Source organism: Ictidomys tridecemlineatus, chromosome 6 (assembly GCF_052094955.1).
Source record: "Ictidomys tridecemlineatus isolate mIctTri1 chromosome 6, mIctTri1.hap1, whole genome shotgun sequence".
NCBI classification, from domain to species: domain Eukaryota; kingdom Metazoa; phylum Chordata; class Mammalia; order Rodentia; family Sciuridae; genus Ictidomys; species Ictidomys tridecemlineatus.
Genome location: NC_135482.1, coordinates 11,144,039 through 11,214,435, shown reverse-complemented (window position 1 = coordinate 11,214,435; position 70,397 = coordinate 11,144,039). Strand labels below are relative to the sequence as shown.

Below are 70,397 nucleotides of genomic sequence, written 5' to 3'. Positions count from 1 at the left end.
GTACAGGTGTAAAGGCCTTCGTAAGCCCGGGGCTGGCTCTGCTCTCGGACTGGTGCCTCTCCTCCTGAGCCCCCGTCTCCTCCCCTGGGTGTGAAGAGAAGAGAAATCAGGCAGCCAGGGGTGGGGCCCACAGGGGCTCCAAACAACCTGAGCTGGAGCAGCCACTTCAGTCCCTGCCGTGGGACATTCAAGTGCTCCCAGCGGAGGGGCAGAGGTTGTGCAAGGCTGGGGGGGGGGGTGCAGTAAAGGGGATGGGAGGGTCCCTCAAACACAGGGAGGCACACAGGAGATGCTTTAGAAGTCATTTCTTGCTGGGCGTGATGGCACACGCCGGTCATCTCAGCAGCTCAGGAGGCTGAGGCAAGAGGATGGCAAAGTTCAAAGCCAGCCTCAGCAGCTTAGCAAGGTCCTAAGTGACTCAGCGAGACCCTTTCTAAATAAAAGGTAAAAAGGGCTGGGGATGTGGCTCAGAAGTTAAGCACTCCTGGGTACAATCCCAGGTTCCAAAAAATAATAATAATAATAATTTCTTAAAATATGGGCGTGTGCCTCTGTGTGTATGTGTGTGAGAGAGAGAGATGGACAGACAGAGACAGAGTCAGAGAGATCCTCTTCATTGTGGGTGTATATGAGCAGCACCTTCCCTCTGACCTCTGGTCACTGCTGCAGACCAGATAGGAAGGCATCATCCCTTTGTTTAAGTGTATAGGAATGTGGGGTTCGGTCAGCCCATGAGTGACTTAGGGATCCTGTGACCTCAGCCTGCGTCTCTTTCTCACTGGGGAGAATTCAGGACAGTGGGTGAAGCAGAAAGCATTATTAATAATGTCTGAGAGGTTAAAATAATCTACTTCAGAGATCAGCCAACTATAGCCCGGGGCCAAACCCAGCTCTCCACCTGGCTTTGGTACCGCCTGTGAGCTGAGAATGGTTGAAACAAAACCGAAGCCATATTTTATGATGTGAAAATAAGATGAAATTTAAATCTCAGCATCATAAGTCAAGTTTTCCTGGAACCTAACACACTTGCTAGTTTATTAATTGACGGGGGCTGCTTTGAGGCTACAGTGGTAAAACTCTTAGTGCCTACAGAGGCCAAGAGGCCCACACAGCCTAGAAGCCACCCTCTGGTCCCTTGCAAAAGAAGTTCACCAGCTTTGATCTGTACAATAAGCCAAGAGAGAAAATACAGAAGACGGCAGGCCGGGTGTCAGGGAGGATGGGTGGCAAGGTGCAAGTTAAGGGTCCTCCTGTCCCCACACAGATCCGGAGGGCAGCAGTACTGGAGAGAGAGCGTCTGCAAGGTGATTTTTTTTTGTTGAAAGAATATTCCCATTTATTTTTTTATTTTTAGTTATAGTTGGACACAATACCTTCATTTTATTTATTTATTTTTATGTGGCACTGAGGATGGAACCCAGGGCCTCACACATGCTAGGCAAGTCTCCAGCACTGAGCCACCACCACAACCCCTAAAGAATATTCTCCATCAAAAGTTTCAGAAGTTTTTATTTTGTGGATAAAAGCATATGTAGTAAAAGCACAAAAACCTAAGAAGCAATACCCCCACATTCAGATACAAATTCCCTCTGGCAGGAGGGGGAGGGGAAATAAAGCTAGATCTGTATCTTGAGGCTTTAAGTTTTTTTAATTTATGTATCTGGAGAAAAAGAAGCTGATAAGAAGTGAAAGATAAGAAGAACCATAAGAACTGAATTCCTTTTTCTTTTTCTTATGGTTCTCCCTGGCACGTGGGACTAGGAGTAAGAGCCGCCAAGCCAGAGGCGCTTGACCATGTCCCGACACTGCACTCTGTGTTTCTTACAGTACAAACTCCTATTTTTCACTGATTCTCAGCCACAGATTTCTTTTATTTTTTCCACTTATTTTCAGACACACAAATTTCTTTTCCACAGTTAACAACTCTGAAATAGGGATGCACATTACAACTGATGGCAGGACCTAGTTAAATTGTCACCATTTTTTTTCCTTTCTTGGTGCTACATAAAAATAATGGCTCATTGTCTAATCAACGGTATCTGGGAACCTCTTTCAAAGGGACACAGAATAGTGGCTTCTCACCAGACATGGTGGCTCACACCTGTAACCCCGGCAACTGGGGAAGCTGAGGCAGGAGGATCCCACGTTTGAGGCCAACTTCAGCAACTGAGTGAATCCTATCTCAAAATAAAACAAGAAAGGGCTGGGAGAGAAGGGAGGGGAGGGGGTGTGGGGCCAGCAGAAGGAATCAGACACATTACCCTATGTACAGACATGACTACGCGACCCTGTGATTCTTCTTCAAATGTACAACCAGAAGAACGAGAAATTATACTCCATTCTATAGGATGTATCAAAGTGCATTCTATTGTCACGCATGTATAACTAATTAAAATAAATTTTAGGGCTGGGATTATGGCTCAGTGGTGGAGCGCTGGCCTAGCATGTGTGAGGCCCTGGGTTCCATCCTCAGCACCTCATAAAAATAAATCAATAAAATAAAGGTATTGTGTCCAACTGCAACTAAAAAACTAAATAGTAAAAATAAAAATAAATAGATTTTTAAAAATTGAAAAGAAGGGCTAGGGATGTGGCTCGGTGGTAAATTGCCCCTGGTTTAATCCCTGGTACTAAAAAAAAAAAAAAAAAAAAGCAGTTCTCTCCTTTGGTGCCCCATTGAGACACCAAGAGCGGAATGGAGTTCTGTTAATGGGTGGGCTGAGACGCCGAGTGGGGACTGGACGGCAGTCCCACAGGACCTTTCTGTGTTTAATTTCCGTGTGGGAGGAGGAAACCGAGTTGAGTCACACACTGTTGCTCGCGGTTCTGTCTCCTTAGGAAACACAGAGCGTCAGGACCGTACTGGGTGGCTTTGATTTAGAAGATGTGATGAGTCAGAGAGAACTTCCGCCGGTCAGCAGAACCTGGCCTAGAAAAAAATCGTCCTAATTCCTAAATGTTGTTAAAGTGCGTCTCCCAGAGTAAACTACAGAATCGACTAGTAATGAAGTCCTCTTTCCTCTGAGTTGGTCTTAGAAGTAAGGGGTTCTTTAAAAAGCAAACCCTTACATCCTGTTATAACCATCCCTTGGGAAAGAGAGGAGAGAGCGAGCATCTCCTGAACGGAGCCGGGCACAGGAGGAGGGGTCCTGGAAGACAGTCACAGAGCCGTGCCTGCAGAAGGTCGGCGAAACCTGCCTGTTCAGGTGAGACCTTAAGACTCGCTCTTTCTCCATCCTCCCACCATGCATGCGCCTCAAAGTGAGTCTTAAGAGTGACGAGGCTGCTGTAATGAGCTATGACCCTGTGGCATCTGTCATCAGCGACACCCATGCCCAGAAGGATAAGGCTCAAATCCTGAATCCTGCCCTGAAGTCAAAACTGCAAAAAGGGAGGGGTCACTGCTGCAGACCTGGTAAGAAGGCACCATCCCTCTGCTTAAGTGTGTAGGAACGTGGGTCCGGTCAGCCCCAGGGTGACGCAGGGATCCATTCATTCAACAGACGTCTTCTGAGCGTCCACTATGTATCAGGTCCTGCTCCAGGTTCCTGAGAAAGAGTCCTGTCTTTGTGGACCCTGTGCTCCGGCAACTCCAACACTTCACAAACCACCTTCTTTGATTCTCCATTACCGCTGCTGAACAGTAGGGCCGGAATTTGAACCTGCCCCATTGCCCTGACACAGCGGAGCTGTGGCTCAGACACGGTGTCACATGTCTGAGGCATGGCCTTTGCCCTTAGGGAGGACGGAGCTTGTCCTGGAAGACGGTGAGCACCTCCCGGTGGGGTGTGGGAGGAGGGACGTAGTGCGGGAGCCCAGGGCCAGCTCTCCTTGTAGCAGCACCGTCCTGTCCCTTCTGGGCCTGCCCCCGTGGCGGGCTCTGTCAAAGGGCACCGGTACCCGCTGACGTGGGCCGAGTGTGGTCCCCACAGAATCAACGTGCTGAAGGACTCGGGCCCAGCAGTGCTCCATGCGACCGTGTTGTTTTACACTGGGCTTTTAAAAGGGCACTTAAGATAAACCGAGTCAAATGGGCGACAGGACCAGAGGAGATTCGGGCACAGAGGCAGGCAGAGGGGAAACCACGGGGGACCCAGGAAGACACCGGTACCACCAGCACCGGGTGCTGGACCTCCAACCTCCAGAACCACGAGAGAATACTGATGTCTGAGCCACGCGGTGTCACGGCAACCCTCACCCACACCACGTCACCGTCCTCAAATGACGCAGCTCGTGACTTTCTCGAGCTGGGCACAGGGGAGGCTGTGGGACAGCAGCACAGGAGTCAGGAGCCTGAACTTGGGGACGTGGCCCCGAGGCCCAGACACCATCTCCGCCACTTCTGTGCAGGACCTGGGAGAGCCAGCCGTGCCACCTCTCCAAGAGCCCTTACTGTTCCAATGTGACAGGGGCTGGTAGTGACACCCTGCTGCCCGGATGGTTACGAGTAGAATTGATACATGAAAAAACAGAATGATTCCGGCACCAAGCAAGTGCTCTGTTGGTGTGACTTGTTGTGGACATTGTTCTCCTGGTGGGAAACAAATGCGCTAAAAATAGAAAATCAGGGCGGGGTTTAACTTGGAGGCGGACTTGGAGCTGAACTCCATCCAGCCCTGGGATGTTCTTTCTCCCCCTGGCCTCAACCCTGGTGAAGGGTCTTCCTGCTTCCTCCCCTTCCATCCACCAGGGCGGGTCCTCCCGATCCTCACATCTACCATGATAAGTGTCATCTCCTCAAAGACGACCGGAGAGTTTCAGCCATGCGACCCTAGCAAGAGGAGTTGGAAGAACTCCATGTCCTTACTCCCTGCTCCGATCCCTCTTCTCCCCCACAGGGAGGGGCAGCTCCATAGAGGGCAGCATGAAAAACACCAATTCTAATCCAGCCCACCCGTCTTCTGCCAGAGGGGACCACCTAAAGCTCAGAGAGGGAGAGTGCTGGCCTAAGGTCACCCAGCAAACCTGTGGCAGGACTAAGAGTAGGATTCTCTGGATGCTGGAAATCATAGAACCTCCAGAAGACATTTGTGACCTCTTACGCCAGGGAAGGGAGGTCGTAGAGGGGAGAGTGAGCAGGGTTTCCTACCACCTGCAGCAGCACCCGGGTGTCGTCCCTGCAGGAAGCTGAACAAACAACAGAAGCCAGTGCTGCTGTCCTGGCCCTTCCCCTTCAAGGCCTGGACCCAGGGCCGTCCACCCAGGCTGCCTTCCAGGAGGAAGCGGCTTACCTGCCTCGCCCTTTCCCTCCCTCTCCCCTTGACCTGGCGTTTAGGGCTTGATGGAGGAACGATGGGCAGAGCCACACCCTGAGGAGCTTCTAAACCTGGTTGATCAGAGGCCCAGCGCTGGGCTGAGATCCTGCGGGTGCCCCCGTGAACACTCCACAGGTAGATCCCACGGGGAGCCCTGCTTTACAGGTGAGAGAACCCAGAGCAGGTGAAGAGCTCTCCCAAGGCCACCGGCTTCCAAGTGGACACTGCTCAAGGCCAAGCCTGTGCACTTGGCCACGTCAGGACGCGCAGCCCATGAAGTAGAGGCCACTAAAGGAAGCTGTGTCCCCTCCTGCCAAGCCCCAGGGGCCCTCGCTGTCCCTCCCTCTGACACCAGGCATGCCAGGTACAGCCGGCGTCTGAGCCTTCCTCGTGACCTCAGTTGTCCTAGATGCTCTTGACCAGAACCTTCTGTCTGCAAAGCAGCAAAATATTCAGATGGGGTGATGGCCCAAGGGGACATGGGAGGTGGAAAAATGAGACCTTTCTCCTCTGAGCAGCTGTGTGACCTGGAATAAGTGCTCAACCTCTCTGGGTCTCCGTCTCCCCATCGATAAGCACCTGACATAGCGCACAGTAGGCTCTCCAGGAAGCCTGGCTCACCCGGAGCCAGGGCGTTGGCTAAGGGGATCTCTAGTCGGCGTCAGTCTGAACCACCCAGGAACGGCTCATGGCAGGTCCCACTAGACTGGGGTCTCCAGCCTGCTCGTGTATCCCCCGTCTTGGGGCGTTCTGACTCCAGCAGGGGCCCCTCAGGGAAGCCAAGGCCCCTCGAAGGTCACCCACAGCCCTCCCACCTGGCTTTCTACCACCCTTCTCCCTCCCGCAGCCCGGCATCCCAGGCTGTGCGACAGGCGGCCAGCAGGTCGGTCAGTGGAGCCGTTGGTCAGTGGAGCCCAGAGCTCCGCCCCGCCCAGGCCCGCCCACTGCCCATTTCTCCCTGCCCTTGGGGAAGCAGGACGATGGGCAGACTGCTGCCCAGCAGAGAGAGCCACCTCCCTCCCGCCAGACAGCCCCGCGTCCATACTCCGACCCTGAAGCCACCCACCGCACGGGGCACGACGGGCCTGCATGGATGGCTGGGATGGGCGAAGCGGTCATTCTTCCCGGTCTGTCCCCCGTGGTCTTACAAACAGGTGGGGGCACTTGCCCAGCTCAGGCGAGTCCCGAGGTTTATACCGAGTTCTGGGGGAAAATAGAGATGGGGGCCTCCCACTATGGAGACCCTCTCACCACCTGGGGGGGACCACGCGGGCCTCCTGGGGGCTTTTCCACCAGAGCCGAGCAGGAGCCCTGGGTCAGGCCCATCTGGAACCTCAGAACCAGTCGTCGGCCTTCAAATCCCAGGTCACAGTGGCCAACTGTCCCCGAGGGGCAAGTCTTGCTTAGGTAAGACCACAGGCTCCTGGGCGGCAGCTGCTCACCGTGGGAGACCCCAGGCAGGTTCTTTAACCACCAAATGACGGTGACCCCACCCAGGGACAAAACAGACCCTTTTCAGAGAGGTCTTTTCAGGGGAGGGGACTCAGTGACACAGGGGACAAAGCCCTGGGCGCAGCCTGAGTGGACCTCCCTGGCCTGGGCAGGGGTGAGCCGGGCAGGGCCGTGCCCTGGGGGGGGGGGGCCTGGAAGGAGTCCCGCAGGGGAAGGGGGGAGGCGGGGAGCCCAGAAGACGGCCCTGGGGAGGAGCGCGGGTTGGAAACACTGGACGTGGAGCCAGGCGAGGTCACCTGGGAAGTCCCTTCGCCTCCTTCAGAAACGGGGGGCCTGCCCTGGCCTCACTGAGGTGTGGCGGGAAGAAGTGGCTTCACTCTGGACCCCTGGATCACCACTTCGCCCGTGGCAAGGACACCCCGCGGGCCCGGGCTCCCCAGGGTCACCGTCTCCTCTCAGCTCTCTCTCCTGGACGGTAGGAAAAGTGTCCTCTGCAGATGGGGCACCAGGGACCCAGGGACCCACCAAAGATGCCGGCCCCAGCTTCACAGCCCACCCCCCAGTGGAGCTCCTCCCCCACCCAGCAACTGGGTCGCCGCCGCAGAACCAGGAGCAAATAAGATGAAACAAAATGGCCCATAATTAGAACGGCAATAAAGCCGGGAGGAGCAGGCAGTGAACTCTATTAATAGTGCTAATAAATGTCCCGTGGCTCTGCCGCTCCCTGCCTGCTGGTGGGAGGTGTCGCTTACACTCATTTGCATATTAATTTGGAAGGAAAATGCCGGCTTCTTTCCGCTGGGATAAATCAATTCCAGTGGAAGTTCTCTGATGGGAAGCTGCTAATTCTTCTTCCCTTTTCCTCCCAGCAGGAAGACACCCCTTTGCTGCCAGGAAAATATTTTTTAAGAGCCACCATGGTGTGGAGAAAACTAGGCCGGAAAACTCCAGGCACAGTACAGAGCTGGCAGAGGGCCGGAGCCCAGCTGTGAGGGGAGCAGCGGGGCCCAGCTTGGTGGTGTCAGGGGCCAGGACGAGGCAGAGAGACCCCCCCCCCTTCTCTGGGACAGGACCCCTGGGGTAGGCAGGTGCACCTTGAATCTCCGTGCTGGATTGAGCCTGGCTGGAAGGGAACTGGGGTTGAGGAAGGTCTGAAACCCAGAGGGCAGAGTGCTGTGATTGATTAGTGATGTCTGCCATGGGAGACAGTAGGGTTGGAGCAGGGGTGTCTGCGCGTTGCCTTGAGGAGCATCACGGCTCATGTTCGGGGACAGGGTGCGAGGAGCCATCTGAGCCATGCAGGGGTGAGGAATGGGAACCCATCTTCAGAGCAGCCAGACAGATGAGAGACAGTTCAAGAAGGTGGTGAGAAGGCATAATTAAATACTAATTTCTTTCTAGCATTTACTGTGTTTTGGACACTGTCAGATCTGGAGAACACAGAGATAACTAAAACAAGAAATGAAACCTAATGAAGGAGACGGGCAGGTAAACAGGGCTTGTGATATAATGAGCTGTCACTTTTCTATGTCTGATCCCGGACTGCCCCTCTCTGCAGCCCTATAAGCTGCTCTTTCTCCACATCTCCCTCCGGATAATCATGTCCCCAGCTTCCCTGCTTGGGCCACTCAGCCCCCTCTGCTCTGCGCGTCCTCACGGGATACTGCTTTCACTACCCAGGTTTGAACTCCCTCCTCTGCACCAGTGGCTCCCCGATGTTGGTCTGCAGCCGGTTTTTCCCCCAGTGCCACTCTCAGATGCACCCTGGGCATCTCCACCGATCCCTTGCTGTACACGGGGAAATCGAGGCTCAGAGGATTCACCAAGGCCACACAGCTAGCAGGCGGGACAGTGAAGACTAGTCCCAATGTCAGTGTGACCCAGAGGCTGTGCCCTTGACCCCCGGCAGGCCATTCTGCTGACCACTGACATTTTCCACAGAGGCCTCACAATGGACCCCAGAGGACCCTCGCTCACAGGCCAGATGCTTACCGACAACTGGACACTGATTCCCCCCATCCACCCCGACCACACCCAGGCTGCTCCTGATGGGGAGCAGGCTGTCATGGTGACCGATGGGACGGGGTGAACTGGGGGAGGGCTGTGAGTGGCAGACAGTTTAGGGCTCCGGGACTCTGAGTGAAGGCAGGTCAATGGGGCTGCTCTGTCTTATGAGATGTCACTTGCTCTCCTATGTCATGAGATCAGAGAAGTCGCTAGACTTTCCCAGTGAACCAAGTATTAAAAGTAGAGTCCTAGAAAGTTTGCAGAGGGAAATGGAGACTCAGAGAGGGCAACATCTTTCCCACACACACACAGCGGTTAGCAGAGCAGAGACCAAACCCAGAACTCGCAGGCTTCCAGCCCCAACTGTTTCCTTTCAATACCAAGATTCTCCTGCCGGCACAGGCCAAGAGGAGTTTGGGGCTGCATTTAGTAAGCATCCAAGTCGGGAAAAATAGATGTGAGCAGGCAGAATGCACGTCTAAAGAACATCCTCGGTGCCTTGTGCTCAGTGTGGCTGATGGAAAAGGACCGTGGCCACTGGGCACCAGGACAGGGACCATCACCTGTTGTCACCCTGAGCAGAGCTGCCCACATGGCTTCCCCAGAGGAAGGAGCGACCCGCCTGACGCTGCCCTCAAGGACATCATCTCTAACGTCCCCCAGGCCCATAAGGGGGGTGCCATCCTTCCAAGTGCCCTCCTGGGGGTGCATTCCCCATTCAGGGAGTCGGGTGGCCTAGGGGCCAAGGGCGGGGGCCAAGACCAGACAGCCCATGTCCCAACCCCAGCTCCATCTCCTGCTGGGGGGAGGCCACGCACTACACCTCCGAGCCTCATTCCCCTCGTCCCCAACGGGGAGCCAAGAGATGCCACCTGCCCAGGGAACGGGGGGCCTCACTCTATTCCAATTCACTGCCTGAGTCTCCCCATCATCAAGGAAACCATGGCAGGAACCGTTCCGTGCACCACCGCATCCTCGGCACCTAGAACGGTTGCTGGCACCGACCCCAGAGGTCAACCCCAGAGGTCAACTCTCCCTGGCACGAGACTGTGTCAAGGTAGAAAAACCCAGAAGGCACAGAGGAGGCCCTACCAGGAAGAGATGAGAGCCAGGTCAACATATGGACAGCAGAGAGGTCTGGCTTTGGAGAGGACAAATGGGCCCAGCCCTCGCGGTGCCATTGTCTGGTGGGGACAGGGGAGCACCGAGCCGGCCTCCACCCAGAGCCTCCCTGCCTCCTGGCCTGGGAAACAGGACGCAGGCAAGAGATCATGTGTGTTCCCAGAGAGTGATCACAGTGCCCCGTGGACGTCTCCCGGGCTCCGGTGTCTACAGAGCCCTCCTCCACCCGGCAGCAGATGCCTGGTTGCTCAGTCGGAGCGAGTCTCCGCGCCCCGATCGCAGAGGCAGACATGCTGCTTCAGTGACACTCATAGCTGGAGGAGGGAGGGGGTGACGCTCCTGTTTTTGTTTTTACAATGCAAAATTTGTCAACTTGGCGCAGTTGACAGGCTGTCTCTGTGTCACTGCACCGGTTCCTTTAATTGCTTTCCCTGCGTGTGAGCATCTCTGTGTGTGTGTGTGTGTGTGTGTGTGTGTGTGTGTGTGTGTGCACGTGCGTGTGTCCCGGGAAAGGCTTGCTGGCTTTGGCAGAAGAGGTGCTGATTCCAAGAGCTGGGCCCTTCCTCTGGAACACAGAGTGACGTGACCCCAGCCTCCGGGAGACACTGGGTGGGGACGGGAGACCCACAGCAGGGCTCTGGTCCCCAGACTTTCCCTTAAAAAAAGCAAAGTCAAGAACCAGATGCTCACTCGGGGCTCTTCCTGGTTCAGCGTCAGTTTCAGTCGGTAAGAGGTTCCCCTCCCAGGGGAGTGCGGCCCCTCTCCAGGACGTGGGAAGGAGGTGACCACCCCCTCCCACCTGCGCAGCCCCAGATGGGTTTGAGCGTGGAAGGGCTTTATCTGGGGAGCTGACCTCGCCTGACACGATGAAATGGGGGTGAAGGCACCCCCTTCTCTCCTCGAGCCCAGCAAGATGCTTCAAGGAGGCCAGCAGGGGCCTTTCCCTGGGCCTGGGGGTTCGTACGCAGTGGCCACTGGGCTGGGGCAGGAAGCAGGAGGACAGGTGCTTGTGTCGGGACCCAGCTACCCAGCTACGCAGGCCCCCGAGGGTCGAGGCAAGCAGACCTCAAGAGCAGGACAGACTGACCCGGGGTTGCCTGGTGCACAGGACGGGCAGTTGGTCATCTGGCCACCCTGACGGGACCCGAGACCAGCTAGAGCTGGAAGAGATGAGACGGAAGGACCCCGAGTCCCTGATGTGCTCACCAAGGCCCTGGATGAGCTGACCTTGACCTCTGCACCTCGGGACTTGTCAACAGGGAAGGGGCCCTGCTGTCCCCACTCCTGCTGTCCATGGGAGCTCCCTGCTTCCCCGGCCCATGCTCACGTGAAGAGTGGGTTCTCATGTTGCAACCAGCTGGTGGAAAAGCTCAAGTTAAAAGGGGTTGGCGGGGCCGGGGGCCGAGTCCAGGGCTGGCCGTGGTCGTGACTCTGAGAGGTTCAGAGGTTCGGGTGGAAAGTGCTGTGAAAGGGTCCATCTCAAGCACCCCAGCATGGTCACCGCTGGGACACGGCACTGAGAGCAAGCCAGGAAACGAGACTCCAAGGGCTTCAGAGCGCATGAGGAGACGCTCACATCAATAAGGATCTCCATGAAGTGTGTCCAGCGGAGCCGGGACCCCCAACAACAAAATGCAGCATGGCCCCCGGCTGGCGTCCTGCAGCAGAGAGAGGGCAAGTGGAAAACTGGCCACTCCAAACAGAGACCGGAGCCGTTTAATAGTCACCTGCCAAAGTCAGTCCCGACTTCTGACACACGCGCCCTAGCAGCATGAGACATTAACACCCGGCAGGGGCACGCCTTCACCCAGCCACCTGGTACAGGAGCCAGGAAGTCCCCCGCCTCCTCTTTATGTCACATCAGGCTTCGGCTGCTCAACGTCACAGTTCATGCTTAGAAAAACCTGAAAGCAACCAGCCACGGCCTCTCCCACCCTGAAGCCAGCCCCTCGACTCCATTCTGGAATGTAATAATATTTGCTTCTGCGGGGATGACACTGTCATTATAGAGCACTCTGCTGGGCCCAGGCTGGCCGTAAGAAATCATTTCATTTGGTGGACTCCCTCCCGCCACCCACCCCCTCCAAGCCGAGGTCTGGATTCCCCGATGGAGGGACCATGACTCAGCCGTGATGATTCAGAATGGCCTGACGGGAGGTGTCCCCGTTCACCAGCTCAGTAAGGCGGGGGGCTCTTCTGCAGGGCATAAATCCTCCCTAAGGCTGTCCTTCACGCCTGTGGGGCAAGAATTCTAATGGAAGAATCCAAAGGAAATAGGGGAGATGGGGGGGTGAAATTGGTGAATTCTCCCCCCTCCCCCAGCTCCTCCTCTAGACCTGCCAATCAAACATGGCACCTAGGCCCCTTGATGGCCTCTATCAGAGTCAACCTAATCAGAGGGACTCATGCATTCACTCAACAAAAGCACTCACCATGTGCGCGCTCTGGAGAGACACTACACACAACATGAGCCACGGAGCACACTTCATGGAGCCAGGGTCACGGCGAGCCTTTGTCCCCACTGAACTGCGGGCTTCTGGAGGCATGGACTCCATCTTACTCATCCTGGATCAAATCAATGAATCAGTCAACACCAGAACCACCCTGTTTGTCTCTTATTAAAAAAAAAAAAAAGGGTCCTGTAAGATCTCCCAACATCCCCCCTTTCCCCCTTGTCTACAATAGGTCAGGCAAACTCTGGCCCCTGGGCCACATCCAACGTGCCCTGTGTTCCTACAAACCTTGACTGAAACTCGGCCCTGCTCCTGCATTCACGTCTGTCGATGGCCACTCTCAGAGACCAGGGCAACAGTGAGTGGCTGAGACAGAGAGGAAAGGATCCCCAGGGCCAGAGACATGTCCTCTCCGTGCCCTCACCCAAAACACCTCTGCACACAGGATGAAGCCCAGACTCCTGGGAGCGGCATCCGTCCTGTGTGGCCACACCTCTCTGGGCCCCATCCTGGTTTGGCCACCCCAGACCACCTGCAGTTCCCTCGGGGCCTGGCCAGCTAGGCCTCTGGATGCTTCACCTGCTCTCTGCTGTGTCCACCCCACCCCCACCCCGTCGAATGGTTTCAAGACTGCAACAGAACCAGCTCCCGTCCTCCTCATCTCCTTCCTCTTCCTCCCCTTCTGCAGCCACTGACCAATCCAGGTGTCCCCTAAGCTCCCGGCCCCTCTGGCTTTTCCTCAGTGGCAGCTGTGAGCACCCTGCCCTGGTCTCCCTCTCCTCGTTCTTCTCCTAACTGGTCAGCTTTCCAGGGGGCAGGACAGATGGAGGTTCCTCTGCCGCCTCTTGCTCACCAGCGTCTTCCAGTAGCCAGCCCAGGACTTGGCACAGGAGGTTCTCAGGGAAGGGACTGAGTAGAACTGTGGGCCTTTGTGTCACTCTCCTTCGTCCCCCGTGCTCCCTGCTCCCAATGCCCAGCCTCCCGCAGGTTCAGAGAGAACAGGGGCACAGAAGCCAGAGAAAGTTCCAGTTCTATAAACTAGGGATGATCTGAGGTGTTCACCTGGGGGGGCTTCAGAGAGACCGGGGACTGTGTTATCGTTACACAGCAGGGGACAGGAACGGGGAAGGGCCCAAACCCAGCAATGGCCCCTGCACCAGGTTCCAATCCGATGCCCCCGTAAGACCAGCTCCTTCCTTCCAGTGATGGCCGAGCGTCCACAAGGCTCTGGCAGAAGGCAGGGCAAGGAGAGCTGCCCACATACTGCATCGTAAACCACGGGGCTTCTATGGCAAGACTGCTCCAGGGAGACAGGGAAGGAATTACCTCAGAGGTCCGCAGAAATGCAAGCTTCCAGTTGGACCAACCCAGAGTCAAGGTTGATTGGTGAAGGAGGAGCCATAACCTGTCTTAAACCCCCAGGAGCTAAAAGCCCAGACGCATTTGTCTGATAAACAGGTCAGAAGACCCTGCCTGGACTCCTTTCTTCCAACGGGTCAAGTTTTATTCCCTGGCCAAGGAGTTGGGAGGCTTCAGCTGGGACCTATTGGTTCATGTCTTTGGATCCCGATGAACTTTGACTGATCACAATCGTTTGGCCTTGGAATGGTCACTTCTGTTCCTGGTACTTGGACTGCTCTTGGAACCAATGAATGAGTAACCTCTTGGGGTGTTGGATAAATGGGAATAAGAGAGAGGTGCTGGTTTGTGGGATCTTGAAAGACTTTCTAACACCTCGTGCCTCTTGGCATGATGGAACCCAGCCTTGTTTCTCAGGGAACCATGGGAGACGAAAGTTGATGTTTCAGAATTGAATTAAAACTTCAAAAATTCTTCCTGGTTGCAACCATCATCTCTAATAAGATAAGTAATGGGGTTGCTATGATTTGCATATGTTCCCCCCAAATTCAGGTGCTGAAACTAATGACCTGTGTGACAGTATTCAGAAGAGGGACCTTTCAGAAGTAAAGAAGCCCTGAGGGTCCTCCTGTGTGACTGAGATTAAGGCCTTAGGAGACTTTTCATGGCACTCAGCTGCCTTGCCCTTCTGCCTTCTGCCATGTGAGGACACAGGGTCCTCCCCGCCAGAGGACGCAGCCCTCATCAGACAGCCAAACTTGCTGGCACTTTGATCTTGGACTTCCTGACCTCCAGAACTGTTCTTTAATAAAAGACCCAGTCTGCACTATTTTGTTATCACAGCACAAAACAGACTATGAGGGGGGTTCACCAGGTAGGAATGGACTTGACTACTCCAAGTTGTCCTGCCAGGGTTTCTAGGTTTATATTCTTGAATATGAATTCTAAGCCTGTTATGTCACCAACACAGCTCTGCAGGGTTCCACGTGCATCTCACATTCACTCAACTTCCTGACATAGAAGAGGCTGCTCAGCCCCTCCAGGTCCAATTTGATGGATCAGTTGAACTTTTAACTTACATGGTATCTGCATGTTCTCCAAGTCAAGAGTTTTCCAGCATATGTTCCTGGGATCAGATGCAACAGGATCCCCTGAGGTTTTCATTTAAAACTACATATCAGTAAGTCAAGCTTGATCTACCCTCAAACCCAGCCTAACAGGCACCTGAGATGGCGCCGACCTAAATTCTGCCCTTTAGATGTGCCCAGGTGAGTCAGAGAATCACGGGGATTCTCCACGACAAAATAACACCCTAAGATAAATGGAAATTCATGTCTGGTGGAGAATAGCGTCACCCTGGAGACAGGACAGACATTCTGACCAAAGACAACTTGACTCCAGATACTCACCCCACAGGCAAGGTGCCCTGAGCCTCCTGTCACCAGCAATTCTTTCACCCTCAAGAAAGCCACCATGAGCACCCACCTACAGTGACTCCTGACTGGCACCTGCCTTGTCCCCCACCCCTGTGTGACCTCACCTCCACAGAGCAGTAGAGGGAGGCTTGCGTAGGATGAGATCATGTCACTTCCCTTCTCTCTGTTTCCGATGGCTTCCCAGCATGCTTGAGATAAAATCCCATGTCCTCACCATGATCCACAAGGCCCTACATGACGTGGTCTCCCCCTTCTCTCCAAAAGATTCTCCCTCCACTCTCCATTCACCCCCTGGACCCCAGGCCCATGGACCCATGCACACCTCAGGCTCATGTTGCGCTTGCCCCTCCCCCATCACTTTCTCCTCCTCTCTTTTTTCTATTTCCCCATAGTATCTGATCTTTCTATTACACATTTATTTCTCTATCCATTTATTATTTCTCTCCTCCACTAGATTAAAATCTTCATGAGTGTAGTGTGTCAGTCAGGATAAATCAGGGTATGCTGCAGTAACAAATAACCCCAAAATCTCAGGAGCTTAGAGTCACAAGGGTTTGTTTCTCATACTCTGTCCAACACAGGTCAGCTGAAGCTCTGCCCTCACATTACCATCATCCTCACTCTGAAACCTGGTCTGATGGACAGTCGCCATCTGGAATACTGTAAGTGACTTAATGGATGGAAAAGAGAGTATGGCGAAGCAATAAGTAGCTGGTGCATGTCAATCCGTTCAGATTTCACTAAGAAAGCCCCAGTTCAATGGAACAGGAGTGTAATCCTCCTGCTCCAGGGAGGAAGTGAAGAATGGTGACCAGTAACCAGTCTGCCAGAGACTGGAAACTGTTTGCTTCTCTGTCCAGAGTGTCCATAATGGTGCCTCGTCTGATTAGGTGCCCGGTGAATATTTGCTGGATGGGTAGAGGGATGGTCCCAAGGCTGCATGGCAGCTTGACTGAATTCTAAGGTCCCATGTGCTGCAATTCATGCTGTCCCAGATACGTGGGCCCAATGACCAACGTAGCCGCAGGAGCTGGGAAAGATGGAGGCACACCTGACCACAGCCCCACGTGCCCAGAGCAGAAGGGAGCACAGACACCCAGCTTCAGTCTCTCCACTGAAGGAGTCCCCGCCCTCCTGTGGGGAGGGGGTGTGGGCTTTGGCAGGGCCAACCCCAGGGTGCAGAGCAGCAGCAGGTGCTGAGAGAGAGTCAGAGCCCAGACACCAGGTCAGGATGCCTCACTCAGAAGTCCTGGGAAGCCTGGACACCAGAGCTTAGGAAATGACCCGGCTGCATAAAGCACTGAGATCCAGAGAGGGACAGTGAGTTGCCCTGAGTCACACAGCTAGTACATGGCAGAGGCAGCACCCTGGAAACAGCGGTGATGACGGTAACCGTGGAAACAGTTTCCCACCCCTTCACCACCTGCCAGGCACTGTCGTGAGCCCTTTCCAGGAATTTCCCCACGTAGACCTCACTGCCATGAGGCTCTTCATCTCCACTTTGTACGTGAGGAAACTGAGGCCCAGGGAGGTTTACTGAGGGACCCAAGACCACACAGCAGCCGACGGCAGAGCTGGTGTTTGAGGCTGGGTGTCTCGTTCCAAACGCCGTGCTCTTGATTCCCGTGCTACTGACACCACAGTCCACGAGCCACCAGTCCTGCCCAGGACAGCTCAGGGAGAGAAGCCAGGTAAGCCGGGATGAGAGCTGGGGCATCTAGAGCAGGGAACAGCCCCAGGAAGTTGGAACCCTCGTTGGAGCAGGGCCAGTGACAGGGCCAAGGGGACCGAGGACTAGGAGGGGAACCTCCAAATGGATAATGAAAACAGCAGCAACGGCGTCACGAAGCACTTCCCGCGGGCTGGGCAGTCCAGCCTTCATCATGCACTAATTAATTTAATCCTCCCAGCAGCCCTGTGGAGCTGGGGGCGGGGCCAGAATCGTGCCATTTAGTGCCAAGAAACTAAGACCCAGAGAGGCCAGCTGCTTCAGTCGGCTTTCACCACGTGACCAACCACCCGACGAGGACAACGTGGAGGAGGAGAAGCTTACTCGGTGCTCACAGCCTCAGAGGTCTCAGTCCACCGACGGCCGACTCCATTGCTCTGAGCCCCAGGTGAGGCAGCACATCATGGCAGAAGGGTGTGACGGAGGGAAGCAGCTCAGGACATGGCAGCAGGAAGCAGAGAGAACTCTGTTCATCAGGGACAAAATATAAACCCCCAAAACCTCCTCCAGCCTACCCTGCCTGCCTACAGTTCCCACCAAGTTAACCTCAGCAGGGAATAACTTCGCTGGTTGGGTTGAGGTTCTCATAACCCAACCACACTGCCTCTGAACTGCCTGGCATTGCCTCACACATGAGCTTTGGGGACACCTCACCTCTACATCATGACCCTAACCAACTTGCCCAATCACAAAGCAAGCCCATGGGAGCCAGGACCTGAGCCTGGCTTGGCCCCACTTTTCACAGTAGCACCAATGATGTCCTAGACACACAGCTGGGTGGGACACAGAGCCACTTGGCTACCAGGGCCCTGCTCCGGCACCTGTGGGGACAGCAGTGTTCTGCTGCATGAGGCCCAGCATCGAGGAAATGTCCTGGTACTTGGAGGGTTCTTGGAACGCTAACTTGGGTTCAGATTTCACTGGGAATTCTCCCTGATGCCCTCTTCCCCATCCCCTGCTCGAGGACTGGAGTGCCAGCATCCTCCTGCCAGGCCCAGCATCCTCCTGACTCCACACATACACACACACACACACACACACACACACACAGGGCTCAGCAGGGCACTGGGCTGGTCAGTGCCTTCCAAATGGATTTGCTGATTTTGCACAAAGCTATGGCCAATTTTCTGTTAAATCAGGCCAAGTAGGCTGCAGCTTATTGTCCCAGATCCCCCAAAGAATGCCCCTGGTTGCATGCCATCCCACTCTGCCCAGGCCCCATGTAACACAATGTTGACACGGGTGCACAGGAGGACATGTACTGCCCAGAAAAGGAATCAGGAGGGGGAAGAAGGGAGGCAGAGGGGAGGTACAGGGGAAGGAAATGGACCAAATTGTGCACAAACAAATATATCACAATGAGTCCCACTGTTATGTGTAATGATTTGCCAATAAAATTTTCTTAATTTAAAGAAATCTATTCAAAGGGCATCCTCTGATCTGAGAAATATGTGTTGAGTACTTATTATGTGACATGCACTATTATAAGTGCTAGGAATGCACCAGTTGAGAAAAAATATCTCCCCAAAAATTCTTTGCTGGGGACAGACAAGACACCTGCATAGGGAATAAGTAACATGCATACAATGTTAGAAGGTGGTCTATGCTATGGATTTTAAAATAAAAGAGTTTTAGAGCAAAAACAGAGGGGTTGGGAGACCCATGGCCAAGAAGCCGTACTGCAATTTCAAATAAGGTGGATGGATTAAGTCTCACTGAGCATGTGCAGTTTATCAAGGAGTGAGAGCCTGGCACTCTGAAGCAAGTCCCCTGAGGCAGGAGTGTCCCTGGCCTATTCCAGGGCCATTGGAGGCCTGGCAGGGACAGAGAGATGACAGTGCCAGCCCATGTCCCGAGGACTCCTCTGTCAACCTTGGGGTTGGTGGGGCTGCCACACACTGCAGGATACTCACAGCCTCCCTGGCCTCCACCTGCTCAATGCCAGCAGCACCCTCACCCAGCCCTGATGGCAAAACTGGCCTCTAGATGTTACCAAATATCCCCTGGGGGGCAAAACCACCCCCATTGAGAACAGAGGTGCAGTGAAGCCCCTTGCCCAAGGTCACTGACTCATACCCATCTCAGGTCATATGAACTCGCAAGCCAGGCAGCTGCCCCTACCGGAGTCCTTAGACTCCCTGTGTATGGCCAGCACAGGCCGTAGACAGGGATCACATCGGCTGAGGATCCAGGCAGACATGAGCTTGAACTTGGCCTAGCTGCTTCCCATCTGCATGACCCTCGGGCCACCGGGGATGTTCCTTTAAACTCCTCCGTGGGGCTGCTGTGAGGCTGAAGCCGGGAAACACTGGTGAGCACATCTAGGGAAGCATCCAGCACAGCGTCCAGCACAGCGGAGGACCCTGGAGAATGGTTTTCTTTTTAGCGCTGGAAGTTCCCTAGGTTCCACAAATTCCGCAGCTTACAAAGGAATTTATTCTCTCTAAGTTGCAAAGGCCAAGGCGTCTTCTGTCCCTCCTGTTCCCACGAAGGACGGAGGGAAGGATCCCTCCTTTCTCGTCCAGTTCAGGCCACTCTTGGGTTCCTTGGCTTGCGGCAGCACCGCTGGAGTCCCTGCAGGTCTTCAGTCAGCCTTCTCCCTGCTGTGGTACCTCTCTCTGTCCTCTCAGCTCATGAGCGTGGGGGTCATTGCATTTGGGGCTCATCGAGGGAAGCCAGGGCCGCCTCCATTTCGCACAATCTGGGCCTCTGCTTTTCCCTCCTGCAAACAAGACCCTCCGGGCCCCTGGGCCCAAGATGGGAAAGGAGTTTGTGTCCCTGACGTTTCCTATTCTGGATTAGCCCAGAGGATCTCTGGGGACTATGAGCGCGCAGTGGGAGCCACGTGGAGGAAAGCCAGGTGGGTGGGAGGCGAGAGCAGCAACATTTTACCCTTTCCTTCCGCGCAACTCAGCAGCCGGCCAAGGCCACGGTCTCGGTCAAACCTAGGACCACAGCGCCCCCTGGCGGCCGGCATGAGCCCGCGCCCTGGCTCCCCTGCGCTCACGCAGCCAAGCGCTGCGGAGGTGGCTGTAAATGAATTTAGCATCAGCACAGTTATTTAAATTGTTTTAATTAATCACAGATTGAGCAGTAAATGAACCACTAAGTGGGGAGAGAGCGCGGGAGAGAGCGAGAGAGAGGTGAGGGGAGGAAGGCAGTGCCTAGGTGGCGGCTCCAAGCCCAGGGAGTTCCACCGGCCAGGGCTGGGGGCTGCAGGCGGACAGCCAGGCTTTCCCGCGCGCTCCTCCCGCTCCTCCCGGGCGCGCGCCCCGGACCGGCCCCTAGGGAATACCTGGTCTCTCATCAAAAGGGTGGAGTATTGGCTAAAGGGAAGACCTAACAGGCCGGGGGATTCACTTATTCCAAATTGTAGGCGTGCTTTGCTCTGTGCTCAGCGTGACTGTATCTAAAAAACAAACATAATCGCACCTAAAGGAACAGTTTGGAACACCAAGCATTCTGGCACCTTCGGACAGTCTCCAGGCGACCTTATCCATGGAGCGCAGCCTGGCCCTGGCGAGTCTCAGTCCGCAGAAGGGGAAGGGCTTCCTGGGTTTAGGATTCTTTCTCTTGGATCCCACCAGCAGTTCGCGGGGATCCAGCGAGCTGCAGGCCCCAGGCCTGTGTTTGCCCACGGGTCAGCCAGGGATATTTTTTCTTTTTCAAACTGTTTGGGGGGGGGGGGTGGCGGTCAGAAGAGCATCAGGGACACCAGCAACCCCAGAGCTCAGGGACAGACCTGCCCCTATTGGGGTGTTTCTGTCCCCTTGGAAACAGTGGTCTGGGAGCAGGACCTTGTGCTGCATCATGGGGGCTGAGCCCTGGCTCTGAAAGGGCTCCGGGAGTAGTTCACTCTTGCTCTTCTGCTCTGGTGCCATTTCTGTCCTCTGTCACATCCTGACCCAACAAGAAGGCCCCTGCAGGGAGACAGTCCCATGATCTTGGCCTCCCCGCCTTCCAAGCTGGGAGAAGTGAATTTCTACTAGTGAATAATAAATAATAAATTTCTTTCTAGTGACCCTAGCTGTGTTTTCCTGTGACAGCAACTCAAGGAGAGCAGGAAGAGCCCCCCGAGGGAACACAGCCCTACAGACACTTTGAATTTGGACTTCCAGCCTCCAGGACAGTGAGAGAATTAATGTCTGTTGTTTTCAGCACCCCCTGCTGGTACTGGCCTGCTGCAGCAGCCCCAGGGAATTGCCTGTGCTGTCCTGCATGACCAGTAAGGGAAACCGAGTCACAGGGTTTAGGTAACTTGCCAGGAGCTGCACATCTGGGATTCAGACCAGGCAGTGGTGTGCCCATCTGTGCTCATGTCACCACAGTGTGTCTCCCTTGGGGCCCACCCTGTGGCTCTTATTCCCCAGAGCAACGGAGCACTGGGGAGTATTGTTCTCCCACTTAGAGCTGGGAGGGAGCTCAGTGAGGGAGGGCGAAGTTATGAGCTCTGCCTGGCAGATGCGGAACCCAGACCTTCAGACGAGAAGCAGGTCACATGGGGACTGGGAGGCAGAGCCCCATTTCTGAGCAGCAACCAGAGGCGTCTGCACAGGGCCATCCACCCCTCCTGCAGGCTCAGGCTGCTGCAAGGGGAACATGAAGACCCTCCCTGCTCAGAGGGAACGGAGTCTCCAGGAGCCCAAGAGCATTGCCCACCAACACACGACACCTCAGAAGCAGAGCCCACAGGACCCGGGCCCCGCGACTCCAGCTTAAGTCTGGACCCCCCTTGTGCCACCAGTGGGGTGGGTTCGTAAAGACATGAAGGCCCCATTCAGGATACAGAGCCAGAAAAGCACAGCTGGAAGGGGCGTCTGGGGCCGCCTACTCCAAACCACTCTTGCACAGATAAGGAAACTGAGGATCAGAGAGGGAGAGTGTCTTAGCCAATTCACACAGCCTAAGAAGCCTGGCTCTCCTGCTCCAGAGATCCGAAGCTTTTCCCTCTAAACCACAACCACCATGCAGATCAGTAAGGGCCTAGTCAGGATATCAGTTTAACACTGAGAACTATTAACTAACTAGTAGCAGGAGATTAACTACTAAGAAGGATCAAGGGAACCGAAAGAGCAGACAGAGGGAGCAGCTCTACCTGCAGGCCAAGGGAGGAATTTTGAAAGAACCCCCCAGCCCCCCCCCATTGAGTTCTCCTGAATGCCACAGGCCAGATCCACTGCTAGAACCCACACCAGACCAGGTGATTTCGTCGTTGTGGAAATTAATTTCCTACAGTTCTGAAGGCCGAGGTTCAAGATCAAGGTCCAGCAGGTCAGTCTGTGGACGGGGGTCCACACTACTTCCAAGGTGGGCCTTGAATGCTGCGTCCGTGCCTAGCCAGGGAAGTAGAAGGGCAAAGGGGCCCAGCTGGTTCTCTCCAGCCCTTTTCCAGGCCGCTAATCAGTCCTTGCACGAGGGCTCAGCACCCTCACCTCACCTGCTGAAGGCCCCGCCTCTTAACTTTATCACAGCATCAAAGAAGTTTCAACGGGTGCATTTGGTAATTTAGGAGAACACATTCAGACCACAGCAGGCAGGAAGCCACCTGCTTGTCGGCTTCTCCCAAACGCACGGGCGGGTTCTCCCACACGTCACTGGCAGGAGAGCCCCGCGGCCCAGGCCACTGCTCACCGCCCACCGCCAGCCCCGCAGCCAGCAGCAGCCTGTCCTCCGGCGCCCTCTACTGGCCAGGCGCAGCATCGCGACCGCTGGTGAAGAAACGTTCGCAGGCTTCGAGCTCCGCGGTCACCAAGCACCACCAGGAAGGAGCTGGAAGAAGACCGGTGGACAGCCAGCACAGCCCCTGATCAGAGGAAACGGCAAGCCCCCCGCAGCCCCTGCCCTCCGCACCCCTGCCCTCCGCAGCCTCTTTCTCGCACTGCACGCTCCACGCTCCCCCGCGGGACACGCCCCTTCCTTGCTCCCGCTGCCCGGGTCACTCACCCCCTTGGCTTTGCAACCTCGGTCTTATCTAAAGGTGGTCTCGGATGCCCACTATGTTCCAGTCCCCGTGCATTATCTCATTTAATCTTGGGCGGTGGCTCTGTTGAGGAAGTCCGAATAGCCCATTTCACACGCAAGGAAACCGAGGCTCAGAGAGGGGGGAGGAAATGAGCCGGCCACTCTGCAGGTAACTGGGGGAGCTGGAACTCAAGCCCCGCCGTCCGCCCCACCGTCGGCCCCACCGTCCCCAGCTTTTGGACTCAGGGAGGTCGTCTTGTACAGCTCTCAGCACCCACCTGGTCCTAGCCAAGGTCCCTCAGCAGGGAGGCTCACCATACCTGGATCTGCCCAGGTGCACCGGCTGCGGGCTGCCCCTTTGCCACCCAGCCAAGTCCTTAGCATGTGTGTTCTGGCCCAGAGTAGCGGCAGAGAGCAGGTGACCTGGGGACCAGGGGCCAGTGGTTATAAGACCTGCTTTAAATAGTGCAGTTTCCAGAACTTTAAAGAATATGACATTTGAATCCTTTACATCTTGACACACAGAGTTACAGCTGACCAAAAAGGCAAAACGGGCGGAAGGCGAAGCCGACTCCGCCAGCACCCTGACCACCCCTCCCTGTCCAGAGCACCCCCTTCCCGGTCCTGTGCTCACTGAAACTCCACTTCCCCGCTGATGGGATGGAGCACTGTTCCTCAAGCTAACAGTCATCCCGTTTCCTCCGGAGGCTGTCTGAGCCCGAGGACTATCTCTGAAGTCCCCGGGAGTGGGGGCTGGACATCAGGGGGAACTGGGCAAGGAGAAAGCATCAGCGGGGGCGGTCCCTCCCCTGGAGCCTGGCCACGCCCCTCCCCCTCCCCCAGGTTTGCCCAGCTTGGGAAGCCCAGGGGGCCCCACCGTGTCACCAGCCAAGACCCCGCACTGCAAACCTGGGTCCCCAGACTCCCAAGGAAACCGACAGTGGAGAACAGGGGTCTCCAGGCAGAGGCAGGATGATGGTGGGGTGCACACGCGGCCCTTTCCAGTGACCCCTGGTCCAGCCAGAACTGAGGCCCAGTTCCCAGCCCCCACCACCACCAGGCCAGGAGGTGGCCAGCAGAGTGAGCCAGCAGGGGCCCCGGTGGCCGGTGGACAGATGCTCCCTGGGAGATTTGCTGCTAGCCCGAGATGAGAGGCGCCGGGTAACTGAACATCAATCAAGAGACACTCTCTTTGACCAGTGGGCCCTGCTGGAAGCCGAGCTCTGTCCCTCTGCCTCACCCTGGCTCCCTTCCATCTGGTCACCCTGACATTTCTGAGGCTGGCAGAGAAGGTACTTGGTCGCCACCCTGAAATTGGGGAAGAGACAGATTCTCCGGCTTTTGTCAGCGGCAGCCATGGATCATTAGGAGGTGCTCCCCTGCCTCCCCCTTCTCCTTCCCTCCTCCCCCTCTTCCCCCTCCTCCTCCTCCCCTCCTTCTTTTCCCCTCCTTTCCCCCTCCCTCCTCCCCTCCTCCTCCCCCTCTCCCTCCCATTCTCCTCCTCCTTTCCTCCTCTCCCTCCCTCTGCTCCTCCTCCCCTCCTCCCTTCCTCCCCCTCCTCCTGCCCTTCCTCCTCCCCTCCTCTTCCTCCCCCTCCTCCCTCTCCCCCTCTTCTTCCTCCCCTCCTCCCCCTCCCCCTCCTCCTCCCCCTCTTCCCCTCCCCCTCCTCCTCCCCCTCTTCCCCTCCTCCCCTCCTCCCACTCCTGCTCCTCCTCCCTCATCATTTCTAGAGAACAAATCTGTTTCCAAAAACAAGAAATTGAGAACCCCAGCGGCAGCCAGTGGGAACAGACAGTGGCCACTGGCTGCTTTGACCATGGCCACCTGGCTTCCCCCAAGCTCCCCACCCCCTGCCACCAGCACCCAGCCCCAGCCTCCCCGCAGCCCCTCAAGCACTCTCTCTGCCCTGATGTGGAGATAGTGCAGGGCCATGGGGAAGGCCTGGGCCTGGGAGACCCACACACCCCGATGGGTCCTGGACCTGAGAGCCCGGCCACGAGACGGACGTCCCCACGCCTCAGCTTCCTGGAGGGCAAAGAGGCACAACAAGACCGTGCTCCCCGTAGGGAGGACTCGAGTCTCCCGGGAGGGCTGGCAGGGAGTTGGGATGTCCTCTCCACCTGGCCTGGCCCGCCCTGACCCACCGAGTGGCCCCGACTGCCCATCCACTAAGTCCAAGAAAGAAACCTGGACGTGGCCGGGCCTCACCCAGTGTTCAATCTTCTGGTCCCTGGGCCGGGCTCCTGCAGCTCCCCTGGCCAAACACAGAGATCACGAATGGACTGGCCACTCGCTCTAAGACCCCCACCCCAACACCAGCCTGCCCCCGTGGCCCGTGACACCACTGGACCCTGTCCTCAGAATCCCTCCAAGATCATGGGACATTAACACCCCAGGACGCCGTGCCCAGGAGGTGCAGGTGAATTCACTTGAAAACGAAAATCTCCCAAGAAACGGATTTCATGAGATCGATGCAAGTGATGGTGGCGTGTGGCCAGGGGAGGGACCAAGCCAGCCCCTGCCACTCATGTCCCACACGTCCCCTCCCAGGTGCACGGTTATGAGCAGGTCCTTAACCTCCGTATGCCTCAGTTTCCTCACAGCGTGTGCTGATCATCTAACCCACACTCTGCTTCGCGGAGTTGCAGGTAGATTTCGCCCGGGAGCACACATGCAAGTGCGGTGCACAGGCAGCCTCCAACACATGCTACTTATTAATGGCTGTGTAAAGGGTTAAGCCCCTCAGTAATTAACAAAGAGAAAAGCAATGAGGATAACGAATAAGCACCACAAAAGAGGATCATTTAAATATCAAAGTACTGAGAGAGGCCCTTAGGAAAGCTTAGAAAGCCCTCCAGCCTTTTTTGCAAAAATGACCCTCTTTCCAGTGGCTCTGTGAACATCTAATAGGAAGTGAAGGTTCTTGACAGAGCATCAGGCCCCCGTCAGAAGAATCCCACCCAGAGGGAAAAATGGGACTGGTTCCTGGTTCATTCTAAAAAAAAACAGGGCATGATTTAATCATAATAACAGGGTGTTAAACAGAGGATGCGACCATTGCCGTCCTTAGAGCATTTAAGGTTTTGGTGACAGATTGTTCTGGTCCAACAGGGCGAGCGGCGTGTCGGGGACGTAGGGCCCATGGACTGGTACTGTGTGGTGACTGGAAGCCTGTGACATAAACACATAGGTACTTGTGTGGCCTGGAGGTGGCCCAGGTCAGGACAGAACTCCAAGCAGCTTCTAAAGTTTCTTTCTTTGGATGAATAGATATTTATTGTGATGAGTGAAGATCGGTTGTGCCAGATACTGTGCCGGCGGGTGGGGACATGGGTAAATAAATGGGCAAAACTCCGACCCTCTGGGCTGACCATGGGGTTGGTGGGGAGGCCGGGGGAGGGGGTCAACCCCAAGGGGACCCTAAGGGGATCACTAAGTAAGTAAATCAGTAGCATTGAGAAGGGGGTGTGCTGCAGGGAGAGAAAAGAGGGATCAAAGCAGGGAAAGCTGGAAAGAATGAGCCTTGAGGCTGTGCAGGGAACAGCATTCCAGAAGAGGAACAGCCAGTGCCAAGAGGCCAGCGGTCCCACGCGTTCCCCCGACAGCCCAGGCCGAGGGGCATAATGGGCTCAGGGGTCCAGTTTCACAGACCTGGCAGGACCTCGCTTCTTGCCTGAACTCAAGCCTCAGGGCAGGCTCTTGAGCACAGCAGGCAGACATGGCGGGCTGGAAGGGACAGGAGAGCCCAGGAGGGACCCAGGTCGCACCCTGGGGAAGGGGAAGCTCTGCAAGTTCACAGGCCCCCAGGGTCTGGTCTTCTCGGCAGGACCCAGGGACCCAGGGAACTCCAGGGCCCCCAGGGCTGGGGAGGAAGCCCAGGGAAGGCCCCCACGTGGTCTCCAGGACCACGCAGTGCTGACCAGGTCCTCTTCCTGGGGCTGCGGGGAGCCAGCCCGGCCTCCTCCTGCCCCCGGGCCTGCAGCGCGTCTCTCCCTCCTCTGCCTTGGGTCCTGGTGTAGGACGACGAGCTGGGTCACCTGTGTGCACAGACCTGGCCCAGCCTTCCGCAGGACGGCGGGATGTCAGGGCTGCAGAGACCCTGTCACCGAGGCACGGGGGTCTGGGCTCACTCTGTGCCATCCTGCTCCTCAGGGTCCCCGACCGCCTGCCCCCTGGTGGCCGGTGTGTAGTGGGCACAGACGAGGGCGAAAGCTCACCTTAGCACTCTTGTTATCGTCACAGAATACAGATTAAATTTTGAGGGTGCTGGGGGGCCCCACACACCCCACCCTCCCAGGGAAGCTCGGGCCCTGCAGGGAGGCCCTGAGGAGGGGACGCGCCAGCCCACGGCAATGGCCCTCGTCACAGCCTTCGTGGGACCAGCTCAGGGACAAGGCAGTGCGTCAGCCCATGGAGCAGGCCAACCCCTGCACAGAGAGGCCATGGGCCACCTGGGGCACACCTATGGGAACACCTGTGGGAACACCTGTGGGAACACCTGCGGGAACACCTGTGGGAACACCTGCGGGAACACCTGTGGGAACACCTGGGGGAACACCTTGTTATACCTGTGAAAACACCTGTGGGAACACCTTGTTATACCTATGGGAACACCTGTGGGAACACCTGCAAGAACACCTGTGGGAACACCTTGTTACACCTGTGGGAACACCTGTGGGAATACCTTGTTACACCTGTGGGAACACCCGTGGGAACACCTTGTTATACCTATGGGAACACCTGTGGGAGCACCTTGTACACCTGGGGGAACACCTGGGGGAACACCTTGTTATACCTGTGAGAACACCTGTGGGAACACCTTGTTACACCTGTGGGAACACCTGTGGGAACACCTTGTTACACCTGGGGGAACACCTGTGGGAACACCTTGTTACACCTGTGGGAACACCTGTGGGAACACCTTGTTACACCTGTGGGAACACCTGTGGGAACACCTGTGGGAACACCTGGGGGAACACCTTGTTACACCTGTGGGAACACCTGTGGGAATACCTTGTTACACCTGTGGGAACACCTGTGGGAACACCTTGTTACATCTGTGGGAACACCTGTGGGAATACCTTGTTACACCTGTGGGAACACCTGTGGGAACACCTTGTCACACCTGTGGGAACACCTGTGGGAACACCTTGTTACACCTGTGGGAACACCTGTGGGAACACCTTGTTACACCTGGGGGAACACCTGGGGGAACACCTTGTTACACCTGTGGGAACACCTGTGGGAACACCTTGTTCCACCTGTGGGAACACCTGGGGGAACACCTTGTTCCACCTGTGGGAACACCTGTGGGAACACCTTGTTACACCTGTGGGACCACCTGTGGGAACACCTTGTTACACCTGTGGGAACACCTGTGGGAACACCTTGTTACACCTGTGGGAACACCTTGTTACACCTGGGGGAACACCTTGTTACACCTGGGGGAACACCTGTGGGAACACCTTGTTACACCTGTGGGAACACCTGTGGGAACACCTTGTTACACCTGTGGGAACACCTTGTTACACCTGTGGGAACACCTTGTTACACCTGGGGGAACACCTGTGGGAACACCTTGTTACACCTGTGGGAACACCTGTGGGAACACCTTGTTACACCTGGGGGAACACCTGTGGGAACACCTTGTTACACCTGGGGGAACACCTGTGGGAACACCTTGTTACACCTGGGGGAACACCTGGGATAATGCCTGTGGAGATACCTGTAGGGATACTGGGAAAATTCCTGTGAGAATGCTTGTGAGAAACTGTGGAGATACCTGTCAGAATCCTCTGGGACACCTGGGGGGACACTGTGGACCATCTGTGGGGACACCTGGGGGACTCCTGGAGGAACAGCTGTGGACCTTCTGTGGGGACACCACGGGAACCCCTATGGGCACCTTGAGAAGCCCTGGGGACAGGGGTGGGCCACTTGGGAGTGCCCGTGGGGAGCCAGGCAGGAGACCTCTGCCGACACCTGCGGGGAGCTGCGAGGTCGGGACAGCTGCAGCAGCTTCTGGAAAGCTCTTTCCTGGAGAAAGCAGCCCTGGGTCTGCTCGCGGCCAAGAAGCAGCGCGGTGGCTCATCATGCGACGTCGCAGTCGATTCCGCCTGAGTGTTCTCCAAAGTGCATGTGTCCGCGGATCTCCAGGAAGGACCAGGAAACCCAGATAGTCCACCCACAAGCCACCTGGCATCAGGCCCCTGGTGTGTCCCCTGAGTGGCCTGGGGGAGAACGCAGCCTGAGGGACAGGACGAGGAGGGCAGGTGGCCCTCTTGGAGTGGAAGGCAGCTCAAGGTCCGAGGACACCTGCAGAAATGGCAGTCGGCGGGTGGGAGCAGTTCATCACGAGCCATTTTTTTTGGACAGTAATGAGGCCATTTCTGGCTCATGACAATAAAACCATGTCATCTGCATAGAAAGGACTTATGACTTTCCTTCTCCCAGAGCAAAGGGCGATGCCGCTCCTCCCGAAATCTTTCAAGTCATGAAATGACCCTTAAACGGAGCAGGACCAAAGCTCGTGGCTCCTGTGCTGATTGAAATCGTTACCTGGTTCATCCGGACACTGTCCCCCGCCCCAGACCCGGGCTCATGCTGTTAAGGTCCCCGCGCTGCCTAAGTACCTGCGGCAAGGTGGGATTGCTGCCGAGCTCCTGTCGCTTAGCCCATAATTGGTTTCTCTCCACATAATTAGTTTCTCTCCACTGAGTCAAAGGCCAGAATCAGTCACGGCTGTTGTAATTCTTATATTGTTCCTGACAAATTTTTGCACAAGTGGTATGTATAAAAAGGTCAATAGTGTGGAATAAATGTACCGAAAACCCAGGGGCTCCTGATATAAAATATCAACCTGAGAAGCCCGGGCTTACAATTTTCAAAAGAAGAAAATTGGAAAATGGTTTAGTTGGAACTTCAAATAAGCCGATGAGTCTATCATTTGGGAAGAAATAAAGGATGAGCCTCTTACAACTTGGGATAATCTACCCATGGGGTCCGTCCACACAAAATCACACATGTAGAATCAAAGAAAGTCAGCACCCTGTATATTGAACCCTTGAAATGGGACAAGTCCTAGTCAAGTTGTGAAACATAAGCGACACATTGGATTTCAAGCAGTACAAACAAAGAATGCAAAAATAAAATGTCACTAAAAAAAAGAATGCAAAATAGCTCAGTCAGTCATGATTTTATATTGATTGCATGTTGAAATGGTAACATCTGCACATTTTGTATGAACAGAATATATGATTCAATATCTTAGCCCATTTTGTGTTGTTGTAACAAAGTGGCCGAGACTGAGAACTTGATAAAGAAAAGAGGCTTATTTGGCTTTCAGTTTTGTAGGCTAAAAGTCCAAGATTGGATAACCCCATCTGGTTGACCTCTGGGGAAGGCCATCAGGCTGCACGATCAGGTGGTGGATCCATCACACGGGACCAAGAGAGAAAGAGAGAAGCCATGCAGCAAAAGAGCAAGTTAGGAAAGCGAAGCTCACTTTTTCACCATCTGAGAGGCAGGCACGAATCCCTTCCAAGATGGCGGCGCCCTAGTGACCGGATCACTGCCCATCAGGTCCCGCCTCTCCACTCCTCAATGCCATTACATGGGTGACCCAGCCTCCGACACGTGGACCTTTGGGAAGACAAGGATATTCAAACCATTCCACCCAATCTAATGCCATCTTTTTACTCTTCACTTTACGTCCTGGGCATGGAACCCGGGGCCTCGAGCACGCTGGGCAAATGCTGTACCACTGAGCCGCAGCCCCAGCCCACTTTTTACTTTTTACTTTTTTACAAAGTGACTGCTGGAGAATTTAGATCCGTTTGCGCACACACCACAGTAGACACCTCCAAGATGGCCCCGGTGGTGGCCTCCCCCCGCCCGCCCAGCCCTGGGGAATCCCTGCACACGGTGTCAGCGTGGCTCTGTGACCAGGAGCACCCCCCAGAAGTGATGAGTTGTGTGTCACCTCGACGGGGCGAAGGGATGCCCCCGTAGCTGGGGAAGGTTCTTTCTGTGCATCCAGGAGGTGCGTCTGGAAGAGATTCCCCTGTGGGAAGGGGATTCCACAGACACAGAAGGAAAAATGGGAGGGGGAGGTGACCGGGAACTAACGCTACCAAATGGTGCTGTGCCCGCGAACGGGAGCAGACGTGGTGAGCCTCACTCGGGCACATAGTCATACTACGCTCGAGTCAGAACAGCAACCATGATTCTTGGATGGCAGCCGCCACTGAACCTGCTGAGGGTCCAGGCAGAATGAAAAGGGCCGTCTCTCTCCACCTCCCCCAGACCCTTGGGCTGGACCACCATCTTGGACGCCCTTGGACGTCCAGCTCCTGGCTCCTGGGTCTTCAGACTCTGAGACTCAATGCCAGTGCCCCAGCGCGCCCCCACCCAGGACAGTTCTCAGACTTCAGCCTCAGCTCAGACGGGATCCTGGCTCTCCTGGGTCGACAGCTTGCAGGGGCAGATTGTCAGACAACTTGTCCTCCACGGTGTCGTGAGCCATCCCGTCAATCAATCAATAAATACATCTACCTTGGGTTCTGCTGCTGGCGCGGACCCTGACCCACACAGCATGTCACCCCCAGACTCGCTCAGACAAGTTGCCATGGCGCACCCCCCACACCGGCTCTGTGCTAAGCTGCCCTCTGAAGGGTCCTCCTTAGCGAGAACCCGGGAGGTCTCTATCCAGGAGCCACGTCCTGCTGCCCCGTCCAGCTTCAGATGCCCGCAGCCCAGCCTCCGTCTCAGCTCTGACCTCAGGACAGGTCCACGTCCCAACCTCCCAGCGAAGCTCCTGCAGAGTCCCGTCCTCAGACTCCGTGTGAAATGATGAACATTCATTCTCAGGTAAGGTCCTACAGAGCCCGAGACAGCCAGGTCACGCGCGTTTGATTTCTAGTGAACAGCACTGGTCTCGGGCTGAAAAAATCCCTAGCAATCCAAGAAACGCAGGTCAGCGCTCCCTGAGACCTCCTCTTGCTCCCGTTAGAACGGCAGCCATCAAGGATACGCTGGCACACTGGTGCTGGGACTGCACATCAGTACAACCCGGTCCCCAGCAGCTGAGAACTTTGGAAAGCAGTATGGAGTTTCCTCAAAAGACTAAGAATGAAGCACTGTATGATCCAGGTATCCCACTCCTTGGTATTTTTTTTTCCAAAAGAAATAAAATCATTTTACTATTGTGATAAATACAGACCAATATTTATAGAGGCTCCATTCACCCCTAGCCAAGTTATGGACCCAGCCCAGGTGCCCATCAACGGATGCATGGGTAAAGAAAATGTTGCACATAGACAGAATGGAATATTGCTCAGCCATAAAGAAGGATGTCATCTGCTGGTAGATGGATGAAACTAGAGAGCGTTGTGTGAAGTGAAATAGGCCACACTCAGAAGGTCAAGGGTCAAATGTGTTCTCTATTCCTAGAGGAATAAAGAAGGAGCTCCCACAAAAATAGAAAGGAGAAATAGAATAGAGGAAGGGGATGCAGAGGGAGGAGGGAAGATTATGGAGAGGTGCTAGGGAACCAACTCTTCCAAATTATGCTCTTCCAGAGTGCAAATACACCACAAGGAGTCTCACTTATGCAGGTGATCATAATGCACTAATCCAAATAATAATGATAATAGAAAGGAGATTGGTAGAGTAGAGCGTCGGACCTGTGAGAGGGAGGAGGGGAGGGGAAATGGCAGAACTGGGGAATGGGATTGAATACGGCATAATGAACCCCACTACCGTGTGTGATTACAATGCACCAACAAAAAGTGGATTAACTGACTTTTTAAAAAGCAAAGACTCTCTGTCCATTTCTCGTGTTTTCCTTTCCAACATTCTTCTTGGTTACTTGCTGTTTCTAGACATGCATGACAGCAGGGTGAGTTGACATAGTCCACATACAAGGGGTGCAACCCATCCCAACTTTGATCCTGTTCTTGTGGTTGAAGTGATGTGGAATTTCACCGCTCGCGCACTCACATATGGACCTAGGAAAGTGAATTCGCTCCACTGACTTTCCTACTCCCACCCCTCTCCCTTCCCTTCCCTCCCTTTTGTCTAATACAGTGAACTTCTAGGCTTTCCCTCCTTACCTCCCTCATTATGGGTCAGCTTCCACACATCAGAGAGAACACTGGCCTTGGGTTTTGTGGGACTGGATTATTTCATTTAGCATGACAGTCTCCAGTGCCATCCATTTACTGGGAAATGTCACAATTTCCTTCTTCTTTATGGCTGAATAATAGTCCATTATGTGTATATACCACATTTTCTTTATCCATTCATCTGTTGAAGGGCACCTAGGTTGGTTCTATAGCTTGGCTATTGTGAATTGAGCTGCTATAAACATTGATGTGGCTGTGTCACTGTAGTGTGCTGATTTTAAAAACTTTGGATATAGACTGAGAAGTGGGATAGCTGGGTCAAATGGTGGTTTTATCCCAAGTTTGCTAAGGAATCTCTATACTGCTTTCCAGAATGGTTGCACCAGTTTGCAGTCCTACCAGCAATGTATGTGTGAACATTTCCCCCACATCCTCTCCAACATTTATTGTTGCTTGTATTCTTGATGATTGCTATTCTGACCTGAGTACAATGGAATCTCAGTGAATTTTTAATTTGCATTTCTCTAATTGCTAGTGATGTTGAGCATTTTTTCATATATTTGTTGACAGATCATATTTCTTCTTCTGTGAAGTGCCTGTTCAGTTCCTTGGCCTATTTATTTACTGGGTTATTTGCTTTTTTGTCTGTTTTTGTTTTGTTCGTTTTTGTTGTTGTTTTTGTTTTGTGTTGATTTGGTTTGTTTTTTGGTGCTAAGTGCTTTGTGTATCCTGGAGATTAATGCTCTCTCTGAGGTGCAGGTGACAAAGATCTTCCCCCATTCCACAGCCTCCCTCTTCATGTTCTTAATTGTTTCCTGTGCTGTGAAGAAGCTTTTTAGGTGGATGCCATCCCATTTATTGATTCCTGATTTTACTTATTGTGCTTTAGGAATCTTATTGAGGAAGTTGGTTCCTGAGCCAACATGATGGAGAGTTGGGCCTACTTCTTCTTCTAGTAGGCTCAGGGTCTCTGGTCTAATAATTCCAAGGTCCTTGATCCACTTTGAGGTTTGTGCAAGGTGAGACATAGGGGTTCCAGTTTGACCAGCATCACTTGTTGAAGAGGCTGTATCTATATATGTTGGTTAAGTCTACATTATAATTGTATTCATTAGTTCTGTATCTTCTTTATTTAGTTTTTGTTGGAGGCTCTATCTATTGATGAGAGAGGCATGTTAAAGTCACCCAGTTTGTTGTGTTGTGATCTATTCGATTCTTGAAGTTGAGAAGGGTTTGTTTGACATATGCAGGAACTTCCACTGTTTGAGGCATAAATATTACGATTGTTATGTCTTGCTGATGTGTACTTCCCCTAAGCTGTATGAAATGACCTTCTTGTTCCCTTCTGACTAACTTTGGCTTGAAGTCCACTTTATCTGAAATGAGAATAGAAACCACTGCTTATTTACGAGATCCATGTGAATGATATGTTTTTTTTTTTTTACCTTCAATCTTTGCCTATGAGGTGAGTCTCCTGGAGACAGCATATTGTTGGGTCTTGTTTCTTACTCCAATCTTCTAGTATTTGTCTTTTTGGTTGATTAATTTAGGCCATTTACATTTAATGTTATTATTGAGATATGAATTTTATTCCCTGTCCTTTTGGTTTATTCCTGGTTTTTAATTTGAATTAGTTTCTCCTTTGATGGTAGATTCTTCTAGTGTAGTTCCTCCCTTTGCTCTTTTTCACTTTTCTTTTTCATTTCTTCTTCATGAAATAGCATATGTTTTGTAGTGCAGGCTCTCTAGTTGTGAATTCTTTTAATTTTGGTTTATTGTCAGAGACCAGCTCCAACAGGGGGTCTCAGGAGACGAATGGATGGTGAGGAGTCGGCGAAAGAGGGTGGAGAAACAACACAGACACCAAAGTGAAGGTGTTGATCCCAATCTTTACTTGTGAAGTTGATCATATATACTTTTCATTTTGGCAGGCTCACAGTACTTTGTGGTTACAAAACAGGAATCATTATTCAAAGAAACAAAATATTACGTAGCTACAATTAGAATAGAAGAATGTATCTTGGCTTATGCATAAGCAAGCATGTGTACTTTCAGTTCGCGTTTTGCTTTGAGCTGTTTCTGCTTAGTTAACTTTTAATAATAGTTACAAATGTCCCAAACTATTGGCCTATACCTTGACTATTCTTTCTTGACTTACTGACTGGAACCGGTGCCATGGTTACGGCAAGGGGTTGACTTGTTATTAATTTTAATCAAACAGGAGTAAGAGCACAAACCATTGTGCACAGGAACAAGAACAAGTTGCCCAGTACTAAGCACTAATCTATCTTCTTAATATTAATTTTTCTTCTCTAGATTTTAATTTAATTTTTCAAAAACTTCCTTGACAGGAAAACAGGGAGTTTTTCATTAGAAATTAACAATTTACACTCCACAGCTGAATCATTGCATTTAGAGCAAACAGATCTATGCTTTAGAAGTAGTTACATTAATTGGGAAAGTCATGATTTTTCCTTTATACTTAATGGTCATATGAGAAATCGCAACTATACTTATTAAAGGAATACAAAAACAAACCAGCCCATTCCCAGAAACATACTGCGCTCCTCCAGAGGATGGACGCCTTGCGCCATCCACCTCAGTAGGGCCTTGCCATTGCCTGAGCCAGGGGAGGGGCGCAGCAGTTTATCATGGAAGGTTTTTATTTCATCTCAATTCTGACCCTTACTTTTGCTGGGTTTAATATTCTTGACTGGCATCCATTGTCTTTCAGAGCTCGGTTGTATATTATTCCAAGACCTCTTAGCTTTGAGGATCTGGGTTGAGAAATCAGCTGAGATCCAGATTGGTTTTCCTCTAAATATTACCTCTTTTTTTTTCCCCTCTGGCAGCCTGTAAAATTCTATCCTTATTCTGTATGTTAGGCATTTTCCTAATAACGTGCCTTGGTGGGGGGTCTGTTGTAATTTTGTACATTTGGGGTCCTGGTAAGCCTCTTGTATTTGATTTTCCATTTTGTTCTTGAGGTTTGGGAAATTTTCAGATATCATTTTATTGAAAAGATCATGTGTTCCTTTGGTTTGTATCTTGGAGCCTTCATCTTTCCCAACAAATCTTAAGTTTGGTCTTTCCATGTTATCCCATATTTCTTGGAAGTTCTGTTCATGGTCTCTTAACATCTTTTCCTCATGGTCAACTTTATTTTCTCAATTCTATATTTTGTATTCATTGCCTGAAACTCTGTCTTCTAAGCGGTCTAGTCTATTGGTGGTGGTTTCAATTGAATTTTTAATCTGGTTTACTGATTCCTTCATTTTGAGGATTTCTGTCTGAATCTCCTTCAGGATCTCTATCTCCTCATTGAAATGATCTTTCACTTCTTGTATTTTCCTCTATGACTTCATTTCTTACCTCATAGATCAGTTTAACCAGGAATTTTCTGAATTTCATCTCTGACATTTCCTCTACTGCGGTGTCAATGGGGCCTACGGTTGGGGTGGTCTGGGTTCTTTGGGATTGTTTGTCCTTGTTTTCTCATAATGTCTGTGTGTCTGCCCGTCTGTCTAGATGGGCCTGATGCTGTAGAGTTTCTACCTGGTGAGTGTGTAGTGTCCCTCTATGTTACTAGTACCTCACAGATTCGGGGAAGGGGACCTAAAGACAGCCACAATGTGTGCAAACAATATATAGCAGTAGACTAGGTTCCTGCTTCCCATTCTGGTATTTAGTGTTAATTGGTACAATATGTAGGGAGAGTAGGATCAGCAATTTCCACCAGGAAAAAAAAAAAAACAGCAAATAATCATGCATTACATCTGGCTTAAAATCAAACAGCTGGTGTTGTTGTCTATGCCTTCCACCGTTCTAATTATTGCTATGACCTTGGTGTAGGGTAGAGGTCGTATACCTCAATTAGTATTAAGAAGTGTTAAGGAAAGAGTTGAGCACGAGAAAGAAGAGGCAGCAGGGTGGGAAAGTGACTGCAGTGTCAAAGGGTCAGAAGCTCAGTGCGGTGGTGACTTAGGGTACGTTGTTAGTTTGAAAGGGGATGAAAAATAGAAGAATATAAAGGAGAGAGAGAATGGAATTGGGTGTCAGGAAAACGGAGAAGGAGGAGAGAGAGAGAGAGAGAGAGAGAGAGAGAGAGAGAGAGAGAGAAGAGAGAAGAGAGAATACAAAACAAATTCAAAATAAGCTCATCAGAAACCCTGACCCTCAGAATACAGAGCGTGGGAGAATAACACCTTCAAAAACAAAGACTGTGTAGGAGTCCTTGACTCAGTCAGTACACATCAAACCAAACAAAAACCCAATATAGAAAAGCCAAAGCAGAGGGGCTGGGATCGTGGCTCAGCGGTAGAGAACTCGCCTAGCACGGGAGGGACCCAGGTTCGATCCTCAGCACCACATAAAAATAAAGGCATTGTGTTGTGTCCATCTACAAAAAAAGAAAGAAAGAAAGAAAGAAAGAGAGAGAGAGAGAGAGAAAGAAAACCCAAAACGAAGCAAAACAGAGCTACTGCCACAACAAACAAGCAATAACAACAAGAAAAAGAATCTTGGTGAAACATTAAGAAATCAAGGAGTCGTCTCCACTGAGGTGGACGAAGTGGTCAGTGAGCGCCGGGATGGCTGTGTGCCCTGGATTCTTTCCGTTTCTTCCTGAGGTGACCAGCGTGGGATTGGGTGGTGGGTTCAGCGTCCCTTCCTCCTATTGTGTTGCTCAGCGTGTTGAAGGTTGGGGTTCAGACTTCCCAATTTCCCTTCTTGGGAGATTAGTGTGGGCGGGCGGCAAAGCCACTGGCCACGTCTGGGGACAGGTGAGTCAGGACCAGGCACTGGGTCCATGGGCCACAGTGAAGCTGTGGCCTGGCTCGCAGGGCTCCGGGTGAGAGGCTCCCTGCAGGCCTAGTCAGTGAGTGGCAGGCCAGGTCAGGGACTGGGCAGTTGGGAGACGGGGGCTGGGGGCAAAGGGCCCTGGTGGGTACTGGACTGGTGCCAGACCTGGCAGGACCTGGGGGCCCAGGGACCAGTGGATGCTGGACTGGGGAGGGAGTCAGGGACCAGGCTGGTGCCAGGACCTGGCAAGTGCTGAACCAGAAACCCTGGGTTCTGGATGACGGGCTGCGTGAGCTGAGAGCAGACCCCCACACCCTTTTCCAACCTCCCGGCCCCCTGTAGCCGGCCCCGTCAGTCCCTGTGATGGAGAGGGCCCGGCTCTCTGCAGCCTCTCCAGCCTGAGTCCCCAGGAGAAATGCGTCCCACGGGTTTGCTGGGTCCAGCGAGGCCCACGAAGCCCAGCTGCAGACTCATGGATCCAGGTTCCAGTTCCTGTCGGCTCCGCCATGTGAGGCCCAAGGTGCACCTGGGTCGCTCTTGGGGGACAGTCAGTCAACTCAGGGCCAGAAGGGTTTTTAACATCTCATTAATGGGGCCAACGTCTCTGGTTCGGCCAGGGCAGACTGCCCCTCCTGTAAGGTCCCTGCTTAGCATCTGGACGGCCATCTGTGTGCTTCTGGGCACCACAGCCCCCAGAAGCACACAGAGGGTCAGGGCTGAAGCATCTGTCCTGGAGGGAGGTGGAGGGGGTGGGAGACGCCTCTGTCCACAGCTCTCAGACCCCAGTCACCACGGTTCCCACCGGGCACTGCCCCGGGAGCTCAGAAGGAAACCCCACACACAGAGGAGGTGTGGGCGGTGGGAAGGGTCGAGGTCAGGCGGTGGAGAGGACCGAGTGAAAGCCGTGACCCTGGCTTTGGCCAGCGACTCGCAGAGACCTGGAGTGATCCTCTGGCCTCATGTGGCTCCTGTCCCTCAACAGGGATAGCAGTGTCCACTTCCCACGGAGACCGTGAGCACCGGCGTGGTCAGCTGCGCAGCCCTCTGGAGATGGTCCAGCCGTAGACAAGCATGAGGAGGGTCGCAGGACAGCCCAGGTGACAGGAAGGGGGACGACACAGAGTGACTAGTCCCTTCCTTCTCTCCTTTCTTCCTTCTCTCTACACACCTCAGGAGGACGGAAAGTCAGCGTCCCCGTTTCCCAGGAAGGCTCCTGCCCCACACTCCTGGTTACATGCACATGTGACACCATCTTGTCAGACCAAAGGCCACTTTATGTGCCACACATCTTGAAGCAGACACTGTTGGCCGACCCCCAACCCCTGCAAATATTCATGACCTGCCTGTTCCCTGGCCCCCAGGAGCTGAGCGGCAGAGTGACAGGGACAGGGCCCACTGCGCAGGCCCCGGGAGGGAACACCAAAAATTCAACTCAGCCTTGAAACTTCATTCTTTCTGCCAGAGATGAGTTTGGTGGCAGGGGAGGGGCACGTGACACAATCCTGGACGGGGGAAACCAGGGGAGTCTGCGAGGAGACCACTGCTGTGGGAAAGGCTGACCTCTAGGGTAGAAAGGGCCCAAACAAGAGTCTCCGTGGGGGTCAGTGTGGAGCTGCAGCCACCAGCCATGAGCCACGAGGGACCAGCCACCAGCCACAAGGGACCAGCCACCAACCACAAGGGACCAGCCACCAGCCACAAGAGACCAGCCACCAGCCACAAAGGATCAGCTACCAGCCACCAGCCATGAGGGACCAACCCACCAGCCACAAGGGACCAGCCACAAGGGACCAGCCTGAAGACGAAAGCAAGGCTCTGGGTGCAGCCTGAGTCTCCACTGCCAAGAGGAGTCAGCCTGAGTGTCCATCAACGGATGCCGGACACGGAAATGGGGTGTGTTCACCACGGAAAGCTCTTGGGCCTTAAACAGAGACAGTCGTGACAGCGTGGATGGGCTGGGGGACACTACGTCTGGGCCGGGAAGGTGAGCACCACACGGTGTCCCCCCAGGTGAAAGGGGAAACAGCCGGCAGAGGGAAGCAGAGGGCACCAGGGCCCAGCAGTGGCCACGGCTGGAGCAGAAAGCTGGTGGTCGAAGGAGGCAAACTTCCAGTGGACGGAAGGAAAGAGTTGGAAAGTTCTAGAGTCCCACGTGCCCCACTCTAGTTAACCACCAAGAGTAGACTTTCAATGTTCCCACCACAAAAAGGTGTCAAGGACGGCGGCACAGCACACGCCAATGAGTCCCGCGGGCCTCCCGCAGGTGTGCAGCCTGAAACACGTGGCACGCCACAGACGGAGCCATTTTTATTGTTTAATCTAAAAAATAAATTCAAAATGATAATCGTAAAAAGACACAGGGAACCAGAGCACTGGAGACGCGGAGAAGAAGGACGACAGGCCCGGGCCTTGGCGTTGTTCTGTGCCTGGGTGAGCCAGGCCCCATCCCGGTCACTGCGTGAATTAACTCTCCTCCTGGGCAGCCGTCTCCAGGTCAGGCCTGTCACTGCAGAGGTCACACTGATGGGCCCTCCGTCCCTGACACCCACACACCACCTGTAACTAGTCTCCATCTGCCAGGCCCCGGGACGCCCTTCCCCTGCGTTCGGCTGATGGTGGAGTCCGCGTGCCAGGCTACCCACGACGTTGGGCTGCCCTGGGGACAAGAGTCCAATGTGCCCCCCTGGCCATTCACCGCTCCCCAGGCTGGGTTTTGCTTTAATAGAATTTTCACTGTTGCCGTGAGGTAAGTCAGAGACCAGGCCTGAGGACGCCCCCAGCAGACCAAGAGGGTCACGCTGAGCGAGTCCCTTACCCCTGCTTGGTGGGCAAACAGAGCTCCTTCCTGAAACGGCCCAGATGAAAGAGAAACGGAGTGTGGGCCCCACCACAAGGAGCCACCAACACACCTGCAACTGTGTGACAAGGAACTTCCCAACAGCATTGGACAACTTTACAGCTGTCACCAAATGCTGTCTCCGTCAAAGCCTGTTCCTTACTCGGCCACCACCTCACACCACACACCACCTCGGGTTTGGAGCTGCCCGGCTCTGTGATTGCTTTTGCTCAAATGAACTCTTTAAAGGCTCACCGTGCCCCGGGTTCACCTGCGTGGAACTGACACTAGGCATCCATCTATTGCATGCTGTCAGGTTCTGGATCTGAAATGCCCCCAAAGGCTGATACGTTGAAGGCTGGGTTCCTGCAGTGTCCAGAGGTTGGGAAGTGATGGGATCACGGAGAGGTTAGCCTCCTCCATAGCTGATGGCATCACTGAGAGCCGATGGGAACTGGGAGCTGGGGACTAGGGAGAGGAAGCAGTCACTGAGTCAGGCCCTCAAAGGGCGTATGTTGCCCCCAGCCCCTCCCTCTCTCTCTTTCTTTCTCCTCCACCGCAACTTCCGCCAGAGTGTTTCTCTCTAAAAGCAATGAAACTAGCTGACCATGGACTGAAACCAGGAGCCAAAACTAAATCTTTTCTTCTTTAGGTTGTTCTTTCTCAGGCATTTTGTCACAGCAACACAAAGCTGACCGACACACCTGCTCATAGTCCATCTCTTCTCAAAGCATGCTCCATGAGAATAGAGACCTTGTCTGCTTTGACTGCAACCATCTCCTGAGCACTAACTTCGCTGTCTGGCACATCATTGCACCAATGAACAAATAGCTCTGACCTACCATTCAGGCATGTTCTTCCTAAGCACCTGTTCAGGTCCCTCTCCCATCAATGAAATCAATACCATGCGTGGCTCACAGGTCCCCGCTCCAAGTCTTTGTTCCTGCTGTTCTCACCACGTGACCTACTCCTTCTTCAAAGCCCGATTCAAATCCTGCTCTGAGGGTGTGAAGGGCATTGTGGAAAGGGCTGGGGTAGGTGCTGGAACTGAGCGCGGAGGCCCAGCTCTGCCCAAGCCCAGCTGGGAGGCCCTGGGCAAGCCCTTCCAACTCAGAAGTTCAGCTGCTGCCTATGAAACAGGGCCACTGTCCACCTTTGCAGGGTTTGTTTGCTCATGCATTTTAGAGTAAATTAAATGAGACATTCAAAAGAGGGACTCAAGTGTGACTTCCCTCCTCGTCCCTCCTCTTCAGAGCTCTCACAGAGCCAAACAGCCACACGGCCTTTGACTCCCCCGTCAATCTAAAACCAAACAAAAACAAAACAAAACAAAAAAACAACAAAAAACAATCGGAGAGAGACTCTCCAAAGAATGACGACATTTATTTGGAAATAGCAGACGTTACCACGGGAACGCACACTCCATACAAACCGTGGGCATATCCAAAGAGGTAGCAGCAAGTCGTCCTTGACCACAGTGATTAATAACCAGGATGGAGTCCGTCCGAGGTCCAACAGACGGCCGCTGAGCGGATGTCCCTGTGGACAATCGTCTAAGGTTGCGTGGCCTCTGTGCCGGGCTGTGGCTCTGGAAGCGTCTTTGTGGTAAGCTGCTGTCAGGCAGCCACAGCCTCCTGGCGTTATTGACTTTTTGGTGTTGTTGGAATTGACACAGGTGACCGCTTTGATTCTGATGACTTTCACACTTGTTTCACACCGTGAGCCCCGCGAGGTCCATCCGGACCCCTGACCTCTTGCTGGCGGGGTCCCTGGCACTTCAGGGCCTGACTTCGCAGTCCCCTTGCTCTGCAATGTGGGTTCCTCAGGGCAGGGTCCGTGTCCCCTTCCCCTACCTCTCCCAAGGGCTGGCCACTCAGGAGATGCTCAGGGACTTCCGTGGGTTAAATGTGTGGAACCAGGAGACCTGAGGCCAGGAGGGCCAGGGCTGTGGGGAGCCGGGGAGGGACGATCTGGAGGGAGGGCTGGCGTCCAGGTCCACACCACCCAGGAGTGGTCAGCGCTCAGGCTCACCCCAGAGAGAGGCACAACCAAAGGAAATCAGATGGGGTGCTAAACCACGGATTCAGCAACTTCCCTCTGCACCACTCAGTTCTGTCCAGGGAGAGGGCTGGACCAATGGTCTCCAGGGATGAGGGGCAAAGTGGAAGGGTGGGCTTTACACTGGTTAGCCCGTGGGCTCACGCCTGTCACTCACCTCTCTGGGCAGGTCTTCTCAGCTGTAAAAAGGTGCAGATGACCCTTAATTGATGGGGCTGCCCAGTGGATTAGAGGGGACAGTGAGCGTCACAGTCCCTGGCAGGAGGCCCAGCACTTAGAAGGCCTGAGAGCCTCTCTTCCCACCTCCCTCCTTTGCCATCTCTGATTCTCTCCTCCCCCAAAGTCCCCGTCCTCACTCTTGACCACTCACTGCAGAGATCCACCAGGGCTGCTCCTGCTCTGGTGGAAGGAACCTTGCCGTCCCTGGGCAGTGCCTGGTTGGCCGAGCCTCGTGGGGCCCGGCTTCTGAGGGACTCAGCCCCTGGTTACATAGTGGTCCATTCCCCTCTTGGCACAGAGGAAAACACCCCTGCAGTCCCCGTGCCTCTAGACAGCATCAGATGGCTCCTCCTGGCCACCGAACCCCAGCAGAAGTCCTATTAACCACTTCCACTTCTGACTGGTTAAAGGCCCCTCCTTTGCTCTCCCCATTTCTCTTGAAGCCCACAGTTGGAAGATGATGGCATCACAGTTTGCAAAGTCCCTGAATGGATGCCAACCACGTCACACTGGTGTAGGTGAGTGATGCCACTCCTGAGATTTTAGGGCTCACTTGTTACTGCAGCAGAGCCTAGTCTCCCCTAGCTAAATCACAGAGCCTGACTTCCAAAGGGCACAGCACTTAAACCAGGACATCTTTACCTGTCCCTCCTCTCAGGGGAGTCCCTCTTTCTCTTGACTCCTCCTCCTCGGGGAATGGGGACCAGTCTTGCCCACCCCAGCTTCCTGCCTGCACCCATTGTGAAGACACTCACTTTCAGTTTGCGGGGGTATCTGTCACTGTCTTGCAAATTGGTTCCAGTGGCCAGCATAGAACTCTGGAACTTCCCAGGGGAGTTCTTGGATCTATGACACCCATTCCACACCTTGGGCTGGGCCTCAGTGTCCCCACAAACACCATAAGGGCCTCAGAGGGGCTTTCCTGCTCTGACACTGACCAGCTGACAAGAGCACATTGAAGAGGGACGGCCATGGCTGGCGTCGCCCTGCACCCGGCCCAGCCTCCTCCCTGCAGGTGCCCATAAACCCCCGTCCCCTGGCTGGATAAGCACTTGCTACAGGCCGGGCCCTTCTGCCCGCCTCCTGCTGGAACCAGCTCCCAGCCCCGCCCCTGGCTCAGATCCCCAGGCCTCCTGCCACCACGCCCTGACACCTGCATCCCCGCCCTGGGGGTGGAGAGTTTGTCCCTTATCAGCCCTCTTACCGACCCCTCCCTGGTTACACAGTGGTGTGGAGCAGAATTCCTGGCCAGGACGGATCCGCCACTGTCAGCTCGGAGGAAAGGTCCCCGCAGGACTGTCCTGGAGACGGGAGAGCAAGCAGGAAAGAAGCAGAAGGACCCCCAAAGGAGGAGGGACACCCAGGGCCAGGTGGACAGAGGCCAGCTGTGAAGGGAGGCTCAGGAGAGGAAGCAGAGACGCCGGAGAAGGGCCAGACCCCACGCCCCGCGACCGCCTTTCCTCAGCCTCCACCTGCAGGACGGCAGGGGCCCAGGGCCCCAGAGGCTCCTTCTGGAGTCTGGAAGCAGCAGGATTGAAGGAAGCCCAGGTTTCTGGAAAGATCCCCCAAGCTCCAGCGCAGCCCAAGGCCAAGTGGTCAGCTGGGGCCCACGGGTGGCACCCCAACCTCCCAGGGGCTGGCCAGAGCCCGCAGGAAGGGCCACAGGCCAGAGAGAGGGCAGAGGTGGACACACTCCTTCCCCGTCTGGAGGCCGACCTGGGGCGTCCTGCCACCCCTGCTCACCCTTGTCTCTTCGTCCTCCCCTGGGCTGTGACCTCGGGGACCCTGGCCCGGGCTGGTGATTGTGAAAGCAGCCGCCTCTCAGAGCACCCCAGGTTGGCAGTGCTGCCTCCTGTGACTTCAGGTTGCTGAGGGTGAGGGCCCAGGACGCGGGCCAGTGGCCTTCCTGCAGGGAGCCGCCCTCTGGGTCCCGGGTGTATTTGGAAGTCCATGGAAGTCCCCGCCGTCTCAGGATCGTGCCTGGATCATCCAACAGGAGGCTCCCCCTTCTGCAGCTCCACCTGCCCTCTGGGTCCCGCGGGGCTCAGAGAAGGAAGCACGCCACCCTCTGCGGGCACCCTCCTGGGCACACGGAGCCCGCCACACACAGCTGCCCTGAGGAGGCGCCCCGGGGCGCCCTGCTCCCTGCAGGGGCATGGAGGGGAAGAGCTCGGGGTGCTGTGAGGCCCCCAAGAAGCTGGGCCTGTCCTTCTCCATCGAGGCAATCCTCAAGAGGCCCACGGAGAGGAGAGGTGCAGCCGGGTCACCAGGGGCCGGTGGAGGGAGCCCCGGGCAGGCAGCAGCGGAAAGTTCCAGGCTGGCGAAGTCCCCGCAGCACCAGCCCCCGGGTAAGTGGCTTCCGGTCATCTCTCTCCGTTCCCTGGGCTCCGAGGCCAAGCTAGGCTCCAGCAGAGAAGGCAGAAGGCAGGGCCCTGATCTCAGAGGGGCCCGGGTTCTGGGCTGGTTGCCATATACACCCTCCAACCCGACCTGGGACTGGGTGCTGGGTGCAGAGCTCCGGGGCTCTGTGTTGCAAAATGCAGGGACCGAGGCTTGCGCTTGTCACAGCCACCGCGGAGAATGCTGTTGCCACTTACTGGTGATGTAGCGGGCGCCGTCCTTTAGTTTCAGTATCATAACTAGACAGGAGAGGAACTCTCAGGAGAGCTGGACAGTGTCCCCAGGATACCTGAGATCAGGGCCTGGCTCAGCTGTCCCCAGGTCCCTGCTCAGCCGGGTTCATGAGCTAAGCTGGGCCCGCATGTCCTCCAGTGGCTGAAGTTTTGCCCAGCGTCTGCCCTCTCTGATCCCTCTGCCAGTGGCCATCCCAGGGAATGTCCTCAATTAACAGTGAACAGACAGATTTCAGAGCCCTCCTCAGAGCCTGCTTGACAGGAGGCGAGGTGGTGCTGGGTCGGGAGGTGGACACACACCTGCTGACGGCAGTCCAGGTATGGGTCTCTGTTCTGCCCTGACCCGCTGTGTGTCCTCGCGAAGGTCCCTGTCCACTCTGGTCTCGGCTTTACCCTGGGTGAAATGGCTAACAAGAGGGAAGAAGAGAGTTGACACCGGTGACATCTTGAGGGTCACTTGAGTCTGACAGTCCTCAGCCCTGAGCCGCTCACAGGAGGCTCCCAGCTCTCCCCCCTTTTCACGCTTAAATCCAAGAAGATGCTAGAAAGGGAGCTCAGGGGGCCCTTGACGTCACCCCTGCCTTGAACAGAGTGCTGCCCCGTGGAGCCTCCCACAGAGGAGGCTGACGGGTGCTCAGCTGCAGGCAGGGGACCTGGAGGAGAGGTGCTGGTGGCCCTGTAGCTGGGGCTGGCGGTGGGAAAGGGCCCCTGGCTGAATTTTCTCAGGGTCATTAACATCTTCCAGGCGACCGGGCTCCACAGAAGCAGTTTCACTGAGGCTCCAACCCGGGTCTCTCCTGCTGCTTCTGTGTGAACCCATGAGCACCCTGCGTGTCACAGTGACGCAGAGAGAGGAGACAGGCCCCGTCTCTCCTACCAGGACAGCTGCCCCTCCCCGCCTGGCGAAGGAGGCCATTCTCCCAAGGCCTCTGCTGAGGACTCGGGCAGACCCCATGTCCTCCTGCTGCACCCAGAGCGGACCCTGGGAAGCACTGGCCATGACATGGGAGGGTGCCCCGTGACCATCACAGAACTTTCATGGCCACCTTCACATAAGAGCCCCACTTTTTTTTGTTGTTTTTGGTGCTGGGGATCGAACTCAGGGCCTTGTGCATGCAAGGCCAGCGCTCTACCAACTGAGCTATATCCCAGCCCCCGCCCCATTGTAATTTGAAGCTACCTCCCCCACTCTGCTGAAATTCGATGTTCCAGAAAGCTTGGGGATGGTCCCACTGGTAGTTTTCAAGGTGACATTGATAGGCACGCAGGCAAAGAGGTTTCTGTGGACAGTTCTATAGTCACTTTTACGCTAATCTTAGAGAAGCTGTTGGTGACAAAAGGCGCCGTTATCTATCTGTAGTCATGATGTGAGGGTTCTTTGCTTGTTTGTTTGCTTGTTTGTTTGTTTGTTTGTTTGTTTGTTTTAGTTGTCAGTCACCTTTATTTGTATGCGGTGCTGAGAATCTAACCCAGGGCCTCACACATGCCAGGCAAGCACTCTGCACTGAGCTATGACCCCAGCCCTGTTTGTTTGTTTAATAAGTGCATTTATTTGAGCAAAAAGAAAAAAGTCTATTGAGGACATTTTTCAAAAATCATAACATAGACGGCTGCAAATATGTCAGACAGTCCAAAGGTAACTTGCAGAAATGGCAGATGATCTAGGGTGGCTGTGCCGTGCTGTGCGGAGGGGAGGGATTTGGGAAACCTGGCCTCGAGGCCCGGATCCGGCACCGACTCACAGGGAGACCTCGGGCAAGACCCCTCCCTCTCTAGGCCTCAGTGTACCCCAAGCTGGGCTATGGGCAAGGCCCCTCCCAGCTCTGACCCACCCTGGCTGATTCAACCACAAACCAGCTGCTGAAAACCTTAGGGTGATTCCCGGTGGTCATTTTCTACCTGAGGAGGAGGGCAAGCCCTCCCAGGGCCCCTGGCCCAGCCAGTGTGGGTGGCTGATGGCCGATGCCCCTCCCATCCACTGTCCTCCTCCTCCTTCCATGCAGTGCCCCCCAGATAAGGACAGCAGGACTAGAAATAGCAAGGTCCTTCCGCCCCAGATCAACGGCGGAATCAACTCCTCTTTGTCTCTCATTCAGCATTTGCCGGCCGCATGGAATGGCTCACAGACACCCCCTCCCATCCAAATGACGCAGGCGCTTACAAAATTGCAGCATCTCGGGCCCAGTCTCCAAAATCTGACTGTCCTCCAGGGCAGGACCCGGGAGCCTGTGTTCTAAGCACCGTGCTCCGTGGTACTGATGTGGGGTCCACCGTGACTCTTGGAGGAGGTCTGGGCTCAGAGCAGTAAGTGACTTCTTCCAAGCCACAGAGCCCGTACGTGCAGGCTCTGAGGTCAGGGCTCTAGGGCTGACCCAGGACCCGCCGGCCTTGTACCTCAGGCCAGGGACCCAGTTCCTCCCCCCATCTTCTCATTCCCTTGGGGACCCTCATGATGGGTGGGTCCGGCCCCCCCAGGTCTCAAGTCCATGGGGACCTGCAAGAGGCTCTCCCCATCTGAGGTGCTGAGCCCCGCCTCCCACTCTCTCCTCTTGGGAGGCAAGCCCCCCGGAGTCCCAGGACCCCCCAAATCCTGCGACTCAATCGGGAGGAACCTCCTTTTTGTACCAGAGACCCAGGCCTTGAAGAGAGAGAGCTAATTTCTGAGTCTCTCCACTGATGACCACGTGCAAGGAAGTCCCCACACAGGGGGAGGGGAGGGGAGACAGACCGGGAGGTTCCCGCCCAGAGGGAGCACCTGTGGGGGTGGCCAGGCCTGGGGGGGTGCACGGGAGTCCCCTCACCTGCTCATGAGCCACCTCATGAGTGAGTAAGTGCTGAGAGCCCATGTGAGGCCAGGCTGGCCCTGGAGAGGTCGGGGGACCACAGGGGGGACCACCCAGGGGCACAGTGGGCTCCTTGGTGTCTGAGGAAGGTCCTGTAGCAGGGTCAGCTGGCAACCTTAAGTTCTGGTGGCCAGATGATCTCTGTCACAATTACCTGTGCCATCGGAGCCAAAGTGTCTGAAAACCATGGGTCAAGGAATGGGTGTGTTTGTGTTCTAATAAAACTTTATTTTTAAAAAAGGCCACAGGTTAGATTTGACCCTCCTGTGGTAGCTCATCGACCCCAGCCCCTGACTCATTAGCATGGCACGCAAGGTCCCTCCCAGGCTGACCTTCTGGCCCCCAGGCTGACCTCCTGTCACACACCTCTGCCCTCATGGTCATCCCTCGAGGCACATGGACTGACCTCTCATGTCCAGAACTTTTCTCCCTTCCCACGGCCCACGGCTCCTCCTGCCCCTTCCTCCTCTGCTCCCCACACCAGTTTTCCATGACCATGGCAACACGTCGCCGTGAGGGAGGGTCTCAGAACCCAGAAATCGGGGCCTGACCACACTGCAGTGCGGTCAAGGTCAGCGTCCTCCAGAGGCTCCAAGGGCAGATCCAGTCCACACTCCCCCTGGCCCCCAGCGGTGCCAGCCGACCTCGGCCCACTCTGGCTGTGGATCATCTGTCCCCGTCTCCACACTGCTACCCTCTGCCTGGGTCTGTCAGGTTGTCCTAAAGGACACCAGTCCAGGATGAGTGTTTCTCAACATCCTTCATTACGTCTGCAAAGATCCTATTTGCAAATAAGGTCACACTCACTGTCACCGGGGGTCAGGTCTCGGATGTCCCTTGGTGCTCCTCACCCACTCTGCCTTCCCTTGCTTCTTGGCCCCTCCTTTGCCTCTTCCTTCTCTCCGCCCCACCCCACCCCCCATCCCTCTCCTCTTTCTTCTTTCCTCTTCTCTCTCCTTTGTCTCTTCTCCTCCTTCCCTTCCCTGCCTGGAACCAAGCTCAGCTGCTCTGGGCACCGGGAGAGGCAGCCCTGGCACAGGGCTGAGGCTGGAGCCCATGGGGCACCCAGTCACCTTGGGATTAACGGCTCTGGCTCTCAGACAGGAGGCTGAGGCTCCACGGGAGCAGACAGAATGCAGAGCTGAAAGTTCATCAGTGAGGTCTGATCCCTTCAATGGCCTCCCAGCCCATCTCCCAGTCTCCGTAACAAACTAACCTGGTCATGGGGACATTCCATCAGGGCTCAGGGGCACCTGGAGGCTGGTTCTCAAACTGAGAACCCTGTGGGAGTTCAAGAAAGTCCCAGGCCTGGTGAGCCCTGCTTGCAAAACTGCATCTTGTTACTGTGGGTCCCCCCAAAACAGACCTGAAGGAACGGGTGTGAGCACAAGCCATTGGCCTGGGGTGTGCAGGGAGACCAACAGAGAGTAGTGACATAACCCAACAAGGGAAGGCAGAGTGCACGGGCGTGTCAGTACAGAAGTGACTCCACATGAGATGGAACAAGAACTCACAAGTCAGAAATTCCAAAGTTCTGACCATAGAGACCAAACGTGGAGGTCGGAAGTCGACCCAGAGCACAGAAAGCTTAGAGTTGATGAGCAGGACCCCAGAATGTCAGAGCTGGGAGAGACCTATGAACAGAGGAGGAAGCTTAGAGTGTAGCTACAACTTGTGTGTGTGTGTGTGTGTGTGTGTGTGTGTGTGTGTGTGTGTGGTAGCAGGGAATTGAACCAGAGGGGCTTAATCACTAAGCCACATCCCCAGCCCTTTTTATTTTTTTATTTAGAGAGAGGGTCTTGCTAAGTTGCTTAGGGCCTTGCTAAGTTGATGAGGCTGGCTTTGAACTTGCAATCCTCCTGTCTCAGCCTCCTGAGCTGCTGGGATTGCTGGCATGTGCACCACCACACCTGGCTTAGCTAAGATTTTAATTTGATTTACCCATTGCATATGTTATCTGAGCATGCAACAAATACCTGCTGAACCTCTTGAGTGCCAGGCATGTCTATTGTTAACAAATCATCCCAAAACTTACTGGCTTAAAATAGTAGTTTACTGGGTGGTTCTGGCTCAGAGTCCCTCATGAGATGGCATCTGGGGTGCAGTCATCTCAAGGCTGGACTTGAATAGAGGATGTGCTTTCAAGATGGCCCACGCACGTCGCTGATACTTGGAGCCAGTCGTTGGTGGAGGCGTGGTTCCTCCCCAGGCAGAGGTCCTCGCATGCTGCTTGAGCATCCTCACAACATGGCAGATGGTGTCTCAGCTTGAGCATTTCAAGAGGGAGACAGCCAGGTGGCATCCATTTTCTCTCAGAGCTATTTATTTGTGCTTTGTATTCCAAAAGGAATGGGGAGCCATTTGGGGGCAGGGGGTGTTAAACAGGAAAGTGTACAATGGTCAGTATTAATGAGAACACTGATTTTGATTGATAAAAATTGTCCTCGGTTAGCTAAAATGGAAAGGGGAATGTATTGCATTGAAGAAATTAAGAAGCAGTTTTCCAAACTAAGCCACAGGAAGGGCAGGGGGCAAAGCAGGATTCAGCCGTGATGGGACACCAACCCAGAGCAGCGTCCGCCTGTCCAGCTGCTTCCCTGCCTGTGGCCTGGACTCTCACTGCCAGCCTGCATCCTCCAAATGGCTCGCAATAGCTCCAAGAGTTGTGTCAGCCTCCAACGTCATCCCCAAGCTCTCTGAAGTCCCAAGTCCAAAAGGCCCCAAGGAGGGACCCACTGGCAGAGCTTGAGTGAGGTGTCCACCTCCAACCAGCCAGCTGAAGCCAGAGGGTGTGGCTGGGACAGCTGCGGCGAGTTTGGACGTGGTCTGGAATCTTCTTCTTGCTGGTCCCCTTCTCCCCTGGCATTTCTTACCACAGAACCCTTGTACCTCTTCATGGGCTGGTTTTACTTTCCATATGTGGAAGCCCCGAGCCTCTTTCTATACCAGGATGTGTCCTAACGAGGTCTATTCCCCCGGACACTCCTGGGGAAGAGCCACGGTTAATAATTGGTGGCCGGAAACGGCTCTTCCCCCTATTTGCAGGGCCCTGTGACTGGGGTCTCTGGTATCTCTGGCCCTGTGACTAGGGTATCACTGCTCGCTCAGGGATGGCCTCTTGTGGGTGTTTCAGCAGAGACAGCTCCCTGCTGGTAGGAAGGGTAACCAGACGTGGATTCTCCCAAGGAAGAAAACCAAGTTCTGTGACCCTTCCTGCGCTCCACCCGGAAACACCATACCTCAGGAAAGGGCACGCTGCTCTTTTTAAAAAAGGAAGAAAAAGGAAAAGACGCATACATGTGAAAATGGTGTGTGTGTCTGTCTGTCTGTGAGCACATCTGCTCAAGTCCTGAGGACATGAGGAAGCCACTAAGCCCCACACGGCCTGGAGAGTGCCACCAACCAGTCACCCCTGGGAACAAGACCAGCGCATCCAACACTGGGCGCTTCTCCACTGTTTCTTATATATATATTTTTTTTTTTTCTCAGTTGTAGTTGGACACAATACCTTTATTTTATTTATTTTTTCTTATGTGGTGCTGAGGATCGAACCCAGGGCCTCGCACGTGCTAATGAGCGCTCTACCCCTGAGCCCCACCCCCAGCCCTCTCCATTGTTTCTCCTCGTGATTTCTTCCTTCTCATTTCTTTCCACCTTATGCTTTTCTTTTTTTGTTGTTGTTTATTTATGCAAGAAGTCCCCACTTATTACAAAAAAAAAAAATAGAAATCACGCAGAAAAACGAAAAGAAAATGTGACCATAACTCTGCTAATAATGAGTAATCATCACTGTTAACATTTTGATAGAAGACAGACCCTGACGATTGTTTTAAATATGGAGGCAGCTTTGTCACAAGCTGAAAGTCAGCACGTAAATTTGAAATAAAGAAATACCTACCGTGTTTCCACTAGGAGATTCACACCGGCCTTGGGGAGAGGGGACAAAGCTTTGCAGGCTCAGGAAGTCAGGAGAGAGGGCAAGTGGAGAATAAAAGGCTGTGGCCAACGTGGGGGGATCTAGAAAGGTCGGGAAAGACCGAATCACAGAAGTGAGGGGTGCAGAGGGCAGATGGTTCTAGAAAGTTAGCACAGGAGAGCCTGGAGTGGCACCCCAAGGGGCCTGCCTTCTGCTCTGTGGGATCAAGGGAGTCGGGGGGGGTCTGTGGCCCCAGCTCTGGGGAAGGGGCCAGCGCAGGTCAGCCCTGGGGAGACTCCTGGCCGGCACCCGCCTTCATGTGTCAGGAGGTGTCCCCACTGCAGGACGGCGGTGAGCACACCCTGATCTCCTCCCTGGTGACCCCACTGCCTTCAGAGACCAGGGCTCCGTGGGAAGGCCCCCCAGGCCTCCAGCTGTGCAGCCAGGGCCCGTCAGCAGACCGCGGCGAAGGAGCCGTCAGGGTAGGCGCCAGGCCCAGGGAAAGAAGGGTCATAATCGGGTGGCCTAACCACCTGTGTACACTGTGTATTTCTTATGATCGATGTGCTAAATGGCTCAGGTTTAATTAAGTTCTGCTGACTTGTTCCCTTTGAAGGCCCACTGAAGTGTGATCACAACCCCCACGATTAATAACGGGAGAGAAAAAACATGAAAGGGGTGGCAGGTCCCCGCCGCCATCATCCCCTTTCCCTGCCCCGGGGGCCTTGGGCCAGCGGCTTCTCAGTTTCTCTGCCAAGAACCCGGAAGGGAGATGGTGAGCCTGGACGCGGGACCTTCTCGCTCTTCATCCAGTGTTCCTTCAGGACCTTGCCTGTGGCCGAGAGTCCTGTCCCCAGGAGGCAGCTTGTGTTTCCAGGGTCTGGTCTAATGAGGTCCCTCTGGTTCCAAACGTCCCCGTGCAGATCCGTCTTCTCTGCTTCCTGTCCCCACAGTGCTTTCTGCCTTCTCTCACCTGCTTCTCTCTCTTGTGACCCCCTGTGGTCTGTACATGAGGGTCAGCCTTCCTGGTCACCTCCTGCAGTGTGGTGGGAAATCTAAGCAGCTGATCTTCGTCCTTCCTGAGCCGTCCCCTTGGACACTGCTCTTCCCTCTCCCAACCTGCCCTGTGGACCATGCTCAGGTTGACTCTGCTCTGAGTCATTATCCAGAGCTCCTGGACACCATGCCCACCCCCACTGACATCCTCCTCCCTGGGCACAGACACAGAGATGAGCTGGTCACCCCTCCCTGGCCTTCCCTATAATCCGTTTCCCCAAGGCCATCAAAGTTGGCACTGTGCCCATTGAATAAACTCTTTCCTGGAGATTCGTGGCAATAAGAGGATATTGTAACGGAAGGACGAACTTGAAGTTCAACCCAGAATATGACTTTTTCAAGAATCTAATGGGAACTCCAGTAAGGCGGAGCTGTCCAACAGAACATTCTGAGATGACGGAAATGGTGCATATCCAATATGGTAGCCACCAGTCATGTGTGGCTGACAAGCTGTGGCGAGTGGAACTGAGAACCTGGATTAGATCTGATTTAAATAGCCACTAACAGCCGCCACGGACTCTAAGGAGTCCAGTCTTTCCCAAGGTCTGGCCTCAGATCCTAACCTCATTTCCCTGACCCAGGTTCAAGTCTATCTGTCTCTTGGCCTTCTTGATTGGCCTTCTCTCCAACCAGCGGTTGGGGTGCTCCACCCACTGGGTGTGATCCCAGCCCTGGAGTCTGCCCCCATGCATGCTCCTCTTTGTGCTTCTCTGGCTTGGGGTGTTCAATCTGGAATAACACCCCAGGGTGAGGGCAATCAGTATCCACTCTTGACACCCCAGGAACCTATGGCCAGTCTGCGGGGAAGGGCTTCAGCACTCTGAGTCCAAATTGGGACTCAGCCTCCACCTCCCCTTCAGTGAGGCCGTCACTACCACGTCAGACACGTACCATCATCAACTCTCAAAGACAAAAACTTCTCCTAAGGAGGTGGGTTTCCAAAGCCAATCAGACGCCATATTGAACTGTCCTGTGACCTGGCAGAGCCTTCCTCCAAGCCATCAGCCACCAGGTCATTAGGCAGAGTGGGGTTTGTATCCTTGCCCTCTCCATCCTACCTCCCCAGGAAGCTCTTCTAGCCCTGCTGGGGGTGGGGGAAGCCACATGCAGCTTAACAGGTGCTCCCCCAGGAACTCGAATGGAGGCTTCAAAGTAATTATTGTATTGAGGAATCTCCCCTTAGTCACAAACTCCAGTTTGCCCAAGTTTCCTTCTGGGAAGACGGAGGTATTAGCTCTGCTTCGTTATAATCTACCTCCAATTTCACACCCTCTGTCCTCCATGTTGCTTCATTGCCTGTATTCTGTCCTGCACCCCACTTTGACACACAGCATCCCCCCCCACACATCCTGATATTTCCAGGGGGATTTCAACACCATGCCCCACAGCCAATCTGGGATTGGTCCTCTGTGAATGTTTTTCAACTTCCTATAGAACTGCACTCTGTTGTTGATGAGCATCTAAAATGCTGAAGGGTGGGTGGATGGGTGGGTAAATGGGTGGGTGGATGAGTGGATGAGTGAGTGGATGGATGGATGGATGGGTGGATGGGTGGATGGGTGGGTAGATGGGGAGATGGGTGGTTGGGTGGATGAGTGAATGGATGAGTGGATTAGTAGATGAGTGGATGGATGGATGGATGGATGGATGGATAGATAGGTGGGTGGGTAGATGGGTGGGTGGATGAGTGGATGGGTGGATGGATGGATGGATGGATGGGAGGAGCCCAGCCTGTTCATGCTGCACCCCTGCAGAGAGGCCCTCAGTGCCTCTTCTTGGTACTCAGAAGACCTACTAAGCTCCCGCAGGGGTTAACAGCTGCCCTTTGTCTCTACATCACTTCTGATTGGCCTCAGCCCTATTCCTTAAGCACACCATCATCTCTAAACATAGAATATATACATGTATAATATTTTTAAATTGAATTTTAAAAGCAGGTGGAGTTGGGGAGGGAAAGGGAGAGAAAAGGAGGCAGAGATCAGACTCCTACCAAAAGTGGCTGAAAGCCCATCGCTTTCTCTGACGGAAAATAATGTTTAAAACCTCACTGTGGTTCACTCTCAAGGATCTTCTAAGAGTCAGCAAAAGTGATTGAAAATATGTTAAATATGATAAAAACTGAATTACGGCCAAGCAGGGGAGGTGGGGGGAGTGAGACCGAGAACCCACCATGGGGCCCCACTTCCACCGAGGTCACTGCCTGGTTGGTTCTGGAGAGGAAGGCCCCCCGCTGGCCTCTTCCTCGCCACCTGAAGGTCTTCAGAGTCATCCGCCTGGAGAGAAGGAGGACCCTGGGAGGTCGGGTGGACTGGCCTTTGCCACTGGATCCTTCAACTCCTCTCCCCAACCCCAGTCTGCAGATGGGGAGCAAATAAAACAAGGTCCAGGTGGCAGATCGGAGTGAGCACGATCAGAACTCACGTCCTTCCTAGCAACCAAAGAAAAAAAATGCTAGTTGATCTTTTCAATTAAGTCAGCCCCATTTTGTGGCCTGTGCTCCAGTTCATGGCTTGAGGTAGTTCTACCCCTTACTTAAGGGAAGAAGAAAGTGGACCGGTGGGAGGCAGGGACCTCAGCTGGAGCTCTGACCCCCAGCCGCTGTCTGGCTGAGACATCTGACCTGTAGGCAACTTCAGACCAACATGTCAACCGTCTTGGGAACCTGAGCTTCACATTTATCCGTGCAGAGCAAACATTCCCCAAGCTCCGTGTGATGCTGGTGTCCCGCTAGTCTGATACCTCCCTGCCACGGGAGCCCCTGTCCCGAGAGAGATGCCAGCAGGCAGGTGTGGGCCCCTGTCACCAAGGAGCGTGTCCTCTGGGCTGAGTGTGGGTGGCCTGGGGCAGGGGGACCTGGGTTCTCCTTCCTCTGGAGCAGCTTTTCCTCACAGGAATGAGGATGGAATCAGGAGAGGCCAGGAGGTCATCTAAAATGGTAGATGCCCCCGGCCCCACCTCCCCCGGGGCCGGCAAGGTTGGGAATTGAGGTGACCATAAGGACCAACTCAGGTATCGAAGAATCTGTAGAATTGGATTATAAACAAGTGAGAATAGGTGACCCCAGGCCCATGGGACTGTCAGAGAAAACCCCAAAGTCACAGGCACGCGGTGGTGTCCCCGCTCCAACAAGGTGAGGTGTGGGGTTGGCCGCATGGGGATGTGACCAGTGCAGCCACACGGTCCCTGTACCCAGAGGGAGGCCCCAGAAGTGGGGTGGATTGCTGTGTCCACCCTCTTGGAATCCTGAATAGTTTTATGTCAGTGAGTCCAGTGGGTCATGGCAGCGTGTGCCAGGGGCTTGGAACTTGGCATCTCGACTCTGGGTCAGTATCCTCTGGCCACCTCCTGCTGCCTGAGGATGGGCTCTCGGCCGACTGTCCCTTGCCCCGCCCATAATGCTGCCCTCTCTGTCTTGGGAAGGGGCTGGCACGGTCTCCAGGAAGGTCAAGGTCAGTTGCAGGATCCAGCCAACTTTCCTCATGGGGCATCCATGTCCTCAAGCCCCAGGGCCCCTCTGAGGGTCTGCACTTACCCCAAGAAAACACATGTGCTCAACCAGGGGGGCAGACCTCACCCCACGACGGGTCAGAGAAGGAGCAGAGCTCTCTCTGCTTTGGGAACAAAAGGGGTCCCACATTCTCACGTCGTGCTGGGTGGCCCTGAGAGAAGGCAGGCTGGACAGGCAGGTTGGGCACTGGCGGGGCCCACCACTGCCGAGCGGGGCCTTCGCTGTGTGGACCAGGGTTGGCCCGCTCCTCTGTCACAGGCCAGATGGTGACTGTCTTAGTCTTTGTGGCCATGTGGCCCCTGTCGTGATGACAGTGACGCTGTTGTTCAAAAACAGACAGTGCACACATCAGGGGCTGGAGCTGCGCTCTAATAAAACTTTATTTAAAAACAGACAGTGGGCCAGAGGCGGCCTGCGGACCACAGTGTGCCCACCCTGTGGCAGACGAGGGGAGTCACTGAACCCTCAGTGACTGAGCAGCACAAAGGCACTGTTCTAGAGACTGTTCTAGAAGGTGAACTTGGCTTCACCGTCCAGTGTGCATGAGGTGGGGTCAGCCTAGGCAACCCTTTAAAACACCAGGGGGGCTAGGGGAGAGAGCAGGGGCCCAGACTCGCAGCCAGGGTTGGCAGGGCAGATGGAGGCCGCGCAAGCCTCCCCGCCGTGCCGTCCCAGGACTCCTGACACAGCTGACCCTCTCTCCTGCAGAAGAGAGGAAGAGCAGGCGCAGGGTCCGCACCACCTTCACCACGGAGCAGCTGCGGGAGCTGGAGAAGACCTTCCAGCTCACCCACTACCCCGACGTCCACGTCCGCAGCCAGCTGGCCACCAGGATCAACCTGCCAGAAGCTCGGGTGCAGGTACGGCACCTCCAGCCCCAGCCCCAGCAGGGACCGCAGTGACATGCTGCATCCTGAGCCCCTGGGGTGCCCCCTTCTGGAATTTTCCATTGGCTTCATCTCCTTGGCCAAATACTATTTTCCAAGCACTGAAATCATCATCTGATGAGAAATAAGCCATCGTTATAAGACGGTTTCTCTCCTTTTGTGGGGAGCAGATGGAGGGAGGCAGCATCCAGGCCTCTGCTGGTCTCGGCCTCTTCCTCCCCACGTGCCTACGCTCCAGGGGTCGGTCACCCCCGCAGCCTCGTTCAGAAACCAGGTGTTGACAGTCCAGGCCAGGGGGTGGACAAACTTCTGTGAAGGCCAGATAGCGACGACTTTAGTCGTTGTGGGACACACACACCTTGTGGGGTCCATGGCGAGAGCCTGGTTGAGCACCGAGAGTCTCACCTGCCCTCTGTCATCTCTTCCCCCACAGTGTCTGGTGCTGCATCCCCAGTCACAAACACAGCCACTCCCTGTCACCAGCGGGTACCTTCCACCCTTTCTCATCTGCAAACACCAGGCCCACACACAAGGTTCTGCTGGATTCCAGGGTACCCCGTGGGCACTCTCTCTAAATCAGTCTCCCACGTCATTCTTCATTTTCAAAAACCAACGCAAGGCACAGGTTCTGATTCCAACTCCCAACCCGGCCCAGGCCAACTCTATTCCATTCCAACTCCTCTCCCCCTGGCTGAGGCCCACCCTGCCTTACCCTGCTCCTCTTTCCCCACCCGAATCTGCCCTGAAGCCTAGAATTCAACTCCCGCCTCAGAGCAATCATCAGGTTCACACGGTCACCCTTCAGGACCACCGAATGGGTTTCATTCGTCCTGCACAGTATTTGAACACTTAGAAGCTTTCACATAAAGATCAACATTTTCCCCCTGGAAACTGGTTGTGTCAAAAATATGGAGCTCAGGTTTCCAGGAGTTGGCTGAGGCAGGAGCTGAGAAGCTGCCCCCTTTAGACCATGACCCCTCGATTCCCAGGGTCCCTCCTGCATGGTCCCCACAGCCCTGTAGGCACCAAAGACCACAAACCAGGTCCCCTCTCAGAAAGCTGAGGTCCAGATCCAAAGACACCCCGCATGCATCTAGCTTATAAACTGTGAAGTGCGACCGTGGGAGGGGCCATGGGGAACTCCTTCATGCCTCTCCACCTTCCCAACCACAGATCTGGTTCCAGAATCAGCGAGCCAAGTGGCGGAAGCAGGAGAAGACCGGCAGCCTGGGCGCCCTGCAGCAGCTGGGTGAGGCCGACGTGGCCCTGCCCGTGAACCTGGACGTGGCTGTGAGTGCCCTGGTCATCAGGGTGGGGTGGAGGGACCACCACCTGGGGACATCCCAGCCAGCCCCAGATGTGAGGAAGCCCCCGGGGCTGTGAGAAATAGCACAGGCAAAGAGGCTTCTGGAAGACCAGCCTGGGGGAGTGGCTGGCCTCTGCCCGTCCTCATCCCTGAATGGCGATCTCCTTCCTCCAGGAGGTGGGCGGTGGGACTTGCACGAAATTTCACAGCTACATATGTTCTGGGCATGCACCAGGCGCTCACCTCGGCAGTCGAGCCGTAAACACAGCAGACAGCCTGCCCTGCCCCAGGGACACAGGTGTCTACAGCCACCGCGAGGCTCCGGGGTGGAACTGTTTCATGCCCTAATTTCTTTTGCTGCTGCAGAGACCAGGATCCGACTCTCGATTCTAAGTGGCAGAGTTAGGACTGTCCCCTAGCCCAGGGTCATGCCCTCCTTACAGGGACCAGGTGCACACAGGACTCTCACTGCTGAGCCAGGAAGTCCCAGGCCCCGGGGGAAATGGGAGGTGCAGGGACAGCCCGGGTTAACTCACCTCTGTCCCCGACCTCTCCTCTCACAGGGCTCCGTGCTGACCCCCTCGGCTCTGCCCGGGCTGGCTCCCCCCACAGGCTGCTACCCACCTGCTCAACGTCAGCTGCCCTCTGCCTGGGTCCCCGCCCACGTGGCCCTCCTCCCGCAGCACCCGTGGGAGATGCCACCCTTCCCGGGCCCTCTGCTCCCCCAGACCTGCCTCCCCGCCTTCGGCCTCCTTCCACCTCCGCACCCCAGCTGGGGCGGCATCTGTGCCACTTCAACCTAGGAACCAGAAATCCCCTCTCTCTGGTGACAGCAGGCAGCAGAGGGTGCCCTGGGTCTCAGGGAAGACCCTGTCTTGACCTGCCATCGGAAGGGGGCACGGGCCTCCGCAGCAGGGTGGACAGCAGGGGACCGCACTCATCTCTCCAGCCCAAGTTGCTCTCCTGGTGCAGAAAGCAAGCTGAACGGGAATGCGTAGGGGGTCCTCTGGCTCCTGAGCTTCCTTGAACTTGCTGTGCCACCTCCAGAAGGTCACTTGCCCTCTCTGGACCTCATCTGTGACATAAAACAGTTGGACAAGATGACTTCTGGACACACTTCTCTCCCTTCCTTTGATGAGGCAGGGAGGAGGCCGCAGAAGTGTGGTTCCTCGTGCACTCACTCAACACGCATCTGTCGGGGCCTCCTGGGTACCGCGAACGCGGAACTGGACCGGAGATGAACGACAGGGGCTCTGCCCCGGTGGGTGGAAGGCTGGTGCGGACCCTCCCCTGCGAGGGAAGTGGACACGTGCCCAGCTCCTTGTTGACGGCCTTGATGTGAACACTGCAGAGTGGGACAGAAATAGAACTTTTTTCTAATTTAATACAGAATTTGGTGTCGTGGGTTATTCTTCGGGGTTGGGAAGGGCGGTCGGCCTGACCACCCCTATGTCCTGGAGAATCTGAGATGTCATCCACCTCTGTCCCCATGGACGGAGTCCCCGGGGCCGAGCACAGCCCTGCCTGAGCCTCCTGTTGGCCGTCGGTAGATGGACGCAGAAACTCCCACCAGCCCCAGAGAACTCCCTCTGCCCCAGTGACCCTGAGGCCTGGCCCGGCAGGGAGGACCGGGCCTGCTCCCCTGAGCTGGACAGCCAGGACTGGTCCCCTCCCCAGGCCCTGAGCCCTGCCCCGGCTGGGCCCCGCACGCCCTGGTTCTCTGTAGACTCGGGTTCCGTCCCCTGGGCCGCGGTTTCCTCGTCTGTACGGTGGTCACTGTGCCAGCCCTGCCTTCAGGCACAGGACGGGGCAGGACTGCGGCTCACAGGGTGTGACTGTCCTGGTCAACCGGAAAGCGCCCGACATCAGAGCCGGGCCCCATGAGCGACGCCTGCTGTCCAGCAGCCCTGGCTGAGTCGGGAGGCCGGGGCCAGAGGGGGAAGGGCCAGGTCACCCACAAAAGTGGGCAGCAGGGGACAGGTTGGCAGCACCCCCCTGGGCCTCAGACACCAGGTGCCAAAAGGGGACTCCGACCGTGTGGCTGCGGCGGACCCGCTTTCCCAGTTGTGTCAGGACGTTTGTTCCAGCAGCTTCCAGGTCACGGATCCCTCAGGTGCTCAGGTTTCAACACGACCCCCACGGCCTGCAGGGGTCTTCGCGGGGCATGTCACCACATTCCTGCCCACCTCCTGGCCTCTGCCTTGCTCAGGCCCCGGGCCAGGCATCTGCTCCTGCTCACTCTGGGCCTCCCTCTGAGTGGGCCGGGGGAAGCACGAGCCCCCCACAACCCTGGGTCCTCATCCTCTTTCCCTGTCACACACCCTTCCCCTCCCCCGGCCTCCTCTGGAAACAGGGTCCGCCCAACCCTAAGGGTTCAGGTGACCAGAGGTGGCAGCTTCACTACGTAGAGGGGTGTTGACTCTCTGGTGCCGTTTCTTCCTCCCGAAGGGCTTCACTCCCCTTTCCCTCCTGTCTGCGGGACCAAGGAGAACCCTGCCACTGCTGCCAGCTGGGTGACCTTGGGCAAGTGACATGCCCCCTCTGTGCACCAGTCCCCTGGGTAGAGTTTCTTGCCTCTTAGGATCACGGTGACAATTGAGTTCATCTACTTAGCGCGTGGCGAGCGCTCGGCACCTGTTAAGAAGTCGTCCCCTCCGGCAGCCCCTGCCTCTTCCTATCAGTGAGCAGCGGCTCTGACCCCATGCTCCATCCCAGGAGCTCGCCGTCTGGTTCCAGAGAAGCCGGGACTCGCCAGGCGGTGTGCAAAGTGGTGAGCTCCCTTTTCCCAGGGAAAAGTGAAGAGCGCTCAGGCTTAAAACGGATCACCCAAGGAGCCCGACAGGCACCGAGTCACCTTCCGCTGGGTTCCCCGTCTGGCCCCGGGGACTGGAGGCTCAGAGAAGTTCCAGGACGACTTCTTTAAAAGGTGGATTCTCATAAATATCACCCGGGCTTCAATACGGCCCCAGAATGTGAGTGTTGGGAACATCGTGGCCATCGTAATGCCACCAAGAGGTGGGACCTGTAAGGTCTGCGCCCCGATGGAATCGTGCGTCACTCTGGGAGGGGTTCCTTCTAGAAGGACGGGCTCAGCCCCCTCCTCTGTCTCTCGGCATCTTCCCCTTGGTCCCGACACCGAAGGCCCCTCCAGATGCCAGCCCTGCACCTGGGATGCCCCAGCCTCAAGAATCAGGGCCACGACATCTCTTTTCCTTACGGATCACCCGGTTAGGATGCTTTGCTGGCGCAGCCGGAGGTGGGCAAAGGAAAGCACAAAACGGACAAGGGTGGACATATGCTCAACTCACCCGTCCGTGGAGGGTCCGCCAAGCTGATCTAAGGAGTGCCAGGGGCTGGGGCGGGGCTCGGCGGCAGAGCGCTGCCTAGCACGGGCGGGGCCCTGGGTTCGACCCTCAGCACCACATAGAGATAAATAAATAAATAATGATAGGGGTCCAGCGGCAACTAAAAAAACATTAAAAAAAGAAGAAGTTCCAAGGACAGATGTGCCAGGGACGTCAAGATCACGGAGGGGACAGCAAATACGGACAAAAGGAGTCACCTGCCATGGGAAGTGACTGATGGCATCTCCACTGGACGTGACTCATTTGCATTCTATCAGTTTTCAATAACTTGAGTTGAAAAATAGCTCAGAAACAACCAAAGAGGCAGACGTCCTGGTAGGGTGCCCCTTTCAACATCTTTTGCAATTTTCACCTCGCAGAGTCACTTTCACTCTCTGGATCTGACTCTCCCACCCATTAAATAGGGATAAAAGAGCCTCTGCCAAGGTTTTTTTTTTTTTTTTACCTGTAAAGCACTTGATGGAGCTGGGTGCTGTGGCACACACCTGTAAACCCAGTGACTCGGGAGGCTGAGGCAGGAGGATGGCAACGTCAAGGCCAGCCTCAGCAACTAAGTGAGGCCCCTTCTCAAAAAAAGAAAACAGATGAGGCTGTATGTAGCTCAGTGGTAGAACCCACCAGTGTCCAATCCCCAGTATCAAAAAACAAACAAAAAACACTTTGTGGATGTAAGACATAATTATTTGTTGTTTTTCAAATTCCTCCAGAACTCCAGGTAAAAAGTCCCTATCTGCAAAACGTTTAGAAACATAGTAAGAGATTCACAGGACTCGGGTTCAAATGGACACCAAACATGGGAAATACTCTCACCCTCAACCACAACCAGTCAAATCGCCGTAACAAAGACATCGGTGGATCTTTCAGATTGGCAAATCCATGGGCGGGGGTCTGGTGAGACAGGCGGCCTCGGACCAGCCTCGTCTCAGAGGGCAAGCTGGCACCGACTGTTAACAATCCAATGCAACTCCTTGGCCCCGTGATTCTATTTACAAGAGGACATGCATGACTGAGTGTTTGAATGCCCATAGATTACCGCACTGTCGGTCTAGTAAGTGTGCTGTTGACGTCCCTCCAAGCTCTAGTTTGAATATTCCTCAAGAAACTTATCTGCTGTGGATATTTTAGTCTGAACGGTGTGACCGTGTGGATTGGACGGTGGGGGAATGTACTCAGAACGGCAGCCTTTGTTTCCCCGTGTTGGCACCTACCCAGTCTCCCTCCATCTGAGTGCCTACCTCCTCACTTAAGTGACTTTCTGATTCAGAAGCTGCACTCTTTCTGAGCATCACAGCAGAAGTCAAGCTGATGTGACAACAGTTTGCAATTAAAAAAAAAAAAAAAAAAGAATCCACTTAATCACTTAGAAGAGAATTGTGTTGTTTTCATGGAGTTGTGCGTGGGTTTTCCTCTGCCACGTCACTTCCCCCTCTGTATAATGAAAGACGGGCTGGGACAAAGTGGTCAGCTCACTTCCTTCGCCTGAAGCCCTTACGTGGGGTTTCACTGTGGCCCAGGCTGCTCCTTCCTGGGAACGGCGGGAGATCGGTGAGACACCTGCTGTGGTACCCAGGGTTAATCAGAAAAAGCTGTTTACTCAAAAATATTAAATGCACACACACAGGCACACAGGGCCACCGTTTTGGCCAATGGTGGGCCACGTGGGCTACGTGGGTCACGTGGTCCTGACAGTGATGGCCCTCGTGCCACGTAGCTACTCTGTGGCGGTGCCCTCTGATGCTGGTAGGACAAAGCCCCAGGACACGGTTCTTAGAAAGCATCCCATCCTTCAACACGGCACCCCTGTTGGTCAATACTGTGCATGACCATGTCCACCGAGGCTGGGTGGTCGCCAAAGCCAGAATCGCTAAGAGGAGACTGGCTGAGCCTCTTGGAGGAAATCCATCCAGCGGTTGAGTATTTGTCCCCAAGAACTAGAGTCAGCAAACCCGAGCCACAGAGGCACACCCAGGGTCACAGCAGTGCCATCACGGCAGCCACACGGCGACCCGCCCAGGTCCCCGTCCACAGATGAATAAAGAAAACGCGGTCTATATGCACAGCGGAGTTCCGCCCAGCCACAAAGAAGAGTGACATTGTGGCATTTGCTGGTGAGTGGGCGGACCCGGAGGAGATCACACGGAGCCAGACTCAGGAAACCAAGGGTCGAATGTTTTCTTTCAGGAGCAGAAACTAGAGCAGAATAAGGGGGAGAAGGCAGGAGGGAGGAGAACCACGAAAATGGGAAGGAGGTGAGGGGACAGAGGAAGGGAGTCGAGGGACGGAGGGGGGGACGGTGGCAGTCATGGGCCAGGTTAGTAATTACTCTATAAGACAGGACATCCGTGGGGATGTGGTGGGGTCCACAGGTGTGGACTCGCGGCTTCCCACCACTCACAGGTCAGCCCTCCTGTCCAGCAGCCTGTGTTCACTAAACATTAGACGACCAAGCGGGCCCTGCACCGTGACTAGTGACCTTCTGCCCCCGCCCCGTGCCCCCTCCCCTGACAGTTTCTGTCCAGCTGGAATAAACACACGGAGTGGGCTCCGGGCCCCCAAGGGGAGTCCTCGGGCAGAGTGGCAGGGCCGGTGGGGTCACCAGGAAGCCCGCAGGCTGTGGACAGAGCCAAGCTGCTCCCGGACGCTCTGGGAGTTGAAGGCCTCTCACCTCCCCCAGCTGCCAGGGCCCTGACCGCTGAGTGACCCTGGGGGTGGGACCCTCTTATCGCCAGGAGGCCATAAAGCCATTCCTTGGCAATTAGAATCCCTCGGATCCAAGTCATTTACGGCTCCCAAACAACCACACAGAGGTGCTTATCACCCAGGATCCCGCGATGCTATTTGAAGGGAGCCATAAACAGGGGACTCGGCTGGGGATGGGGAGTACACGGCAGGACAAGGGACAAGGCCGCGTGGGAAAGCGGCTTTCCACCAGAGGAGCCAGGCCCCGGTGCAGGGACGGATCCCTCCCCACAACCACAGGACACAGCAGGGGCCCCCGGGGACAACCAGGGGCCTGTGCCATGTCACTGGCATTTGATGAAAGCTCTGCCCGGTGAGGCCCGGGGAGGTCCGCAGGCTTCCTCCCAGAGAGCCCGGCTCACGGCCAGCTCGGGCGGGTCGCCAGGACGGACCAGGGCATCTCGGACTTTGACACTGGGCCTCCCCTCACCCCCGGGAGCCCGGGCAGCGCCGCAGAGCTTGGCAGGCCTGGCCTGCGGGCCCCACCGCGGGCTACAGCGGGGCTGCGCGGTTCCCACCCTGCGGCCCGTGTCCCTGGCCAGGCAGGGACGGTCCTGAACAGAGCACAGCCTCGGGGTAGCTCAGGAAGTCAGGGGAGAGGACCGACTTACCCGAGAGGACCTGGCAGGGCAGAAAGAAAGGGACAAAAGAGCAAAACAGGGTCACCAAGTGAGGAAGACACCGAGCTCCCGTCAAAGGTGACAGGAAGAGACTTTGTGCAGGTTCGGGAGGGGCAGGATCGATCCAGTAAAAGAGGAGGCTTCTGACAGTAGAACCAGAGGAGCCCCCGGAGAGCAGGGCTCAGCCCACGGTGAGGGTTCAGGATCCACTGTTGAAAGCACTGACTGAAGGCAGAGAAACGGGGGCGGAAGTCGGAGGCGCTGCCCGCTCCCTTGGAGCTCACGTTCTGAGGGGGAGGAGAAGGACTAGGAGCCAAATAAACAAAAAGAAGAGCGACCCTGTCGCAGAGCCGCAAGACTGGAAGCGGCCAGCAACGCCTGGGGGAGGGTCTGATGGAGTCAGGGGACAGGCCAAGTCTCCGTGCAGTCAAGACCCTGAGGAGAGCCTACAGCACTCCAGGCGTCAGGCCAACAAGTGCAAAGGCCCTGAGGCTGAAGCCATTTGGGCATGTTCCAAAAATGGCCATTTGTTTGTCCAAAGAGCAGCTCCCCGGGCTGAGCCGGGCGAGGCGTGCCGTTCCCCTGACAAGCCATGTCATCGGGAGTCTGAGCTCAGGCTCTTCAGTCTGGTATCGACGGGAAACTGAGGGGCAAGGTCACCAGGCGCTCCTCACACACACAGACGGGTACATCACAGCCATTGTGCGTAGAGGGACAAGTTCTAGAGACACAGTAAAACACCCGAGTCCCTCCCTGAGGGCCAGGACATCCGACCCTCAAGACGTCCCTGCTCCCAGGGCGTTCCTTGGGTGGGCTGTAATCCCAGGCCCCCACACACTGGCCCCGAGAACCAGCCAGCGCACTCCCCCTCCCTGCCCAGCAGGGTTGAGAGAGAGAGGCGTCTTTATTATAAAATATGAATTTGTCACACTTCACCACCTGAAAAGGTCTGAGAGGGGTTCTCCAGTGCCCTTGAAGCCCTCTGAGGAGGCGTGTCCTGGGGTACGGGAAAGGGGACCCCGAGCGGGCGCTGGAAGCACAGGACTCGGGTCCCACTTGTGTCCCCAGCCGGGTGCGGTCTGGACAGCGGTCCCCACGCCCCAGGCTCTCCGTGTCCCCTTTGGAGAGGGCAGGGAGGTTTGGACACCTCTCTCTGAGGCCGAGGGTCCCTTGGCAAAACCTTCCCTGATCCCCAGGAAGAGCCTGCTGCCACGCGCCACGGGAGGCTCCAGCCTCCAAGGAGACGCCTGCGGCCTCCGCCACCGCACCCAGACCCTGCAAAGGGCAGGAGCGGGAGCCGGGGCGTGGGTCACCCGAGCTCCTCGCTGCCCAGGGTCACCGCAGGGCACTGTGTCCACCACGGGCCTGACCCCTCGGGAGCCTCCCGCTCGGACGCCCTCCTGCTGGTTCCGTGGCTCCAGGCCGGCAGCCAGGCGAGGTGCCGCAGGAAGAGCACAAAGGGACAGGGACCTGCTGGCCCTGGGTCCCCACGGGCTCCTGGGGCCGAGCAGGCTCCAGAGGCCCCCGCAGGAAGAGCCCCCGGTGAAGCAGCTGCGCTTCAGCTCACTCGGGCCAATTCCCGGCTGCAGCGGGAGGTGACAGAGCCCTGCTCAGGGTCTCAGGGCAGCACCTGCAGGACCAGAGTCTAGTCCCCAGCTCCTTTCACTTATCTCACTGAATTTTTTAACTGACACAAAAGGCCACAGGTGTGCTGCGGTGACTGTCCCCAGGCACAGTGACTAGAAAGGCAAAGTCACCTTCCTCTCCTCACCTGGACCCCAGAGCACAGAGCCGCGCCCCTCCCTGTGGACCCCAGGGGAGGACGGAGCCCCCGTCTCTGCAGCTGGTCTCTGAGGAGCACACAGGAGCCGGCCCACCCAGGCCAGGTGGCGTCCCCCCTCGGTCTGGCTGTCTCCGGCTCAGCCCTCTGTCCTCTGAGGCGGGACAGCAGGGACTTGGGCAAAGGGGGCTTCAAAACAAGGCAGTGTCTGTGCCCTGCATCTTCCTGGCCATCTGTCCCCATCCGGCTTCAAGTCCCATCACCTCCAGCCTCGTGGCTCGTGTCCCCGCTTCCAGAAGCCTCTGACCCCTCCGCACAGCACCACGGAGCCAGCCTCCAAGACACACGGCCAGAGGCCTCCCCGTGCCCCGGACCCCACAGCTGCCAGAGCACCCAGGAAAGGGGTCCCATCCCAAAATGGGTCCCGAGACACACGGCCACCCCCGCCCCCGGAAGCCTCTAGACACTCAGGCTGGCTGCAGCCACTTGAAGTCCCAGTTCTTGGAACAGACGATGCTTTCCGTTAACGTGACTTTCACTCTGAGATGACTGCACGTTTAGGTGGCCACCGACATAACAGAGTCCCATGTGCCCGTCTCCCGGCTGTCCTGGGTGGAACTTTCTGGAAAACCGTGTGCTGCCGTCGTCACAGCCAGAGTCACAGGGAGACCCAGGGAAAGGCCTGAGGGGGCTCTCTGGACCTGGAGAAGAAACTCAGCAAGGGGGGAGGGGGCAAGAGCCTGGGGGGGTCTGGAGAGTCGGGGGGGAGGGCAGTGTCCCAGCCACAGAGAGCCACAAGGCACACAGGACCGGAGCTGGCTCTCCAGAAGAGGGTGGGCGGGGCCAGTCCTGAGCCAGGGAGAGAAGGCCCGGGTGGGGGCAGGGCAGCCCCCGAGGGGCCAGGACGCGCTGGGGCGTGAGGTCCCCAGAAGGCCGAGTCTCCGTCCCCGGGCCTTACTCACTGGTAATGAGGCAATCGAGCGCAGGACAAAGTTGTCTTCTTATCCCAAGTGCCATCTCTGAACTGATTCACAGCCCAAGAGCAAGGTCCACTTTTGCCCATCAGATGACCCTCAGGAAAGATGTCGCTGAGCACCTACTGTGTGCCCGGCGGCACATTCCTGGTGCTGGAGACCCAGCAGCGAACAGGACAGACGGCCGTGCCCTGCAAGGTTGCTCCCTGGCGTGGGGTCAGGGGAAGCGGTTTGCCACGCGGTCCTTGACTGGCGCTGCGCTCGGTGCTCCACGGGGAAGCCCGTGCGTCCTGGGGGCCCGGGATGAAAGGTGAGACGCCTCTGGCAAAACCGGGGCAGAAGTCACAGCCTGGAGCCACCTGCCCACCCTGCCCACGCCGTCCAGCGCACCTCACGCCCCCGGGGGCACCCTCTGCGTGGACACCAGTAGCAGAAGGCCAGGGCGGGGTGGCTGCACACTGGGAATGTCGTGTCCCCCTGCAGAGTGGCCAAGACGGGTGCTCACTGCTCCTGGAACCCCTGAGACAGCCTCCATCTCAGAGCAGGACGGGTGTCCGGTGTGAGCAAGTGCCACGAGGTGGGACTCCCCCGGACAGATGCTTCTAGAACACAGCAGTTTCTGTCAAACACAGACCTGTCCTGACACATCTGATCGCGGCTCCATGTTAAAACAGACCCGTGTCTTCAGTTCACGGCTCTTTGCAGGACTTCTCAGAGCCTTGGATGTGGTGATGTGCACTGTGACCTTCTGCTCTACCCAGGGACTCACATCAGTATTTTCCCCAGTGTGACGGACCCCCCTGAGGGCGGACCCTTCTGGCTGGACAAGCTGAGCCCTGAAAAAGAGATTTATTTCCAAATTGGAAGATGTCCTCCAGGTGGTCAGCTGCAGACAGTGACTGAGGATCTCCCGTCACTGTTTGAACACCTCTGGCCGCCAGACGCACCCCCCACAGGCAGCCTGTCCCAGCTTTGGGAAGTGGGATCCACCCACAGGATTCCCATAGTCAGCTGAAGTTCACCTCCCTCGCCTATTCATCTCGTGATAATGAGCATTACTAATGGCTGCCGTTTATTGAGCACCTGCTAGGTGCCGGCTGTGAGCTGTGTGATTCCACTCAGGTGCTCCTCGAGGTCAGCTGGGCCGTGGCAGCTTACAGAAGCCGAGCTTTGGAGCAGCTCATCCTGAGCAAGGAGCAGAGCAGGGACTCCGCCCCGACCGTCCAACCCAGAGACCAAGGAGTGGACATGCCAGCCACCTCCCTTTCCGCCCCTCCCCCCTGGCTGCACCAGCCGGAGCCTGAGAACGACACCCACGTTCGTGGGCACGTCCCAGGGGACGGACAGTCTGATCTGTGACCTCGAGGTCTGTGACGGGCCACTTCTCGTGGTCACCCCACCAAGCTGGCCCTGTCCCTCCATTCGGTCCTTTAACCTGGCATAGCCCACAAGGAGACAGGACGGCACCTGCCTTCTTCAAACCAGGCTCCCGCTGGGTGGCACGGGGGACGTCACCCTACTACCTCTCTGAGCCTCGCTCTTCCCATCTGAAAATGGGCACATCGAAGGCTCCTCCAGGACAGGCCCAGCAGCCCGTAGGTGTCCGGATAAACGCCCCTGGCAGGGCGCTGGTGCCAAAGTCTCCCTTCTCTGGGGTCCGAGGGACTCAGCGAGGTTAAGCGACTCGCTTGGTCACAGAGTGGAAAGCGTCCACCTGGAACTAGAATCCCAAAGCCCTTGGCGGCCCATCACGTGCCGGGCGATTCCCAGGCCCTTTCGCCCACATTTCTGAGGGCTGGGAAGATGGAAGACCTGAGATGGCAAGACCAGGAAGAGCTCTCCTTCCTCAACCACCGTGTTCCCAGCAGGGAGCTCAGTGACAGCGAGGGTGTCCTCCCCATGAAGACTGAGGACAGGACCAGAGAGGGGGAGACACTTGCCCAAGGTCACACAGCCAGC

The 70,397-nt window shown here is 55.4% G+C and overlaps 1 protein-coding gene across 1 annotated transcript; it reads left to right on the top strand.

Annotated features, from left to right (window-relative positions):
- Positions 1-27,126: 27,126 nt before the first annotated feature.
- Positions 27,127-60,352, top strand: Isx (intestine specific homeobox). The gene is made up of 5 exons (XM_078052452.1): positions 27,127-27,310; positions 44,935-45,159; positions 57,476-57,627; positions 58,828-58,944; positions 59,524-60,352. Exons 1-5 carry the CDS (start codon positions 27,127-27,129, stop codon positions 59,761-59,763), a joined length of 918 nt encoding a protein of 305 aa, XP_077908578.1. The 3' UTR covers positions 59,764-60,352.
- Positions 60,353-70,397: the final 10,045 nt, after the last annotated feature.

Bases quoted from the DNA above. Each gene is read 5' to 3' on its own strand.
- Isx (XM_078052452.1), top strand. From the start codon at position 27,127: ATGGCCCTCGTCACAGCCTTCGTGGGACCAGCTCAGGGACAAGGCAGT. The intron at 27,311-44,934 runs GTGGGAACACCT...TGCCCTGAGGAG, and splicing joins GAACACCTGCGGGAACACCT to GCGCCCCGGGGCGCCCTGCT. The intron at 57,628-58,827 runs GTACGGCACCTC...TCCCAACCACAG, and splicing joins TGCCAGAAGCTCGGGTGCAG to ATCTGGTTCCAGAATCAGCG.